We start from the raw sequence: 69,292 nt of genomic DNA on the forward strand, positions 1-69,292 counted from the left end.
ACATCAGCATGACCATTCACAGAAATAATTTTAAAAGGGGAAAAAAAGCATCAAGTTTAGATCAAAGGATTTGGGACACAGCAGCCAGGGCACAATCCCACAAGGACACCCTGGGAGAGGACATCCCTGCTGAGATCCCACATCCATGAGCTGCTCCTGCCCTGTTGGGAAGGTCCAGGGCAACCCTTGACTACAGAGGGTGTGGGAAAAGAGCCCAAAGGATTGCGGGTGATGCTGCTTCATTCAGGATGGGAACTGGTATCTCATCACCAGCTTTACTGCGACTGGGTACAGTGCCTGTGTGAAGGGTCAGAACATTTGCTTTTATGGATGGCCAAAATTTACCAAGTTGTAGTGGCAAACACTGAAAGAGGAAGTTTTAGAAGGGAAATTAAACATTAATATTTCAGGGCTTAAGGCAATCCTCAGTGCAAAGGCAGGAAAGTAATTAGTGTTGTAGATGGGGAAATAACCAGCATAAATGGAAGTGGGGCGAGCGCAGGTTCAAGGGGCCGCAAGGAGGAGGATGGGCAAGGGCTCTCCAGGAGATGGCAAGGAATGAGCCTGGGGGCCCCCAGGAATCCCCCCCAGCAGCACCGTGTTTCAGGGGGGCTGTGCCTGCAATAACCCAGCCCTCCTCCTCCTCCTTGCCTTGGCTCCGCTGGCCAGCGGCCAGGTGAAACGCTCCCCCGAGCACGGCGGGGACTGGTCCAACCCCGCACAGCTCCAATTATCCCTAGCTGGAGACTTTCCAGGAATCCCATCCCCTCTCCCTCCACCGACCCTGCCTCCCCCAGCCTCCCCCCCTCAAAGCAATTTGACTTTTATAGTAATAACTTCTGAACCCTGGACTGGGGCCGTGCCAAGGAAAGCAGCAGAAAACAATGTGATGGGCCTCGGCAGGCGCGGAAACTCCAGCGACCGAGACCAGCCCTAAAATAACTTTTGAGCGATGGTTATTTATTCTGGGAGAAAGTTCGTTCATTCACAATTTGGAGGGGAGATAAATGAGGGCGGGCTGGGGCTGCACACACGCCGTGGCTGCGGATGCAGGGCGCCTGCAGCGCCAGGACAGCCGGCTCACCGTGGCCCTCCTGCCCATGTCCTGCTGGAAAACCCTTTTTAAAGGTGTTTGGGTTCATCTGAAAGCCCTGGGCTGAGGTGGAGGAGTCCAGCTTGAGGCTGAGGGGTTCTGCATGTGCCACCATGTGCAGGGGGCTGCACTTTGCGTATTTGTGCCTGCATATGTTTCAGCTTCCCTGGGCATGCTGTTCAGCATGGTGGCTGTGCCCCATGATACTGGGGCACACCTGCACCTGGGCTCTGCACATTGAAGCCATCGTTGTCCAGTGGGCAGCAGGTGGTGCAGGCAAACTCCAAGCAGGAACAGACAGCATCCTGCTGCCAGTTCTGTGGAGTATCAGTGTGTGCACAGCAGCTGTCAGCCAACATCAGCTGGGCAAGCAACAAGTGGTGCCACCTCAGTAATTCTGTAGCTCTGAGCTGCCACAGCTTCCCTGCAGTGCACAGGAGCTGAACCAGAGCTCCCAGAGGAGCCTTGAGCAACCTGGGCAAGCCTGGGTGCTTCTGAACTGGGGACAGTCCAAAGGAGGCAGCCAGCCAGCCCTCAGCACTGCCACACAAATGTTTTATGGTCCCTGTCACCACGGGCTGGGCACTCAGCAGGATCTGGAGTGCAGTGGTGACTCTGCCAGACAAGACTCAGGCTGCCTGTGTTATCCTCAGGGTGGATGGCTGGGCTCCCTTGGCAGGTTTGGAGAATAAATGCTGGGGAAACCTGGTCCCTCCTGCTGGGTGACAGAGATGACAGAGGTGACAGAGGTGACAGAGGTAACAGAGGTGACAGAGACCTCACAGCATGGTTCTGTGGGCAGCTGGGTAGGAGAGGGACAGACAGTGACTTGACTGGGTATGAGGGCCTTACCAGCTTTGTGTGCAGATCATCTCCCAGAATGATACACATCCAAGACTGCCTGCCCACGAACACCTCAGGGGCAAAGCACCATGCCTCAGTGACAGGGGACAGCATTGCCATCATCACCTCCCCTGCGCATCAGATCTTGGAGAGTGCAGTGTTCTGGACTGAGAAGACACCACCACATCCCCTCCCACCAAGAGAACAACTGCCCTTGCCTGGGCCACCCCTCTCCTCCTACTGCCTCCAGGCTGGGGGACCTTGCTGAGTGCCACCAAATATTTTTGCTTTGGAATGGCATGGGGACACATTGGAGTTGGGGACCTGGAGCTGCAAAAGGGGATGATTCAGTGCTGCCCTTTGCAGAGTGAGGAGGGCACCGCTTTGTGTTTAGCAGCAGTCACTGGCACTGGATGAACTGTCACCCAGCTGCCCTTGCATGGGGACAGCAGGGCAAATGCAGGGTCACACACGGGGCAGGAGCAGCCCTTGGCCGTGCGGGCCAGCACACACAGCTTCCTTCATGGCACCGTGCCCGTGACTGCGGGACTGGCCCTGCTGGGCCACATCCCTCATCCTGCCAGGCAGGAAAGGCTCCGGCCCCCTGCTCCTGCTCGCCTCTCCACATCCCCTGGCCTCTGCCCCGCCACCGCCGTGGACAACCCCGTGCTCGCCAGGTGACTTCCAGCCTCGCAGCTCTTCGAGCTGTCTGAGCAGCTCGTGATCTTGGCAGGCAGCTCAGGGTCCTACCAGTCATCATTACAATGATTATTTGTGTCTTCCCAGCTCAAAAGGGCTTTCCTCTTACCTCTCCCCTGGCTGGCCTCGAGCCAGGTGGAACTGTGGATGGAGAAAGGGGAGAGGGCAGCATCCTGCACTGTCAGAGCAGCGGACTGCAGTGGCATGCAGGAGATGGGACAGAGGGAAGGACAGATCTTGTCCCTCCTCCTGAATGCTCAGATTGGAAATCAACACCCTCTTGGTTAACTCATTAGCTTTGATCAGCAGCTCTGAAGCTCTGACCAGCTAATGGGCTCCCTCCCTCTGGTTAATCTCCAAGAGGAGCTCAGCAAGGTTATCTGAACCAGGAATGGCAAGGGAAGGATGGGGATGAGTGCAACTGAATTAGGAAGCTGTTAAATGAAGAAGCCAAACTGAGCCAAAACACAGCCATTGTAAAATGTCCCCATGGCCAAAACATGGGGTAGACCATCATTAAAGCATGGGGCAGAACACAGCATTATGGTTGCACTCATCTGGGTCAGGGCTGGGGCAGCGAGTCCCTGTGGACACCAGCCCAGCCTGGGGCTTGGGGTCATGTTTGCCAGCTCCACCCCACGCAGATCCCTTCACTAACACCTTCATCTCCCTACGTGGCTGCATCTTCCTCCAGGTGGGGGTTCCTCTGCAGCCTGGATTTTGCTGTTGATTAAATTAGCTCAGCAGTAACCTATTTGTGATGATGATGTGAGGTAGCAACCTTCAGTGTTTTCATTAAAATATACACGTATATATTTGTTTTCTGCGGTTATGAATGTAATTCCACAATCCACCGAGGAGCCGGTAATTTTCTGGCTGAGGTGGGAAGTTGCTGACATCTTGTGATACATGACAAGATTGATTGTATTTGCTTACCCTTTAACCTAATAAAGAAAAATAATGTTCCTTAGTCTCACTAATTCTCTATAAACTTGGACATTGCTTTAAATCAGCTGGAAGTGCAGGCGCTGAACCGTATCATTGCTGGGGCAGGAATCTTGCTCCCCAGGCCCTCCCCGTTCCCAGATGAGGGGGACCAACATGACAGCACTGTCCCCAAGAGCACCCAGCACCTCTGGGTCTGAGAGGACTGCGGTGGTCGTGGCAGGGAGGTGGCCTCTGCACCCCGTTCATCCTGCTGGCTGGGAAAGCATTAACCAATTTACTGCTAATCGTGTTATCACCAGCACATCTGAGCAGCTGCTGGGGCAGCGCAGGCCAAAGCAAACACAGCCCAGTGCCCTGAGGACACGGAGCAGTCAGAGGCAGCTGCGCCTACTCTCGGGTTTCCAGGTCCCACATCTCCCACCACAATGGTCCAGTTGGCCTCTGGAAGGAAGGAGGCTGCACAGGACAAACCCAGAACTGCGGTGGGCAGCAGGGATGCTGCAGCAGGGAGGGTGGGAGCTGTCCTGGTTGAATTTTGGGCTGGTGCCCTGACACCAGTGCCTGGGTGACCTGGGGTGTGCTGCACAGTGGATACCGTGTCTGCAAAACATCCACCTTCCTTCACTGGGTGATCAGATGTAAGAGGAGAAGGAGCAGGGTGGGTGTCAGGGTGCTTATAGCAGTGGGTCTGCCATCCCAACACACCATCTCCTCCATCCTCCTTCCCCTTCCAGGGAAAGAAATTACAGGGCAGGGCAAGCAATGCCACTACAACACAGCTCCTCTCAGTTGCCCATCCATCCTCTGGGGAATCATCAATCCTGAGTTGTTCTTAGTTCCTCAACCCTGCATATCTTTGCTTCTCCATCCTTCTCCACAGCACAGCACCCAGCAGACAGGGCATAAATATGTCCCGAAGTCAACAGCATCTGTCATTGTGTTGTCCCAAAGTGATGGGCTGTGCCCACAGCAGAGTGCCCCTGGCCTGGGCATGTGTGGGTGAAGGTGCTGCAGCCTGGGGAAAGGTTTTCCCTGCTCTAAAGCAGGGGCTGCTCACCTGCCCGGCCTGGTGGTTTGACAGCCAGCTGCCAACCAGCCGGGAATTGCCTTTGCCTTTGCTGGTGTGCTTAAAAATAACCCGCTAGCTTGTCAAGGTTATAAAGAGAGAGAGAACAAATTGCTTTCTGAGTTGATTAAACTGCTCAGCGTGGCTGCGCACGCGGCACTCCCCGTACGGCTGGGACAGAGTCTAGCGCGTTAATTTGCGCTCGGCAGTTCCTGTGCTAATAAGGGCTTGATGAGCTGCCTCCTCATACCCTCATCACCGGCCCCTCTGAGCAAGGAGCAATGCTTGACTGGGCCCCGAGGCAGTTGGGGCACTTTGTCTATTCAAAATGCCCTTTTTTTGTTGCCTTTCTGTTGCTTTTGAGCAGTGCCATGTCCGGAGCTGCCCTGGAGCCACTGGACCAAATCTCCGGAGGATTTCAGCAGGTCCCTGCTTCATCCCAGGGCAGCCGAGGGAGTTCAGGCAGAAGAACAATCCAAAACTCAGCTGCAAGGAGAAAAACCCACCTGTGGCCACAAATTGCTGCCAGATATTTCTCCATGGCAGTGCAACAGCCGCCCTCACCACCGCGCCGCTCAGCGTCACCCCACGACGCTGCCGCCACAACGGGGTCTCCGTGCTTGAAAGAGGTTTCCAAATATAACCAGCCCCTCGCTACCCCCACCCTCCCCCTGCAACTTTCTGGGAAAATCCCTTTCTGCCTAAAATTATCCAGATGTGCTTTACAGCTCGAGGGGAGTTTGTGGGAAAAATACGAGGTTCACTGGATGAGATGTTTCCTGAAGTGTGGGGCTGGGAGCTGGTTCCACTTTGGAGCAGACCCGCGCAGCTCACGCGCCGCCACTGCCAGAGCTTGGCTTAGTTAGTTAAACCAGATTGACTTTATCTCTTAATAAGAACTAGGGAATGAAAGCGCTTTTTTCTTTTTTCTAACCTTTTTTTTAATTCATACTCCGTGTTGGGAAAAGGCAGGAAAGGATTTACTAAGCAGATTGGTGCTTCCAAGCACTCTGGCTCTGGTGTCCCTCTGGTAGGTGCCCTTTGTGGTTTATGTGGCTCATTAGCTCTGTGGGTTCCTAGTGATGCCCTGTACCCCAAAGGGCATCCCAAGGAGCTGACATCAGGGATCCCTCCAGGGCCCAAACTGGGGACCAAACTGTGCAAAGCAATCCAGGGGCTGCATCCTTCAACTGATGAAGGAATTTTCAGTGACGACAAAGCAGCGGTGGGTGCAGACCCTGGGCTAGGGGCTTCACATAAATCGTAGCAATTTGCTGGCTCTGCCACTCTAAATCCTGTCTAATTATACCAAGTGCAGCATCTGACATTAATTTGTTACAGTGTGTGTGTATAGAGCACCAGACATTTTGGGGACCGATTTAAGAGCAGCCTTCAGATCTTTGCCCTTGCAATCCACTGCCAGTCACAAATGATTGCATTTGGCCTCCTAGTTACCTGCCTACACTGGAAAATTGGTTATTTTGAAGTCTCAAATATTATTATTACTTTCATTTACAATCAATTTAAAGATGCAAAATTCAAGGCTGCATTCAGGCACCTTTGAGGGGGAAAAATAAAAAATAAAAAGAAATATTGGCCCTCTTTGCTCCTAGCTGCCCTTTTCAGTCTCTGACCTGTAAAATAAGATTGACAGTGACTTCGAGACATCAGCAGCAAAGCACAGCCCAGGTCACAAGCCTGCAGAGCACTCTGGAGGGGAGGATGCCTGGGATCCAGGCTGAGGAGTAGCTGGTGTGGACTGAGCCGTGCGATGTCAGGTTTTTAACCAGCTTGCTGGAGCTCTTTGAGGATATTACTGCTTTGCTAGATAAGAGAAATTCAAGGGATGTGCTATACTTAGAGTTTCAAAACACACTTGGCATCAGTGCAGATCAAAGCCGAATGGTACAGGCAGCATCCCGGAATAGAAGGTGAAAGAGGGAAAAGATTTGGAATTTACTGGGAGGAAAAAAAAATATGCTGAAACGAACAGCACAAGGCTGCTGAGCTAAAAATAGCAAAGAAGGTATTAGCAGTGGCTCCACACACAAACTGACACTCGGCTCCACTTCCCAGCCTGGGAAGAAACCTTCCCTCCAAGTGGGAGATGCTCGAGGAAAGCACAGCAGTCCCTGCAGAGTGCACTGCCCCAGCCCAGCTCCCAGCCCAAACCAGCGGCACCAGTAAGGTTTGGGAGAGCCCCAGCAGGGCAGGCTCTGTGTCAATCTGTCCCCTCAGCAGCCCATCATCTCCCTGCTATGTCAGGTTATCTGTGCCCCTCCAGCAGCTGTTTCCAATCCCATAAACTGGAACAGTGCTGCTTTGTCAGCTCCCACGCTGGTGGCAATCCATGGCCAGGGGTTTTTATACAACCACCCTGTCCTGCCCTGGGCTGTGGTGCTGCCACCACCACAGTGGGGCTGGGGAGTTCATGCCCTCCCCACGATGTCACACACGAAGTGTTTCCTCAGCCCTTCGTCTTCCTCACTGCCACTTGGTGCTCATGGCAGCAGAGACAAGTCTGTGCCTTGTCACCCAGGCTGGCCAGGAGAGTCCAGGGAGGGCAAGGTGACCACATCCCCACATCCCCCACATCCCTGTGTGGTACCTCTGGTCAGGGCTGTGCCTCAAGACAAGATTTCCCTACAATGTCCAGCCAGCAAGGAGGAATCACATTCTCAAACCTACTCTTGAAGCACCACAGTTGTATCACAAGCCTGCAGCAGAGCCAGGAGCACGGGGGGAGCTCCTCTAAAGCATCAGCTGCTGGGTGACAGGGTTTAGCTGAGGGAGATCAGAGCCAGGGAAAGTCCCATGGAGGGACACCTGTGAGTGATGGATGGCTGGGGCTCCTATAAACAGCTCACATGGCCCTGGCTGTGTGATGGGGTGGTTCTTGTAGTACAGAATGATTTGGGCTTTAAATTATGGAGGGATTTGTCTCCTATGTGCTCTTCCTGTCCCTCTTCTTCTTGTGGATTCAAAGATGAAAGTCATTCTGCCCTCTCTGGGAGGGAGGAATATTTCTGGAGCACCTCAAGCCATGGAGCCCCTCTGCTAGGTTAGTGCAACTGAGCTAATTGCAGCTCTGCAGGGGACAGGCAGTCCCTGACACACGGGACCCCTAACGCCTGCTAGGCTGAAAGGGACAAGTCGGCTAGAGCAGAGGTGTTTGGAGCTGGTGACACATTCCCCATGGGTCCTGGCAGCTCCTCTGGTGGCTGGCAAAGGACTTAATCCTGTACCCCTGCAGCAACACCTCCTCAAAAAGGGCAGAATCCCAGGGTGATGCTGTGTACCATTCCTGAGCATGCACATCCTCAATCCCAGGGCAGCCCTGAGCCAGACTCCATCCCAGGGGTGCCAGTTCACCCTGCCCCATGCCTGGCACAGGGGCAGCTCCCTGGCTGGGGTGGGTGCTGGAGCAGAGCCACCGTCCCGGCCCCGCCACGCTTCCTCTGAGCCGTGCCAGGCTCCTGCCAGCTGAGCCCGAGGTGAGGCATTCACACTGGTATCTCTGTTAATATTGCCATAAAGCAATAAAGGTAACTTGATTGCGGAAAGGCAGGGAGACCAGTGGGTTTGGAGCCGTTCCACAGCAGCGCTATTAGAAAGCTCGAAATGAGAGTTATTAAATTACTGCCAGGTACTGCAGGTTTTTCCTAACAGGGAGACTTCAGCTTGGCTCGGAAACTTAAGCTCTGGCTTGTTCAGGTTAATTAAAAGAGAGCTGGACATCTTCCAGGGCCTTGCTTCTCATTCCTGAGGACCACCCCCTCCCCTCCAAGGCATGGGCAGAGTGTGCCACGAGCACCCATGAGCATTACCCCACTGGGGGAGCACTGGGCAGGGCTGACAGCCCAGGGAAGCCAGGCTGGATGTCCTGTAGGATGCTGGCCTGAGTGTCACTTGCTTTTGTGCCATGTGTCCTGGGATGCTGTTCCCAGGCCCACGGAGCATGGCAGGTGCTGGGGCTGAGATCCCTGCCCTCTGTCCCAGGCAGGGGCCTCAGGCACCCAACACAAGTTACAGCCAGAGGTGTCTGTGATGCTCTGCATTTGCCTGTTGCCCCGGCCCCCAGCAAATTCCTGATTCCTTTATAGGGAAACAAGGGGCAAGTACAGTACAGTGAGAGAATGGCTGGTGGGAGGTAGGGGGCAGGCAGGCAAAAAATGCCCATGATGTCCCTCTTCCCACCCTTTTCGTTGCGTTGCTCTTGGCATCTGACATGTTCGTGCTGCTGCACAACTGGCACTTAGGGATTCATGTGGCCTCTTATCACAGAGAGCAGGAAACACAGTGCAAACAGGAAAGAGAGGGCAATTTGGGCTAGGTTTGGAGAGGATTGCCTTCTCTGACCAGGAGCAATTTTCCTTTCACCTGCATTTAGTCATCCCTGCTGCTGCTTTGACTCCGGCCTCGGCCTCTGCAGGTATTTTCCTGCTGCCTCACGGGGTGATGGAAAGTTTTCAGCAGTCCCCTCTCCTTCCCCTGGAGCAGATCACCTGCAGAGTGGCCTTTGTAGGGCTGGGGGTGCAGGCAGGTGGCTGCTCTGCCTGGCCCCCTCTGGCTGGGACTACAGACACAGGGGATGGGGAATCAGGGCTGTGCTGACCCTCCCTCCCCCTGCCTGTCTTTGATTCCCTGGTGCAGGGAGAGAGAAGAGGGTTTACCCAGACATTCAGGCCCCAAAAGCTCCCATTGTGTTCTTCCAGCATGGCTCTCTCCTGCTGTGCCTCACCTCCAAGCAGAGGGGGACAAAGGCAGTGGCACACCTGAGAGGCGCTGAGCTGGGTCCCCCCAGTCTGTCCTGCTGTCCCTGGGGAAATGAAAAGCAGCCAGGGGTGTCGTGCAAGGAAAGTGCATCCCACTGCCAGACTGGAGGGCATGGGGTGACCCAAAGTCAGGATGCCGTGGTGGGGAAGGATCCTGTCTCCATCTCCTCCCCAAAAACACCTTTGGGAGAGCAGGGAACACTCCCAACTCTGACTCCTCCACCCACCCCAAAACCTCCAGGTGGCAGAGGGGTGCCTGGACTTGGGACCAATACCTGGAAGGGCTGGGGCAGTTGCCCTGTGTGTGAGCACTCCCCGATCCCCTCAGGACAGCGGGAGGGGGGTGAAGAGGGGTGCTGTAGCTGCTTGCCAGCCCCCAGCAGCCCCCACCCCTCTCCTGGCCTGGCCAGGCAGCCGGAGGTGAGGATAAATGCTGCTCACAGCTCCGCTAGTGACTCAACCCCCCAAAACACTTCTTGGACTCATTTTCCCAGAGAGAGTTTAATGGGGTTTGTCGTGCCAAAACCCCAAGCTATGCCTCACTTTCATCCCCTAATGCAAGCCATATATCAAGAGACACTAACAGAGCAGGGAGGGTTTCTGACAAGGGGATCCTGGGAACAATCAGCCAATACCCCCCTCCCCAGGCTGCGCCCCCCTGTTTTGTGCATTCCTGGTAATGTAAATAGAGAGGCGAGCGCTCGCAGCTCTCTCGGACCCGAGGAGCCGTCTGGGGACGGCGCCAGCAGCTCTGCTGTCAGTCTGCTCTCGGGGGCTTTGCCTGGTACCGTTTGAAGTGTCTCAAGTATCAGCGTCAGCGCTGTGTCCCTGGAGAGAGCATCCCCGGGGCCGGCAGTGCCCCCGCGCTTCCCTGCTGCAAACACTCCGCACTCGGGAGGTGGGAGGATCCAGCTAAGCCTAAATAGTCCCCTTTCCCCCCTGGAAAGCCACCCATCCTGCCAAAACAGCCTTCCTCTAGCAGGCCATGAGATGAGGATGCAGCACTGACAGCATCCTGAGGAGCCCCTGGGCCCTGAGGCCCTTCAGGGTCGCAGCTGCTGGGTCTGCCTCCTTCCACGAGCACCCTGAGGTGCCTCCATGCCCTGGCTCTCATGAGGGGGCGGATGCAGCTTCCTTGCTCCAGCGAGGTGGGGATGGCTAATGCAGCAGGTCAGGGCTCTCACATCCCATTTAGTACAGCACTGGGTCCTGGGGAGCAGGTGGTGGTTTGACACTGGGCGCCATCTCCAGGGTGGGTGGGTGCCCCCTCTGTGGTGTTTTATGAGGCACGGGAAAATCCAGAAGAATAACTTTTCTTGATTTAAACACCCATGTGTTTAAATTGCTTGCTGTGCATGTCAGCAGCGTGGGATTAAGCTCTCCTGGAGGACCCTGGTCATGTATGGCATTGTATCACTTGGAGGGGACCTGCAAGCCAGCCTGGACGTGCATTTTTGTTCCCACAAACTTCACTCACCATCCCAGCAGAAACCCAAAGCTTCTTCAGGCAGGGCCAGGGAACCCAACCGGGCACACTTCATCCTTCTAAGGGAAAAAAAAATTCAAGCCAAAAAGCCTCCCCTGGGAGAGTTTCCAAAACAAATCTCAAGCCTTGGCTCACCACACAAAAGCAGGAAACCTCCTCAAGGTTTTCCTTCAGCTTGTCTGGATGAGAATCCCCAACAGCTTTGCAGCCAGGGCCAGGGACATGGGACCCAAGGTGCCACCCTGACCCTCGGGGCAGGAGGAGCAGACACAGCTGGGAGCATCAGGGTGCAGAGGAGGCTCCTGTGCTCAGAGCAGGGTGGGCTCTGGCTGTGAAACACTCACAAAGTGCCAGGCCAGCAGGAGAAATCCCTGAGCTGAGGGCCTCGGTGAGCACAGGCAGCCCATGGGACCATCCATGTGTGCCTGGGAGAAACTCCAAGGAGAGAAGGAGCTGGGATGGTGGCATGCAAGTGGTCTCACCATGAGGAGGAGAGACCACAGTGGAGATAGGAACCCCTCAGGGCCACCTTCCTGCTCCCCAGCCTGCCAGGCAATGGGGACAGAGACTCAATGGAATGGAGCTGCTCCCCTCTGTCATCCACATGTCCCCAGCAAGGCTGCAAGGAGGTCGCCCAAAGCAGAGAAGTGGTACCCCTGAGCTCCCTCCTGACTCTCTTTGGTGTCAGTAGTTCAACCAAGGCTGGGGAGAACAGGAGGAGGAATGCTGCAAATCCTCATGCAGTGATTGCTCGGGGAACATAGGAGAGGTTGCCCCTGGCTGCAGTGGAAGCACTCGAGGGGCAGGAATGGCACTGCAGCAACTCATGGCTGAGCCAAAGCTGTTCTGAGAAGAGGGCACCCAGCTCCACGCCATGAGGGGTGTCCCTGTGTGGATACCTTCTCTCTGTGGGACCCTTCCCCAGGGACCAGCCACCAGATCAGAGCTGTCCCTGGCCTTGCCCTCTCCCACGCACCGCAGGGAATCCTGCCACGGGGCCAGTGATGCTGGGTGGCCCTGGGGGACCCCAGGGAGTGCACAGGGGGGAGGGGGTCTGTGAGGGGGGGTTATTTGGCAGGAGCAGCCCTCGGCGGCCCCGAGCTTTACGAGGCAGCCGATGCGGCTGCTTCCTTGCGAGCCGCAGCAATAAAGCCTGCCGGGGGGTCAGAGGTGATCCCGACTGCTCTTAAGTGGCCAAAACCGGTGGTCTGTGATGGAAACTGAACTTCTAGAGCCATAATCAGAACCAGAGGGGTTAAATTCCAATGGCTAAATACCAAAGACTTAGCCTAAACATCTCTCCCATCTTGCTCGGTCTGTCCCAAACAGGATCCTGCAGTGTGTGGTTGTTTGGGCAAGGTCAGGCTGCTGGCAGGCGAGGTGTGTGTGCCACATCTCCCCGCTGCCTTGGGATCACACAGCACCAGCTCCTCCATCTCGGTGTGCTGTTGCACTGGGTAAACACCTCTGCAGTGCTTGGGAAATTTGGAGCGACCTGCAAATGGATGCAGAGTGAAGCGTTTGCTGGTTTCAGAGGTCTCCAAAGCACCAGGATGAGGCTGATGCTGGAAACCTGAGCCCTGTAATTGTATTGTTCTGCCTGAGTGATATCTGAAGGGCTGGCTGGTTTGTTTGTGTGTTTGTTTGTAGTGTAACTATCAAAGGAGGTCTCAGCCCTGATGAACGCTGCTTCTAAAAAAGGGCCTGCCCCGGAGCCAGCACCAGCCCTTCTCCAGTCGAGCCACTACATGTCCCCATAAGCATAACCTGTCCTACCAGTGGCGGCTCCAGAGGCATACCAGCATTCCTGTAGGAGTGGGGGATTGCCTGCCATGCCTGAAAACAGGCTCCAACATCGCTGAGCACTTCCAGGAGAACCCTGAGAAGGGCTCTCCGCAGGGGCCAAGCAATGGGTGAGAAAGGACATTGCCAAAATGGCTGTGAAGAGGCAGAGGGAGCGGGGAAGTCGACAGGAGCAGGGCTGAGCAGATGCACCATTGTATTTGCTCACTTGTGGAAAGATAACAGACACTTCCCTCCCCCCTAGAAAAAAACGCCAAAGAAATGCAAACATGACCATGCATCCCAAAGTCTGTGTGCCAGATAGAGCAGAGTCCTCAGAGGAGACCTGGCTGGACCTCTCATGGGCTGATTTTCCTTTGGCCAGCCCAGTGGGGAGGAGGGAAAGCCCTCAGCAGCATCCAGTGCACAAAGCCACCCCCCACCCCTGCGTCTGCCCAGGAATCCAGGCACCTCCACCTCAGCAGGCCCTGGTTTCCACCCCCAGGCTGTGTGAACAGCCACTGCTCCCTGTGGCAGGAGGTGAGCACAGGGCCAGGCAGGCTGCTGAGTGTTAGCATCAGTGTGGTTTATTACGCTCATTAATGATGTGGAGAAGGCAGCATGTTAGCAAAAACGTGACATATTTAGGTTAGTTAAGGCTGAAGGACTTTGCTGCTGTGGGAAAGGATTGCACGAAGATATATGACATTCACCATGGGCCCGTGCGAGATGATGCATCTTGGATAGACTAATCAAGATAATTCACATATATTGTCCTAAATTAATTATAGCCACTAAGTACAAGCCCAACATGTCAATGCAGACAGCTCAATTAACAGCTCTTATTCAATATATGCTGATGGTCAAAAGAGCAAAGAAAAGATTACAATGGGCAGAGAGCACGGAGCAAAGCACTGGAAATATTGCAGTACCGCTGCTTAAATAAATGGCTTTGCCAGCACGTGAGGGAGCAGAGGGTGAGGGTGATGGGCACAGGGCAGTGTGGAGAGAGGCTAGAAGGGGACAACAAGGACCTTCTTTAGCCCTCTCTTCCTGATAAACTCTTAAAAACAGAATAGATCAAGTATATGAAGCAGATTTTTAAATAGCAAGGGAGAGGGGTGGGATGAAAAGAGCTATTTTGGAAAGCAAGTGCTGTTTGGGTGGAGCAGGAGCAGAGGTTCCCGTGCGTGCAGAGCAGTGACCCCAGGGCTCAGTGCCCGTGTGCTGGCCAGGGTGTGACTGTTCAAGGAGAAAAGGTGGAAAGAGGAAAAAGATGAGTCCAGGTCTGGGTACAGCGGGTGAGACAAGGACTGACTGCTGCATCCTGGCTTGATAAAGGACATGGAAAAGTTGGAGAGGGCTCAGGAATATGGGAAACTGCTTCTGAGTGGGAGGTTGAGGCAGGCCCCTGCCCATTTTTCTATCACAGCAGAGGTTAGGATGCGACTCCATTGCAGTCAGCACGTGCTGAAGGGTAGGGATTCCTTTCAGTCAAAAACACCCAATGAAACCCAGTGACCAGGACTGGTGCAAGTCTTGCACCATGGCAGGAGATCTCTCTGTCACCCATTCCATGCAGCTGAGGGGGTTCCTGCAGCCTCACTTCAGTCAGGCTCCCTTTCCCTGGATTGTCATCAGGAAACCCCAACACCAAGTGCCCTGCACCAAGGCAAAGGGTTTCATGCCTGAGCCCAGCACTGGCTGTGGGAAATCTTCAGGCTGATTTCCCTCCTACGAGACTCCAGCCAGCATCATGCAATCTCTTTTCATTCCTATTTCATGAGATCTGAATAATTAATGAGAACCACAATGCAGGGAGGATAAAATGAATATATAGATGTATACATATACTCATACACATGCATATATAGTGTTAGAAATAATCAAGGCTCAAATATATAGGGAATGTTGTGGTACAGCAGCCATGAAAATGTGGGCTAAAGAGCAGGAGCACAACAGAGTCATAAAAGGCAGATGGAGGGATTTGAGGGGCACAGAGGATGGGATACAGGAGCTGTCTCCTATGGCAGCAGGAGCCTCCATCCTTCCCAAACAGCCCAGGAGCTCATCACAGGGAGGCATCTCTCCCAGCTCTTCCCAGAGCTGTGCAGGGCTGTGCAATGCCACAGGGAGGGCGATGCCAAGGGCTACTCCTGCATTGCCTGGGGAAGGGGTGAGATCTTGGTGGGTGCCTGTGCTGCAGTGGGAGGCGAAGCCCAAGGAAGGCTGAGAAGCAGCATCTCTGGGAGCTGGGATTCTGCATCCCTGACCAACCACCCTCCACAGCCTCTCGGCAGCCCTCCAAGCCTTTGCTGTGTCTGTGTGCACTTGAGCCTCTCACCAACCACAGCCAGCCAACAGGCAACTGAATTGTATGTGTGAAACCCAGAGACTCTCCCTTCAAGTGCACAGAAAATCCCATCACCTGCTGCATCCGGCTCCCAGCTGCCAGCCAGGCCTGACCAGTGCTAATTGGCAGTCATTAATTAGCCTTCCGGCAGGCTCTCACCCTGTGCACTTGCTGACAGAGCCCATTGCAGCCTGCTGATGCAGGAAGAGAGCTGGTGTCCCCCTGCCCATATGGACTGCTGGAGCCTGCCCTGAGGAGGGGAGAATCCCCCAGACTCACCCCAGCCTGGGGCATGGGGACAGGGAAAGGGATGGGACAGGGAAAGGGATGGGACAGGGAAAGGGATGGGGACAGGGAAAGGGATGGGGACAGGGAAAGGGATGGCTCCTGCTGCCCACCCACAGCCCCACTCTCTGGGATTAGGTACCAGAGTCATGGAAAGCCAGCTGCCTTCCATGAAGCTTCTCTGAGCTCACCTGGAATGGTCCTGTGGTGCAGTTCCCTGGCTGCTGTTCCAGCTCAGAGCTGAGCCATGGCAGAATGGAGGTGGGGACAGGGGACATGGAGAACTCAGAAATTGTATGATGATGTAGCTGTGGGTGATGGTTCCTGAACTCAGTCATCAGCATGGTCACAACTTCATTTGCCCAGGACATGGAGCACTTGGGCCATCCCCACAGCCCTGGCCCGTGTTGCACAAAGCAGATTTGTAGGGTTTCTGCACCCCAGGAATTGGCCCTCATGGCCCACCCTGACCCAAGGCCCCTTGTAACAGGAGGGTCTGTGCTGGCAGGGTGTGTGGGGCCCCCACACAGGGACAGCAGGGATGCATGGCCACACTGTCACTGTCACCTGCACCCCAGCCAGGCCCTGTGTCCTGGTGGCACTTGGAGCAATGGACATGGGGACTCCATAGCCCTCTTGACTGCATATTCCCCAGGCAAAGCATGTGGGGCCATGCCTCAGCCCCAGCCACAAGCTGGCTTCATGGTAGGACACAGACTGGAGTCACTCCACCTGAGAGCTGGGTGTTTTCCTCTTTGTCCCTGTCTTGAATTTCCAGCTTTTGAATTTGCTTCACCCCAAAAACACCCTATTATAAATAAACCCACAGGAGCCCTCCTCTGCACAGTGTCCTTCCCAGTGCCAGCTCCCTTTTCCACTAGCTTGTGCTCCCACCACAGCAGGGACAACGTGTCAGGTTGGCATCACCAGCAGGACAAGGTTTGTCAGCCCTTGTGCTGGCCCCGGCCTGGCTGTACCTGCACCGGGGCTGGGGACAGGCAGGGGCAGCCCACGGCCAGTCCTGCCCATCCTGCCTTTTATCCACAGCCGGTGGCTCCCATTTCCCAGGTCTGATTTATCACCCCACGTTTTATAAATGGGTCATTTCCCATCCCCAGCTCGAGAGACAATTGTGATGGGCCCTGGCACCGCGCCACAAGCTCCTTTCAACTTCATAGCGAGTTCATCAAAGGCCCGGGACACCATTTCCCCAAACAGTAAAAGTGTCAGGGAAAGAGGCGTGTTGGGAAGCCTCGGTGACAGCCAAGTGCTTAATTAGTGGTAATGCAGAGTTTACAGCCCCCCTCACGGCCCCCCTGGCCCCTTGTTTCTGGGCAGGGTGTGAAGGGTTAGACAGGTCTCGCTGCTGCTCGGTGACCCGTGATGTCCCTGCAGCAATACGGCGCTGCCAGAGGGGATGGGGACATCCCAGCCTGGCTGCTGGGACGAGGAGGAACACAGGGAGGCATTTGTTCATGTGGCACTCACTCAAGAGCATCCCCGTCCCCTAGGTCCCACTTGTGCCACAGCCCACCCCAGCACCCGTGGGTGCCCTGCATGCGCAGGCATTCTCTTTTCCCTGGCTGCTGGGTGACTGGGGAATGTGTGGGAAAGACCCACTGAGGCTCAGCAGTGGAAAGGTTGTGTCCCACCCAGCCATCCTCATCCCAGGCACAGCCTCCTGGCTCCTGTGATGCCTTGCAGTCCCATGAGACCCAGTGGCAGAGCACTGGGCTGGTGCAGGAGGCTGCAGACTACTGTCACATCCCTTTCATTCCTCTCTTTCCTCTCTTTCTTTTTTCCCAGAAATCACCTTCCTGCTGTCACACTCCCTGCCTCTCTCCGGGCTGTTTTTAATGCATCCTTTTGGCAACAGAGCAGAGGGAGCTGAGCACGGTGACTGGCACTCAGAGCAGAGCATAAGTATTAACAGAGCTGAGGGCATACCAGTGTTGGCACTCATCTCTCACAGCTTCCCTCATAAAGCCAAACATCAGCCAGGACTTTTAGCCCTGATGGGGAATTTAGCAGGGACTTGTCTCTGACTCCCACAGCCACCAGACCCATCCTCTCATTGCTGATGTTTCTGGGGGTCAAAGTTTCCATCAGAAGTTGCAAAATACAGGTAAGGATCAGAAAGAAAATCGAGAAGTTTGGCAGTACAAGGCTTTCTCCATTCCATTACATGAATGCCCAAGGCTCCCGGGGGAGTGGATCACCATGGGGAGTGGGTCACCTGGGGACCACTGTCAGTGCAAAGCTGGTGGTACAGGAGCAAGCAGAGGAGCCTCTATGGTCACTTGGTCAGTGAAGTGCCGTGTCCTGCACCAGGATGAAGCTGGCCCCAACCAAAGCAGCACCTCTGTGACTTGGTTTCATGCCTGTGAAGGTGCCACACTACCCTCTGAGGACATGCATGTGGCCAATGAGGATGAACAAGGGGATGGGCTGTACTGTGGCACTGCTTGCTCTCCAGGTTCTCCATCCCCCCAGGGCTGGAGCAGTGCTGTGCTGATATAAAGCAGATATAAAGCTGATTTTCATTAGGGAGGAGCACCAGGTTTCATGGTGGGGCCCTGCTTGCACCCAGCAGGGCTCTGATGCCAGCAGCTCTGCCCACTCCCCAGGCATGTTCCCCATGCTGGGTGACAGTGGCATCTTCCCTCCACCACCCGCAGCACACAGCACCCAGATCCACGCTGGGATGGGATGAGACCTGGGATGAGATCTGTGATGGACGTCACCCCCACAGGCAGGGCTGTAGCACCCTCTGCACACAACACTCCTGCCTGGAAGAGCCCACAAAGGGAGCTGGCAGCTCCCTGGCACACCCCACCATTCCCTGCTCTGCCTCCCTGAGCTCCTGAGTGCCGGGCTCTCCCCCCGCCACCCTCCTCGGCACGGCTGGGGCCTTGCAGCTACAACCAGGAAACTATAAAACTTTACAGAGTGCGGCTGGAGAGAAACAGGAATTGCTGCAGTGACTGCCAGAAGGGCCAGCGTTAGATTCACAAGATTTTCCAGGGCTTGGACTCGCCAGGAAGGGATTTATCCACCTAGGAGGAGCTGTAAAAACTAAAATTAAATTCTTCATCTTGGAAAGGGAGGGGGGAGAGAATGAAGAAATTGCTTGACCTCCCCCCAAAATGCTGTCCTGGAGGCCAGGAACCTGAGGAGATGTGAAGCACCCATGGCTGCACCTGCCCAGCCCCTGGCTGAGAGGTCCTGGCATGGCAGGGGTCCCTGACACTGCTTGTCCTGGGGGCCACATTCAGCACCCCTCCATCCTTCAGGGCATTATCTGGAGCTCTATGTGGGTGCCACAGGGGAGGGTTAAGGTCAGTGTCCTCTCCCATTCCCCATCAGCCCAACCCATGTGCTGCCATACCTGCTGCAAGTGGAAATGGTGCTGGCCATGATGTGGGAGCAGTTTGGGACTGCAGCAAAGAGTGAGCAGGGATGTTCCACCTGGCATCCCAGCAGCTTCACTGGGGTAGTTCTCCATGGTGTTCTGGCATTAGTAAGCAGTTAGAAGGAAAAAAAACATACTGCCCTGTGGATTACAGAGAGGTGCCACAGCATCATGGGCAGCCATTGCAGGGGACAAAGCAGCACCTGGCTGGGTCAGGAACTGCTGCTTTCTGAGGTGGTGCAGCTGATTTTGGGGACCACACCTGGGCCCCTGCTGATAAAGGACAGCAGATCCCCTCCTGTGCCAGACCCACCAGCTCTCAGCCTGGGGGTATTTTGGGACTCAGCACAGTCCCATGTGCACCTTTCTGCCTGTCAGCCTTCCCTGACTTCTCCTCCAGGCAGGTGTGGGGTGGGCAGATCCTCCCTCACCACCCTTCTCCTCCCCATCCCAGCAGGCTCACATGGAGATGGTGGGTAGGGGCACACCAGGGTCACCCAGCCACAGCCTGCAGAACAGGCCCTGTCACCCACGGGCTGCTGGAGCAACACAGCTCACATTCCTCCACACCTCCTCACTGGGTTCTCCCCAGTATAATGGTGCACATTAATGCTTTTAGGAAAAGCTCACACTGCTGCAGGCTTTGAGGGCCATTTCCTATGTCAGGGGAGCCAGGAAGGCCAGGACAGCACCCTGGTCAGTGTACTGCAGAGAGGGCTGTGCTGTGACAGGCTCTTTTCAGGAATTTTGCACTCTTAGGTGATGAATCTTATGTCACTGATCTCTTTACAACCAGCTGAATCCTTGGAGCCTCGCTGCTGAGCAGCATGGGAAAGCATCCCAACACAGGGAGAAGTCAGGCTGCTCCTCCAGACATGTGGAGGCAAAGATCAAACAAGGCTCACTTGGAAACCTCAGCAGAGCTGTGCCAGAGGACACAAAGGATGTCCGGGTCATGCCAAAGCTGCAGCTCTGCCACTGCTGGCTCCCAGGGAGAGCCAGGCTGTGCTGGGGCCCCAGCAGGTCCATCTGCCTGGCTGGTGGAGCGAAGCATGGCATGCCAGCAATTTGTTTTGTACTCAATCTTTCAGGCTGGAAAGCCAAGGGAAACCTGAAGATGTGAAGTTTATGTGCAAAATCCCATCAGCTGAGTGCCTGGCTGTTCACAGTGCCACATCACTGGCATCCTGCCCCACTGGGACACCCAGGTGCTGTTTTGCAGATGGGCTTTGAGGCAATTTTCCTTTTATTCCAATTTTTTTACCCAGAATAAATTTTACACCAAAAGCATGGAAGCACTGCTGAGAAAGTATGTATGGGGAATGCTCTTTTGTTGCTTTTTCTGGTTTTCTTTCTATTTTCCGCTTGTCACTGCCAGTGCAGGCTCTTAAAATAACTGGCTACTTTAAACCATGCTCCTTTGTTCCCTGGCTGAGCACCGCTGGCTGCCAGCTGCAGAGAGAGGGAGGTGAAGTGTCAGGGCCCTGCAGAGAGTTTTAAAGGAGGTTTGTGGCGATGGGGACAGTGTGTTACACCCCGAGTCCCAGCTGCTCTCTCCCTTGTTACCAGCAGGGCCCTGTGTTGTGGGATTTCCCAGGGAAGCAGTCAGTTTGCAGGTTCTCAGCTGGTCCCCTCTCTGCCACCACCCAAACTTCATCCAGGCTCTGAGGGGGCTGCTGTGGGTCTGTACCCCAGCTGTGCAGCCTGCAGACACCTCCTGTGGACTCCTCACAGTGCTGCCCAGCTTCAGACCCTGCCCTCAGGACTGCCCCCTTCCCACCCTCGCACCGCCTGCTTTGCAGCAAATTGTTTAAACCATGAAAGCTCCTGAGCGCTGGAGGGAAGAGGTGGGACGGAGGCCACACAGCTCCCTTGACCCCAGTTAGTGTGGGAAAGGGCTACGGCAAAACTGGTTAGGAACTGGCAGCCAGCCCCAGGGGAAGCAACAGCTAAGCCTGGGCTTATCCCTCCCAAGCCAAGCGCCAGGGCAGAGGATGCAAATCCCAGGCAGGCCAGGAATTGCCTGGCACCTCTCCCAGGGTGTTTGCACCTTCATTCTCGGGCACCCCAGGAATGTGGTGTGACGGGGAGAGGGGATTCCTGCAGCCAGGGGGGAAGCTGGGCTGGGGGTGCGGCCGGGCCAGCAGGCCGGGCTCCACCACCTGCAGGCACCGGGGCTGGGGCACAGCCCGGCTTGGAAGGGCTACGTCGGAGGCTTGTGCCATGCCTGGGCACGTCCCCACTTTGTTTATTCCTTTGACTTATTATTTTATTTGACTATTTTTTCCTGGCTGCCTTTTTCTCACGGTGGCTGTGTTTATTTAGCACGCCAGGCCTGGAGCCTGCCGGGCTCGTGCTGCTGCCGAGCTCAGGCGTAACCCGGGCACAGCGAGTGCACAACAGCAACCCCAGGCTGAGGTTTCTCCCAAGGGCCTGGTGGGGTGTTTGCAGTTGGTGGGACCATGTTTTGAGGGGACAGTGGGCAGTGGACAGGAGCGTGGTCACGCGTGCCTGCCACCGTTGGTGTTGCCGGCACGCAGCCACACCAAAGGGCTCCAGCACCCGCATGCCTGCCCACCAACACAACCCTGGGGGCTGTGGCAGCTGCACCAAGCAGAGCAACTCTGGGCTGGAAGGAGACAGGCTTGGAAAGTACCAGGCTGGTCTGCAAAGTGGTGCCATCCCCATGTCATCAGTGATCCCCATGGGGACTGTGTCCCCACCAGCCTCCCAAGGTCCCAGGTGGTCCCAGAGCCTGAACCTCAGTGTGATGTGGAGATGCCAGCAATCCATCAGCCCTCCTCGCTCCCAGTCCTGTGTGGCATCTCCCACGGTGACAGCCCCCGAGGACCCAAATCACTGGGCCCTCTTGATGCCGAGGATGCGGCTGCGGCTGGGGGCCGGGGAGCCATGGCAACCCGGCAAGAATGGGGGTTGCCATGGCAATGAGAGGCGCAGCATCCGGAGCAGGCTTTGGGCAAGGGATGCTCCAGGTGGGATGGGAAGCAGGACCAGGCTACTGCCCCAAGGTCAGGGAAGGCCGAAGCCTCACGTTACAGCCCAGGAAAGCAGCCCTGCTCTGAGGCTGCCCCTGGCCGACAGTGCCTGGTGGGGGTGGGCAGGTGGAGGCTGCTGGGGCTCAGGCTCTGTGCTTGGCCCTGCTTTGGTCCCATTGTGCCCACTGCCACCATCACCTCTGGCTATTCCCAGGCAGCCCCAGCAGGACACAGTGCTGGTTCCTGTTCAGTCGTGAGGAGCAACCATCTTTGCAGAGCATGCAGGGCCAGGAGAGGCCTTGTGGATTTTTGCAGCCAGGAAGTCTGCCAGCATCTCTTGTTATGAGTATGAACCCCAAATATCTTGTCACCCCATTTGGGGGTCACTACACCCCACCTGGGAATGTCTCTCCAGGCTGTGGCACAAAGCAGGTTTCAGCCCCTAAATCTCTGGGTTTGGAGATTATCTGCTTCCTGTGACTAAAGCAGGCACCCAGCTGACCCCAGCTCAGGCCCGAGAGTGCAAAGGGCCTCTGCACTGGCATTTCAGCTGCAGCCCCCTAAAATGTCCCTCCTAATGGGGCCAGGCTGCTAATTGCCCGGTTAGCAAAGGTGCCTGAGAAAGCAGTGGGCTGGGTGGGGGTGATGCATCAGCAGCTGTGACCCTGCCTTTGTCCCCTCGGTGCCACGGCCACCCACTCACCAGCGCGGCCCCGTCCTGCCACAGGGCTGGAGGCAGCGAGGGGAAGGGGGCGATGGGAGGAGGAAATGGACCTCCCAGCTGGGAAGCACGCAGGAGAGTGACATTTGCCAGACACTGATGCTGCTTTTGATAAAGAGCAGGGGGCAGTTCGCTGCCCACAGGCACCCGTGTTTCCCACACCTCCCAGCAGCTGGGGGACAAACCTCGTATCCCAGCTCTGGAGCCTTTGCCTCCCACAGAGCCGGAATCACGCGAGGCTGGATGCCTTCCTTTCCCTTTCAGCCCCAATGGACTGCAGAGCAGCGGGGGGAAAGGGAAAAATCCTGATTTTTATTTATTTTTTGTGTGGCATTTGTCAGCACCTGAGGACAAAGGACTGGTGCAGAACTGGACAGTGTCACCTGGACAGCATCAGCACGGTTGCAACATGCACCCTGCAGCATATGGACAGGGCTTGCTCTGCAAACACACAAGCCTCATCAGATTCTCCCAAGGGCACATCCCCAGCGCAGGAATGAGCCCAGAAGCCAGGATGACAGCCACCCTTCCTTCTCATGCTGCCTCCCCGGGCTGCAGCACCGAGCAGGCCCTTTCTCCCTGCAGACATCGTGGCTGAGCTCTGCTGCAAGCGCCAACGAAAGGGGCTGGCGGCCGCTGGCAGCCGCTCCCAGCGATTCCACCCTGCAGCTTGTGGCTGGGCTTTAGATCTGCTAAGCCTGCTTCAAACTTTGCACTGGGAGAAGTGATTTGTCTGCAAATGTTATGTGGTTAAAATAAATGCAGAGAATTTTAATCCTGGGAATTTGGAAAGTAGGAGATTTAAAATAACAAAACCCTTTCATATGGCACTTAATCCAAAATTAGCTGGGTTTTAAGTTTTACAGCGGTAGCTGATCATTCCTCGGCCACCTCCTGCTCGGCGTGGGAAGGGGGGGCTCCCCAGATTCCCGGGGCAGGGGCACAGGGGGCTGCAGGATGGGCTCTCCAGGCCTTGTGAGCCTCATCGTGCCAGGGCGGTGCCGGAGCAGTGACGGCACTCTTTTTTTTGTTGACGTGGAATGGATCTCCCACAGCTACTTAAGGTTTTAATTGCCCTGTGATTAAAGTTTTCATTACTAAGCAATTAGCACCTGAAATTTTAAGTGCTGAAGTGTTTAACTGCATCCTGAAGCTGCCAGAGGTGAGGGGTGGTGGATGTGGGTGGGATGGGAGAAGGTTTTGAAGTAGGGACCACGAGCAGTAGATGGTGGCTTCCTTGCTGGGCCCAACCAGGCTGGCACGGGTGCTGCCGGCTCCCCGACCCGCTGGCAGCGCCAAACTCCTGGCAGCACAGGGAGGAGCTCCCGGAGGGGGCAAGCACCCAGGAAGCCTGGGAAGGAGACAGGCTGGAGCCAGCGCTGGTCTGGCGGGGAGCACACCGGCTGGGCGAGCTGGCACCCGGCAGAGCTCCCTGCCCTGAGAACGGGGACCCACCGGGCTCCTCTTGCACTGGGGGTGGCACAAGGGGACCCCCAACAGCCGCATGGCTGACCCAGGTGCCTGCTCAGATGTCGCCTCTCCAGTGCAGCCCTCTGGACAAAGGACGTGCAGATGTCACTGATGCCGTGATGGCCCCTGCTACAATGGTATCCGGCCCAGAAACGTGGGGAAATCCCCACCCAGCTTCCCCCATCCCAGCACAGCTGTGCTCCAGGTGAGCACACAACGGAGGCCTCTTGCAGGGCTTTTTCTTGCATTCATGCAGTTCCACCCTTCAAACACACGTCCCCATACTTACCTTGTGGCAATGAACTCCTGGGACTGGCTGCTTCGTGAGGAACATACTCCCTTCTGTTTGTTTTTAGACTCTTGCCAGGTAATTTCATTCGATGCCCCTTAGATCTTCTGAGAAAACAGGAATAATTGTTCCCAATTCACCTTTCCAGTGGAACTGCACGGAGCTTGTGGCATGCAGAGGAGGTGAGGGGCGGTGGCTGGCTCAGGGTACGTGGGTGCCCCGTGTGCGGGGCCGTGTCTGACACACACCGTGCGTGTGCCCGTGTGACACGGACCCGGCACCGGGGCACGGCTGGGCCGTGTTTGGAAACGGGCAGTGAGAGTCAGGCTCGCTCCTGCACGATGGAGTCTCTGGGTGAGGAATTTCTTAGGGAGAGAAGGCTGGGCTGGGAAGTTTGTCCTCTGAACCTTCCATGGCCGTTGCTGCTTTTCGAGGTTTTGCTTTCATGTCTGCCACTCCCTGTCTGCACAGGAATGCCTCCCAGGGACACCGTGGGCACCGCCGTGCAGGCTGGAGGCTGCTCTAAGGCAGAGCATCACTAACTCGGGCCGGTGCTGCGCACAAACTCCCCTGCCTATCCCACAGCCTCACGTTTCATCTCTCGGCCCGTTCCTGTCCACGTCTTGCCAGCACTGTGCTCACTGCAGCCCTATCCAGCTCCAGCCGTCTGCCCAAGGTGCCAGGGAGAGGATCAGGGCTGAGCGTATGCACAGGGACATAGTGTGGCTGGGATCTGTCCGTGTTTACACAGAAATGCCTCTCCCCAGCCACGCCATCACCTCGGGGGCCACAGCAGCGCCATCCCCAGCCCCAGTCCGTGCCCAAGCAGGCGGGCTGGCACCGAGCACGCAGCCCCTGCCAGCAAATACCACGCAGTTACCACAGCTATTTGGTATTGTGCAGGCTCCGGAGCCCTGCCAGCGCTGCTCCGCGGGCTGCTCACCAGCTGCAGCGCACAGGCGGCCACCAGGGCTCCCTGGCCGGCGAGCTGCCCTGAAATCCCGAGCCCCGCAGGCACCAGCGAGCCGCAGGCCCCGGGGAGAGGCCGGCTGGCAGCACCAGCCCGGAGGGAGCGAGCGGGGCTCATTAATTACAGCACGTGGGGAGCGACGCGATTGTGCGGTGCATCCTCCCCCAGCCCGCGCACCCCCGCTGCCTGCTCCAATTTCTCATCCTATTCTGAAATAAATTCCTTTCGGACTGAAATTTGCCAGGCATGGCTTGGCTCCAAGGGGAATTCTTGGAGAAAGTTTAAGTAAAATTGGTTCAGCCATTTTTGAGTTATTCAAGTGTGAATAAGCAATTTCCCCATGTGCTCCGTTCAGAAATTTTGTGCTTGGGTAACTCAGACCTCTGGAATTGCAGAATAAACGAGGTTTCTGCATCTCACTAAGCCGGCAGGGAGGGGATTTCCCGAGAGTGACTTCACAGGGAGACAGCAAATCTTCCCACCCTGAGCCTGGCCTTTGGTTAAGATTCTCAGCATCTCCATCAGCCTCTAGCCCTCTCCTTCCCCACTGATGCTGAATTATACCCCCATGCATGTGTTAATGATGCCAGCTTCATCACTCGCTTCTCTGCTGCTTATCCCCTTGAGTGACAGCATGTGCAAACCAACAACTTCTGCTCCTTTGCTCAAACTTTGGCCTTTTCCACGAGTGCAATCCCCTTACTGGTGCTTTGATTACCTGAAGAGAGCAATGCCCCACTTGCTGCATCTCCTGTCCCTCACAGAGATTTATCACCGTTATATGTCCTGTCTTTAATCAGCACTCCAGCTCTCTTGGTCATGACTTTTCCTTCAGGAACCATGCCCAGTGCTGCTGGGGCACTGTGGCAATCCCCAGGGCACAGCATTCTGGTGAGACTCCCTGCAGCTCCCAGAGGATGCCAGCATTCCTGCAGTAGGAGTCAGTCATCTCCAAATTTTCAGCTGCCCAGGCAGAGCTCAGGTCTGTGCCAGCCTCTCTGGCCAGGACTTGGGAAGCCAAATCCTTCCAGGACGTGGAAGGAAAATGCCCATCCACAGCCCTGGTGGGAGTGTGCAGCAGAAGGCAGAGGGGATATGGAAGCGCTCTGTGTCTGTCCTCACAGAGGAGAGGTCAGCCACAGGCAGCCCTGATAACCTCCCAAATTCCTGCTCCTGCCAGCAGCCACGGGGAGCGTGGCCAGGAGTGCGGTCCTGCAGCCTCCCCGCTGCACCAGCATGGGGCCAGGGCTGGGGCTGCGCGGCAAGGGAGTTTCTGGGGCAGGTTTCTGGGGCAGGAGCGCTGTGGGGAGGTGCCACTTGCAGATGGCAGGTGTCTGCAGGGACAGCCCAGATGGCTCTGCCAGGGGCACGAGGCTGCCCAGGGAGAAGGAACCAGCCACGCACCCCACTGCCCCTGGACCTGCTGGAGCTCCAGCCGCTCCCAGGGACCAGGGGCATCAGCATTCCCCAACAGCAGGGACTTGCAGGATTTTGCTAAGCCCAAGTGAAGCCTCCCCAGGTATCTGAGGGGCAGATGCAACACAGAGGGCCAGCAAAGGTGGCAGTCCATGTCCCACATCCATCATGGCAGATATGTGTCTGTCCTGAAGGACATGGAAGTGCCAGCTCCAGCCACCAGGACAATGTGTGTGGACACACCATCCTGAGGGAGCAGAGTCTGTCCCGACAAGGCTCCAAAACCTTCCCATAGCAAAGTAAAGACAGAGGGGAAAGAAAACTGAGGCACTAACAGGTTTGTAAGCTGTGGCTGCATGCACGGTAACCAGCACCTTCTCCCACCAGGAATGTGATGGGCAAGGCACCTTGTAGGTAGGGGTAGGGGTCCTGGGAGAGGTCACTTCAGGGTGCTGTCAGCATGGTCTCAGCATAGCCAGGATCACAGCATTCATCCCTGTTTGGTTGGTGGGAATTGTGGTGCAGATGAGGTAGGGAGGCGTATGATACAATGAGATGGAATGAGTGGAGCAGGATGGGATGTATGGGATGAGCTGAGGGAGAATGGGGTGAGATGGGTTGGCCAAGGGTGGGATGAGTGAGAGACGGAATGGGACAGTAGAGAATGGGATGGCAATGGGTGGCACAGCCAGGTAAACCAGGCTGCCAGTACTGTGGCACAGAGGGGCTCACGGTCCCCTCATCACCCACTCTACCAGGCTCAGGCACTCACCCGCACGCGGAGGGGCGGGGGCCGGGGCGGCGCGGGCCGAGGCTGTGCGGGGCAGGCGGGAGCGCGGCCCCTTTAAGAGCCCAGTTCCGCGGGCGGCCGCTGGGTGGGGCGCGCTCCCCGCCCTGCGCCTGCCGCGCCAGGGGGCGGGGCCACGGGGGGCGCGCCGGCCGGTGCCCGCCCCCTCCGATTCATCTTTCCGCGGAGGCTCCGCCCCCCGCCGCCGCACGGCCCAATCGGCGCCGCGCTCGCCGTCGCCAGGGGCGCCGGGTTGCCAGGGGCGGGGTGATTGGCGGGCGGGCCCCGCCCCGCTCGGCTCAGCAGCGGCGGCGGCGGCGGCGGCGCCAGAGCGCGAGCGTGGCGCGGCGGCGAGAGGAGCCGCGCGTGGCGCCGAGCTCGGGACTGCCCGGCGGGGCCGCCCGCACCGCCCCCGCTATGGCCGCGGCCCGCCCGGGGGCCCCCCCGCCGCCGCCGCCGCTGCTCCCCCTTCTGCTGCTCCTGCTGCTCCCCGGTGGCCGCCGCGCTCTGGAGGGTGAGTACCGGGCGGGCGTGCCCGTCCGCCGCACCGGGGCCCGAGCGACCGCGCACGGGTGCACGCATCCTCCGGGATGTCCCAGGCCCGTCGCGGCTCAGCGCGACTCGCCGTCGCGCCGCGGATGCCCGGTTGTACCCGCGGAGCGCTCGCCGCAGTCCCGCTCCCAGCGCTCAGCCGCCCTCAGTAGGTTTCAGAGTCAACGCCCCGTGGAACCGAGCCCGGCGCGGCAGAGCCGCGGCATCCGCGGCCGACGGCTGCTGGCAGGGAGCGGCGCCTCTTTGGATACTCGGTTCACGTTTCGAGGCTTTTTGCCACGACCGAGAGGGCTGGAAAATTAATATTTCTTTCAGTGGAAGCTCTTGGCGTGCCAGAACTGGTGGGGCCGCGGAAGGAGTGTCCGTGTGCCGTGTCCGGCTCCATCCCTTCCCCGGCAGGGCTCGCCGCGCCCCCTGCCTTAACCCCCGAGGCTCCAGCGTGGGACCTCCGGGACGAGTGACCACGCGTGCCGCATCTACCCCCGAGCGGGTCTGCGCTCCGCGGCTCGCCCACCCTCGAGCTCCGATGGAGTTGGGAATAGAACGGGGAGTAATTCTCTCCCCCTTGGAAAGTGAGCCCCGGTCCGCGGGGCAGCGCCGCTGCGCCCGCAGCTTTGAGCGAGGAAAGAGGCTTTTGGCCCCGCTGGGTACCGGGGGCTCCCGAGCGGGCAAGGCGGGTCGCACTGGAGAGAAGGAGGAGAGGGGGGCCCGGACGGGTTTTTGTCTTGGCACAAAGTGTGCGAGGCTCCAGCCGGAGTGCCGGGGCGGCGGCGTTCCGGTGTCCGGTAACCGAACCCTCTGCTGGAGCGGCGGGAGGGGGCTGGCGAGGGAGGGACGGAAGGGAAGGGAGATCCCCCATCGGAGCGGAGCTGTGGGTGCCGTGCCCGGGCAGGGGGCGGCGGGGCTGCTCGCAGGCGGCGTCGTGCTTCGGGCTCCCGCTGCCGTCGCCCCGCGTTGCGAGGTTCGGGCCGCGGCGCCGGGGGTGGCCGTGGGCAGGAGTCCTCCCCCGCTGCGGTGCCTGGGGGACGTCTTTCCTCTAGCTTTGGGCTTTGTAGAAAGTTTGGGGGCTGCTTGTTGTCCGCGTTCCTTTTCGTCCTCGCTCCGTGCGATTTTTCCTTTTTTTTTTGTTTTTTTCTTTAAAAGGAAAAAAAAAAATTTAAACCCCTCGTCCTTTGTAGGCTGTAGGAATCAGAGCTGTGGGCCTGCCGGCTCCGTGAGCTCCCGGCTCAGCGGGAACCCCGCGGCTGGAGGGGAAGGCAGAAGCCCCCGGCACTCAGCCCTCGCGGGATGGGGAGCACCCGCCCGGGCATCCCTGCCTTCTGGAGAGGTGCCGGGGGATGAAGTTGTGGGCAGGGAGCCCGGTGGGGCCCCACGCTCGCAGCTAGCCTCTCGCAACCTGCTTCCCATCAGCGGTTTAGGAATTTGGGAAGGATAGCTGGCGTGGGGGCTGGCAGCACCGGTGTGTATCACCTGGGGACAGTCCCTCCTGCCTCTCCCCCGCTGCCGTCTGGGGATGGAGCAGTGCAACGAGACGGATGGAGAGAAAATAAACAGGCCCTGCTGAGGAGTCACTGGGTTTTTTCAGCTTCCCAAATGTGTGGAGGGGTCAGGGGTTGAACGCACCGTCTGAGAGGTCAGGGCCCAGCTGGGTGCCAGCCCGGTGGGACCACTTCAGGGTTGGCTGGCAGCTGCCCAGCAGTTTTTGGGCTGGCCCTGATTCCTCGTGGGATTTTCTGTTTTTCTTTTTTTTTTCTTCTTCTTTTTTTTTTTTTTTAATTTTTTTTTTCCCTTTGCTCTTGTTCGAGCTGGAGGGAAAGTTGCAGCTGGCCTGGAGAGGCTTCTGCCTCTGCAGCTTAGGGAAGCCGCTGCTCGCATCAGGGTCAGCGAGCTCCCGCTCTTCTGCTACGTTTGGCATTTCTGTCCACGCTCACCGCTGCTTCCTGACGGGGACTGGGGCGTTCCAGAGGTTACTGTAAATCTCATGTGCACGTTTGTTTGGATATTTTAGTGCTGATCATAAATCTGGCGTGGCCATAAATCTGTACGCACGTCCTGCAGACAACAGCAGCGAGCAGTCCCCAGACCCGGCCACTTTACCGTCCCCTCCGAGGTGCAAAGGGCCGGGCTTGTGGCTGGTGCCGGGCTGGAAGGGCAGGGGGCTTTGGGGCTGGATGGCGCTCCCCATTCCCCAGGGGATGGCGGGGAGCTGGGTTTCTTTACAAGGCCCCACGGGGGTGGAGGAGAAAAGCCACGCTCGGCAGCAGCTCAGTGAGGGCTTTGTGCTGCCGAGGAGAAAATGGTTTCTCTCCAGATCCTGTAAGTGCGCTGGGTCTGTTTGAAGTCACAATGTGTTTTTCTTCTCCGGTTCAGCAGTCCCCGGGCCGGCTGCAGAAGGAATGCTCTATCCAGGGGCAACAGCGGATCCTTTCTCCAGCGCAGGGGTTTGAGCCGAGAAGTTTGTCCCAGCGGGGCTGTGGGAGCAGAGGCCCTGTGGGGAGCGGACGCGGTGGAACAGCATGGGGAATGTGCCGCGTTCCGGGCCCTTGCCGACCATCCAGGGCTAAAACCCCAGGCTTCAAAACACCCTGGCCCAAGGGAGCATGGACAGCCACAGACTGGATCTGCCTGTCGCCCTGGGGGTGCGGGTAGGCTGGGACAGGGACCTGCTCTCCCTAGGAGCCACTCTCCCAGACTGTTCCTGCTCTGAGCAGCCTCTCCAGATTCAGGACTCCGTTTAAACTTGGAGTTTCCCACGTGCTTCCCTGTGAACTCCCATGCAGAAGCACTGCAGTTTGTTGCACGTAGTCCTGAGCAGACTTGGGCTCTAGTGAAATAGCCAAACCCCACAAAGCAGCAAGATTTCTAGGGGGGAGTTTCTTCACCGGCTCTGCCCAGTGACACCCCCCAGACCCCACTGGGTGTCACACAGATTGACCACGCTCCTCTCTGCACCGGCAAACCCCTGCTTAATTGACCCCTTTGCTGGAGCTGCCTGGTATTTTCTTGGCAGAGAGATTTGCTTTCTGTTTAATTACTTTTCACAGAAATGACATGTTTCTTGGTGGGGCAATGGGTGAAGTTTGCCCTGCTGTTTTATGGGTGCTTGGGGTAGGGCTGTGAGGGAAAGCAGATCGTGGGGCTCTGCAACACTCGCTGGATTCATTAAATCTCCTGTTCCTCGGTAAAAGCTGCACTCGAGGAAGCCTTGCCGTCCGTGCTGCCGAGGAGGGGAGGAGAAGGGCTTTCCTTTGTGTCAGGCGGAGCATGCGGAGAGCTGGGGAGAGGGAAAACTTGGAGCACCGGGATCTGTTTGCAGCCCCACATTTCTCCCTCAGTGTACAGCGAGGCTGTGGCTGCCAGGCCATGCCTGCCCAGCCCTTGCAATTGGGAATAGCGGCCTCTGGTTTTTAAGGAATGAACCGAAACTCCTTGTTTTGTTATGATGACTTACTGCAAGAGATATTTGGGGAAACCAGTTTGTTGCATTTTCTTTCCGTGAGCCGTTTGCTGCTGCCGCTGGAGCAGAGGAGCTTGGCGTTTAATTAAAACAGCCCCAGCAATCTGAATCACAGACTTGCATGTTTTTAAAATTGTAGCTGTTCCTGTTGTGCTGAGTCAAACTGGTTTGTCGGGATTAAGCGTCTCCGCCTGGGAGCCGCGCTGGGGGAAGGGTGCTGGGGTGGCCCCGGGGTCGGAATCCCCATTCCCAGCTGGTGCAGACCACAGGGTGGGTGTCAGCCTCCCCTGGAGGAGAACCCTGGGAAAGGGGGGACTCTACCCAAGGGCTGTGGTGGAGCTGGTGGTTGCCGTTGCCGCAAGCTTCTCAGTGGTTGAAACCATAATGAGCTGCTGTTGTTTCTGGGTCCAGCATGTTCCCATGAAGCGTTTGGGGGATGGTGGTGCCCCTCCATGGGCAGGAATCTCCTTGCAGAGTCCCATGCCCCAAGGGATTGGCTGCCATCTTGGAGGCCAGGCAGCCTGTTGCAGTGACACTCCCACCCGACTGGGACCATCCCATTTGAAGTCATGTTTTGGTTTTTTTTATTGCATTTTTGTTGTTGTTGTTGCTCCAAGCCCAGCCCTGTGCTCTGGCTGGGCGGTGCTGGCTGTGGGGCATGGGCTGTTCCCTCGCAGAGCTGAGGCTCCAGTGGGAGCCATTTTGTAGGGAAGGCAGGTGGGCATCCTGCCTGTGACGGGACAGGCTTGGCACTGTTGGTGAAGCCTCATCCTCCTACACCTGGGGACCATGGTCACCCACCCTCAGCATCGCCACGGAGCAGTCATGGCGCTGAGCTTGGGAGAGGGGCAACATCCCCTTTCTGGAGGGCCACATGCCTTTCCCACACTGCCACCACTCCCAGAGGGGCTGCATCCCTCCCCTGGTGCCCACCTTCCCCTCGGTGCAGCTCAGCCCTCCGGCCTGTGCTGCCTGAGCCGGGAGGTAGCAAGCCCAGTGCTGTCTTCGCATGGCCGCCCCGCTGAAGAGGAGCGGGAGCCATCTTGAGAAGAGGCTGGAGCGCAGCGCAGGGCCGAGTATCCGGCCCATGGCCGCTCTCCACGCACGTGCCAGCGTGTGCTGGCTGAGGGTCCCCGGCTGGGACAGGGGGGAGGGTTTTGCTGGGGGGACTCTCTTTATTTTATTTTTGCCCATTGCTAAGCCCCGCTGCGCTGCGGGGCCTGGCGTTTCTCATGCATGTGGCAGGAGCTGTTGACAAACACCTGTTTCTGGGCCCCCTCCCCAGGAATGCCCCGGGGGCCCTGCGGGGGCTGCAGGGGTGGGCAGTGGGATGTCCCCTCCCAGGGGAGCCCTCCCCCAGGATTCTCCTGCCCAGCAGCTGCTGCAGGGGGATTTGAGCCTCCCTGTTCCTCTGTGAGGTGTGGCTGTTGCGCAAATCCATCCCTGTCCCAGGGAAGGGACACTGCTGTCCCCACGTCCCCTGAGCCCAGTGCTGCGTCTCTCAGGTGCTCAGTGCCTGCCCAGGAAGGGCTGGGGCGCAGGGGGACCCCGCAGGGAGGGGGGCACGCACACGCGGCATGCTATCCAAGGCCTTTTTTTATTAATGAGAAAAATGTGCAGGGCTTGAACGATCGCCAGGAACAGATTTATTCTAGTTCCCCAGAAATTAAACCGAAATGAAGGAGCGAGTCAGCCCGGCCCGGCACCCCCTCCTGACTCTGTGCTTGTTTTAACTTTGGAAGAATCTGACTTTGGGGGTGGGGGAGGTGGAGGAGGGAGGGGGGGCAGTATTTGGGTTTAAGCAGTTCCAGATGGGCTTGGTGCTCTCAGAGAGCTGAGGAAGTGAGCAGAGAGCAGCGCGGAGATTTGGGTAACTGCCCCAGGCAGTAGAGAGGAGGGAGATCTTGGCAGAAACTCCCACTCTGCGCTGCCGGGATGGGATGGAGCTTGGCAGCCAAGCTACCCGTCTGTGGGGCGAGCCTTTGGATGTGCACGGAGTAACCTTTTTTGGGGAAGGGGTGGTTGTTTTTTTTCTTTTAAATATCATTACTCTTTCTCTGGGCACTTTCCAAAAGTACAACCTGGAAAAAAAATAGAGCTGGAGGGAGAGAGGGGCCTTTTGGATCTCAGCCTGACGCAAGCAGTTGCCCTGCGGAGGCAGGTCTGCAGTACCGACCGCCTTTTCTTGGGTCCCCTGGGGACTTAGGGGCTCTCCATCCACCCGTACCAGCCCAGCTCAGCTTGGTGGCCCCATGGGGACCCCTGGCCCATGAAACCATGGCCACAGGGCAGTGGGGTCACAGAGAGAAGTGGCAGGAGTGTCCCCATCATAACATGTTCTGGAAACAAGGGTGGCTTTGCAGGCTGATTTGCTGCCCGTGTCCTAGTCAATGGCATTTGTGGCTTGAACAGGTCTGGCATCCTCTGATCAGATGAGTTATTTCTGTGGCAGCAGAGGACAGCAGCATGGCCATTCCTGCTGGGGATGGCGACCTATAAATCTGTCCTGCCTGCTGGCCCTAGAGCTCCTGCCTGCCTGGCACAGCTGGTCATATTGTCCGTATGGCAGAGAGCTGCAGAGGGCAGCCCCTTCCCCTGGGCCAGGCAGGGACATTCCTGTCCCAAGTGGGCAGTCTGGCAGCAAGCAAGGCTGAGAGGCTGTCTGTGGGATCTGTCCATTCCCCTTTGCACACAGCCTGGCACAGCAAAAGCATCTTTTCCCCCTAGGCAGGCTGAAGCAGCAAGTACCAAGGCACATCCACATCCACCACGTGGGCAGGGATGGCAGCTCTTCCTTGGCCAGGCTGACCCTGGCGTAGCACGCTGGGCTCTGACATCCGAAATCCCCGTGGTATTAATAGAACAGTAATTGCAGTGCAGGGCTGGGCTCGGGCAGCTGGCTCCCGTTTTCTCCCAGTGTTGGTACAGCCTTTCTGCAGGACCAGGGCCTGGCAGCGGGACCTGGCAGGCTTTGGGCAGCGGGCTGCACGTGTCCTTGGCGTGCAGCTGGAGGGCAGAAGCTGCTGTCCTGCAGAAGTCCGAGGCTCCAAGTGCTGTGGTTTAGAAGGGGGTGCACACAGTGTGATGCTGGCGGGTGCTGGAGCCCGGCCTGGCATGGCTCTGCTCATAAAACGGCAGAAATCCGTTCTTCCTGCCTTGATCCAGTGCGTGACCAGGCGGAAGGGAGCACCCATTCCTCCCTGCATCCCAGCCGCTGCCACTTGATCTGCCTTTTGCAGAGCTGGCACCTGTCCTCTCTCACATGCTTCAGTCTGTCTCGCAGCCATCAGGAAACAGCTCCTGGTGAGGAGCACGTGGCCGGAAAACCCTCTCCAGCCAGTTAGCGGATGGTGGGCTGGCGACAGGGCAGGGCTGGATGGAGGGAGCATTCCTATCCCCCTCCACCCCATGTGCCAGGCAGCTCCCACTCATCTGGAATCTGGATCTGGCCAATGCAGAAGGTGCAGGACATTGGAATTGGATGGGGAGGACTGTGAGAGAGATGCAGTAGGCCAGTGGCTCAGAGCCATGGGACCGTCTCCTGGCTTGAGGTTAATACCCCAGTGTAGGTGTGGGATTGGGAAATGAAGGATGCATCCTTGGAGCATCGTTGGAATTGGAGTTACGGGCCCTGCTGTGAGCTTACCATGGTTCTGGCAGGGCTGGAACTGGCAGTGGTGAGTGATGCCAGGACTGGCAGTGCTGCCCACCTCTGGCTGGGCTCTCTGGGCAGGGGCTGCCTGGCTTGGTGTGTGCATGTGCCCTGTGTGCGCAGAGGGGCCTTAATCTCAGTTTGGGCCTCTGGGCCCTGCCATAATGCAGAAATAATGAGTCTATTATTAAGTGCCCACAGTACTTCTTCACTCCGATGGCTCGCCTCCAGCAGCAGGCAGAACCTGCCCCGCTTGAAGTGGATGTGTCATCATTTGCCTCAGCAAATCCAATCCCCTTTGATGATGGGCCAAACGCCCTTGGCATGAAGGGCCACAGCTGTGATACAGGCCCCTTTTTTTCTTTCTTCCCCTCCTCTCTTCCCTTTGTTCCCAGCTCATTGACAAGTTGCTGGCTTGCCTTGGACCTGGGACAAGTGGACGTTGGTGGGCATGTGGGTCAGAGCCCCCGTGCCCCCCTGGCGAGGGCTGGGGTGGGGGGCCAGCTCCCACGGCAGCCTCGCGTCTCCCCCCTCGGCGCTGGGGAGCAGCAGGCGCCCTGCTTGTCATAAGGACAGGTTCCCAGCGTGGGCGGTGATAGGGAGTGCTCCAGCCCTTCCCTTGGGCTGAACCGCACTGCCTGGCCTGCCCGGCCTGACAGTCGGGGAGGGCCAGGGTGGGACCAGCACAGCCCCCTGGCCTTGCGCTGGGCACTAGGGGGTGTGCAGGGGGTCCCTGGCAGAGATGGGATTCCTGGGGGAGAATGAAGGCATGTGAGTTGTACAGCATGCTGGCAGTGCTGCCATTCCCATCCCTGCAGAGAGAACTAGCAAATAGTTCCTGCCAGAACCTTCCCCAGGCTCACAAACCCCATGCCTGGCACCTCCACCGCGGGTACCCCCTGACCACCGAGGGTGCCTGCTGGTTCCCTGCCTGATACCTCCCACGCTGGCTGCAGCCTTCCTCCCTGCTCTCCTGGCTCTTGGCTGCATCAGCAAGAGCCTCTCCTCCCTGCAGTGCAGCTCCGGCACAAGGGGCTGCCAAGTGCCGAAACCTCCCAGCACGCCACCTCCTGTGCTCCAGAGCTCTGTCTGTGCTGTGCTCCATCCACGTGGGCTGAGCGGCATGGGAGAGCTTCCCAAATGCAGGCAGCATGAGGAGTCCCCTGGCCTTGGAGCAGGGACATCCCCTGCCTGGGAGCAGGATGGCTACAGGGTTTAGCTGGGGTCAGCGGGGGAAGAACCCTCCAGGAGGAGGAGGGATCTGGGTGAGCCACATGCTTCAAGAAAACGTGTTGCGGGGTCTCCCGGACCTGATGCGCTCACAGGGCGCTCCTGTGGCTCAGCTTTTGTGTACGGAACGCTTGTCAGCGGGAAAAGTGCAACCTCAGGTTCTCTCCCACAGGCAGCTCTTTGTTCCCAGATAAAGGACCTTACACCAAAGGCCCTTTGTGCCGCTGCTCAGAACAGTGCTGGGATTAATTGTACCGATAGGTGCTTGAATGGGGAGCACGCAAGGCCACTCACTCCTGGTGTAATTATCTTCAAAACTGAGAAAGAAATTAAAATATGCAGAGATGCCCCTTATGGTCGCTTTTTGAATAGCAGGCAGTCTCTAAGATTAAAAGTGCATCTCTAAACAAGCTAGCTTTCCTTCCAGAGGAGAAAAGCATGGCAGTGAGGGGGAAAAAAGGCACCTGGCACCACTGTTAGCAGCCACCATGGTGGAAGCCAAGCCATATCCTGGGGCAAATGGTCCAGCCATTGATGGCATCTGCAGGAGCTCAGTGTGGGGCAAGGGGCCACATAAGGCTGGTCCAGGCCACTTGCCCCTTGCTGAGCTCCTGCAGACATGGTGCCATGGTGTGCATAGCTCACAGAGAGCACGGGCACGTTGCAGAACAGGTTCTTCTGTTTGCAGCAAGGCTGTGTGGGTGTCTTTACTAACTCTTCTCCCTTGCCTTCTTCCAGGATGCTCTGGACTTGCATGAGCTGCCTTCTCCTCATTGGGCCAAAGAGCTGGCATCTTATATTGCCAGTGTACCCTGATAAAAGCCATCAGTCCACGTATTCTAAGGGGAAAGCGTTCAAAGTGGAGCTTATTGGTGGAGAGGATTGAGTCTTCCCCAGTGGCTTCATCTTGAAAGAATTTTGATATTTCCCCCCCTTTTCTGGCTCAGCCATCGCTGCCGCGCGCGTCTGCCGCTCAACAGCGCGAGACGGGCTCTCTGGGCCTCTTAAGGGGGGAGTTCAAACGTTTTCGCTGGCCTCAGACCATGCATGCCGCATTCCTGAGCCTCAGCACCGCGAGAGAGAGGTCCCCGGCTCCAGATGGGTCCTTGCCAGGGCTTCAAACACCTAGTGAACTGCTGGGCCTCTGCGGAGGTGATGGGAGGGCTGCTGGTAGGGGACTGCTTGTCTTTGCAGCTCAGGGTGTGCTTGGGAGGAGACGTGCAGGGCAGGGAGGAGGCAGCCAGAACGATGCTCACAGCCCTGTCCAAGGAGTAAGAATCTTTCCCTGTCCTGGGATCCCACTCTGCCTTGGGACTTCTGCTTCTGTGTGGAGTCAAGCCTGGCTGGCTGCACTTGCTGACCATAGTTGGGCTCCTTCTCCTTGCCTTGATTTTGCCCAGCTGAAGGTAAGGAGAGGACAACTCCTAGCGCTGCAGACAGTGATAAAGCAGGCCTTAGGGTGACTTCCCAGGCCGGCAAAATTGGGAGCTAATTTCCCGTTGACTAATGGGACCAGGCTCTTGCTGTGCTGTGCGGGATTGAAGTGGCTTTGACTCACTGTTCAGCCAGCCCTGACGCCGTTCACGTCCCTCCACAGCACCTGCAAACCTGAACCACACTGGGAAATCACCAGCGACACCTCTCAACCCCCCTCTGGCACCATGGGCCAGAGGAAGAGAGCAGCTGCTTGATCCTGAACCACTGAAGCCCAGTGCTTGGGCTCCCCAGCCCAAACATGCCCTCTCACACGTCCTTTTGAGGGGGACCAGTGCTTGGTGTGCCCCAGTGTTTTTGGAAGAGAGGACCAAATTCAGGGCCAGGTCATGGTGAGAGCTCTGCGGCACCTTTAAGGGCTCGGAGCAGTTTCTGCAGCTCAGCTTGGCGTGTGCCACCAGCCCCTGGACCATGCAGCACAGCAGCCCGTAGGGCCTTCCACCCATGACCTTCACAATGGCAGGCTGCAGGGGTCTGGGAGGCTCCACTGACCCCACCTGGGTCACTCCTGTGGCTGCAGGAAACCCCCTCTGCCCTCTCTGCTCAGCCTGTTTCCTTTAGCTGAGTTGCTCAGTGAATATTTTTTTATCATTATTATTTCCCCTCCCCGCTCTCTCTGTGTGGTTTACGTGGCTCTCACGCCAACAGCCGGCTTGGCTCTGTCAGTTTTTCTCTCCTCTGCTGGTCAGATGGCAGATGCTGCCAAATTAGGATGCAGGCAGCGAGCCTCCTGTCCAAGCTGAGGTTCTGCCCACGGCCAACACTCAAGGGGAAGGACGCTGCTGGAGGGGACAGCTGCCATGGCAAGGGCTTCCTACATGGGGCCTGCTGCTGTGCAGGAGGGTTCCCGCATCCCCTGGACAGGTTTGGGAATCAAACACCCACTATGGTCTGGTCAGTCCATGCTATGCTGTGGCTTGCCACAGCATCCTTGTGTCACTCTATTTGCGGGCACACCCTGCCACCCAGATCCCCATCTCCCCAGCCTGACTCACCGCCACAGCCGCTCATCCATCAGCAGCCCCAGCCCTGAGAACGCAGGGCATCCCTTCCCCGCTCCTCCTGCAGGAACACCCCCAGCTGGCCCTGCGCTGGCTGGACCTGCAGAGTCTCTGCCCCGGGAGTTGGCAGCCCCGCACTGTGAGCGCTGAGCACACGCTTGGCTCTGCTCGCCGCCAGCGCGGCGTGTCTGGGCCCTCAGCACCGCTGTGCCCTTATTAGGGCAGCCAGCACGGGGCCTGTCCCTCGCAGAGGTGTGGGCAGCCCCCTCCTGGAACCTGCTCCCCCATCATCTGGCACTGCCTGCCCACCATGCAGGGGTCTGGGAAGCACAGCAGTGTCTCCTGTGGTCTTGTGGCTGCGCAAAGCCACACTTGGGATCCTGCTGGGGTTCAGTAACTGATGGTGTGGGAAATGGGAAGGGAGAGAGATGATGGCTTGCTGTGTCCCCTGGGCAGGTAGTGCCTTGGGACTGAGCAGAAGTTGCCTTATTGGGTGCACAGAGCCATTCTGCCCATCCTGTGTCCCACCCTTCCTGCATAACCTGCTTGACAGAGGGCTTCTTCCTTCTCTCCCTGTTTTTGCCAGATGCCCCTAGTTTGTGTTCTTGAGAAACAGCAAATAACCCCTGCCCAGCAACCATCTCTGCATTGGAGTCTGATATAGATGCTGCCCTTCTGCACCTCTACCAGTGGGGAGTGGCACCATGAAAGGTTTTCCTCCCTCTGTCCCCAGTGCCATGCCCACTGCTAGTGCCACCAGGCCACAATGGGACTGTGTTTGTGTTTGCTCTGGGCAAACAGCCTGGGCGAGAAGCAAGCTCGCTGGCCCAGCTGGGAACCTGGCAAGCCACAGGGGAGGTCAGAGAGCCCACGTGTCCCCAGACGTGCTTGTTTATCTGTGCCGTGGTGGCACCCACAGCCTGTGCTGCCAGCCTGCCTGTGGGTGCTGGCCTGAGAGCTGCTGGCGGGTCTCGCCAGGGTGGGACACGGGAAGAACGTGTTTACCTCCAGTCGGGCTTCATCCGAAACCCTGCGATGCGTGAATGCTTCCTTCCTCCTCCACACTTCCTCCCTGCCTAGGTCAGCCTGAGGTTTTCCTGGGGTGGAAGGAAAGAAGCTGAAACAGCCTGTGGGGCTGAGCCATGGTGCTGGCACAGCTGAGCTGCCCTGGCATGTCCATGTGCCCCAACCAGTGAGAGTGAGCGGTTCCCAGCCCACTGCTGGGTCTAGGAGAGCCATGGCTCCCTGCCCTTCCTCCTGAGCCCGGGTGGGCTGAGAAGTGGATGGATGGATGGATGGATGGATGGATGGATGGATGGATGGATGGATGGATGGATGGGCAGTGCCTGGGGAGCTGCACAGGGTTTCACATGGTGCCATACTTGTGGCTGGGGAGGGGGATGCCCTCATCAGGGAGGTGTTTTGGCCCTGGTCCTGGGTCCTGCTTGGTGCAGGCAGCAGAGCCCCCCTGAGCACACCAGGGTGTCCAGGCATTTGCATCCCCCTTCCACCAAACCCTCCCTAGGCAAAAGAAGGTTCAGAGGACCCCCGGGGTGCTGGTGTGCCTGCTCCCCTCCAGACAGCCTAAGGGCCATTCCTGGAGTAGAGCTCGCAGGCCAGCAGCTCACAGAGGGGCCGTTGGCCCCTGAGCATGGCAGTGTGCTCTCATGGTTGTGTTTCACTGCTGCTTTTTGCGCGTGGTGCTCGCGCGGAGCCACGCGGCTCTGCCTGGGATTAGCGACAGCTGCCTGCAATTGCAGCTCTTCCCAGACAAGCGTCTCGCTCCCCCAAGGCTGGGGCTGGGGCTGTTCGGGGAATGCTGCCGGGGTGGTTTGTCTTGTAGTCTGCTCCAGGAATGTTGGCCAGACGGTCAAATTCTTCTCCCCTCTTGTAAAATGAGTGATGTGGGGCGTCTCTGGGAGAGCAGCCTGCCAGTCCCTCCTCCTCTGGATAAACCTGCCTGGCCCGCACCGCCCTGTCATGGGAACGGGCCCTTTCAACCCCAGCCACATTAAATACGCGCCCTGCCAAAGCAGAGGGGGAGGGTGCGGACAGGGGCGCCCGCTCTTCCTCCTTTGGCACCCCTGCACTGCCTGGGGGACACGTTTGGCTGTGCTAGTGGCTGGGGATGGCAGCTTGTCCCCATCTCCCCCTTGCCACCTGGCCAGCTCCTCGTCCTGCCGCTTGCCTCCTCCAGCACAGCTCTCCAGGGACGCCTCGCTCTTCCTGTTCTCTTGACAGGAGAAGAGAAATCTGGAGTCTGTCTGCGCCGCTCCCCCCTCCTCCCACCACGTCTCACCCCCCAAGTTGCTGTTTTCCACAGAAATGTCAGGCTCAGCTCTCCTCTCCCCCACTCCTCCTGTTTTTTTTCCCCTCTAATCTTGGCCTTCATCTCCAATTATTTCTTTTTCTCCTTCCTTTCTCTCCAGAGACCCTGATGGACACAAAGTGGGTGACCTCTGAGTTGGCATGGACAACTCATCCGGAGACAGGGGTAAGTTTAGAACCAGCCCTGGTCCTGACCTCCAAAGGGCAGAGCTGGCGCCCTGGCCCCATGGGAATCATAGTTGCTCACCACTGCCTTTGTGAAGCTGGCTGCATCTTTCTCCTTTCCTCCTGTGCATATCCTCGCCTTGTGAAACCATCTCCTCTTGACTCCGTGCCAGTGGAGTGGGAGTGTCATGGTCCCTGGCCTGGGTTGCTCTTAGTCAACATGATGACCAGGAGGGTTGTGACAGGTGAAGGTGTAGCTGCTGCTCTTCCCTGTTGACTGTTGCCTGTTCCCCCCCACCCTGTGCCATTCACGATGTGTCCGTAGCACTGCTGTCCCTGGCTGGGGATCTAACCCTTTCCCTCTCAATCACAGTGGGAAGAAGTCAGTGGTTATGACGAGGCCATGAACCCTATCCGCACGTACCAGGTGTGCAACGTACGGGAGGCCAACCAGAACAACTGGCTTCGTACCAAATTCATCCAGCGCCAGGACGTCCAGCGCGTCTACGTGGAGCTGAAGTTCACTGTGCGGGACTGCAACAGCATCCCCAACATCCCTGGCTCCTGCAAAGAGACCTTCAACCTCTTCTATTACGAGTCAGATACGGATTCTGCCTCTGCAAACAGCCCTTTCTGGATGGAGAACCCCTATATCAAAGTGGATACAATTGCCCCAGACGAGAGCTTCTCCAAGCTGGAGTCTGGCCGCGTGAACACCAAGGTGCGCAGCTTTGGCCCTCTCTCCAAGAATGGTTTTTACCTTGCCTTCCAAGACCTGGGAGCCTGCATGTCCCTCATCTCCGTCCGGGCTTTCTACAAGAAATGCTCCAACACCATTGCTGGCTTTGCTATCTTCCCGGAGACTCTAACGGGGGCCGAGCCCACTTCCCTGGTCATCGCCCCGGGCACCTGCATCCCCAATGCAGTGGAGGTGTCCGTGCCCCTCAAGCTGTACTGCAACGGTGACGGCGAGTGGATGGTACCCGTGGGAGCGTGTACGTGTGCTGCTGGATATGAGCCCACCATGAAGGATACCCAGTGCCAAGGTATGTGCATGGCAGAGTGATCGTGGCTTTTGTCCCCATGGGTGCGTTGATGTGAAGCAGGTGATTTTGCGTTGAGCTCAGTCTGGTTTTGGAGGCTTTTCCCTGATGAGTGAGCAGGGTGGTATCTCAGAGGACTGGTCTGCAGTTTGACTCCAAAGCCTTAAAACCTTTCTGGTCCAGACTCATGCAGTGTCTGCTGGGACACACCGGTGAGCAACCAGCAGTGCTACCCTCTGTGGGATGCATCTCCTTGCACAGAGCTGCAGCTCAAAGCATGGTCCTCAGCAGAGATCCAGCACATTTAAGCCCTTGAGCATTACCAAAACCTCTCTCTCATCGCTGCTGCTGTATCCAGCATCTTCCCTTTCTCCCTCCTGCAGTGCTCGTGGCTGGGCCGAGTGATTGTTCTTGGCAAGTGTGATTTCACGCTGCTTGTGCGGAGGCTTGTTCAGAAGCCCTGGTGGTGAGCAGGGCTCCCCTGTGGGAGAAGCCATGCTGATGCATGCTCCCCCTGCCAGTGCTGAAAGCTTGCAGCAGGGATGGTAGGGACCAGCACGGAGGCAGCGGATCTGAAGCTCCTTGTTCTTGCTGGAAGGGAAGGAAACATATCCTGCACATGGAGATGTTGGGGATGGAGAGCCGCCCTAGCAGCAAGATAGCTCTGTGTGAGTCCTGCAGCTGCCATGCTCTCCCACGATAGCTTTGGTGTTGCTGTTTAACCCCAGTTGGGGTGTGTTGGTAAGGAAAAATCTGTCTGGATGAATGTTGCATTCCCTTAGGGTGATTTTTTTCTTGTGAGCTGTCTCTGGCAGGGAGGACCCTGCCCTGGGGTGGCTGGGGTTTAGGGCAGAGAGGTTGCCGTTCCCCTTGGCTGCAGGCATTGCACAGGGAGCAGGATGCTGGCGGGGCCCCCAGCCCTGGATGCCTTGTGCTGGCCCATGACGGGATGCTTGGCGCCAGCCCTTTGCTCTTGGCAGGGGCCGTGTGATTTGGGATGGCCTGTGACGTGGGGCTCGGGCCAGGCTGGCCTCCCCGCTGGCTTTGGGAGCAGGGTAGCTGACAGCTGTGCTGCTGTGGCTGGGCAGGGAGAGGTCAGTCTCCACAGGGCCTCAGCTCTGCTGGGGATCCAGAGCCTCCAGCACCATCAGCGCCAGCACTGCTCTGACTTCAGTGCCACAGCCCCTGCATGACTCTTGTGAGCACCAATCTGGCTCCTCCTGAGCTGATGGACACCAGTGCCAGCCATCCATCCACACTTCAAACTGCACTGAGGTCCATGCTCATGGGTAGCTGCTTTCCTTCTTGCTTGGACTGGGAGATCTTAGACCATGCACGATGTTGGCTCTTTCCCAGCAGAGAGTGGGGTTTGGGCACAAGGTGACAGTTTCCAGCCAGTACCAGGGATGAGCTGAGAGGGGGCATCCCAAGGCAGGACAGAGCTCCTCAGATGAGGCTCAGGAGCCTGGGCAAGGTCCCATCTCCACATCCCCAAGCTGGACAGACCCCCATGTGGCAGCTTCCCAGCGCCTTTGATTTCCCACCAAGGCCCAGCTCCTGCTGCAGCAGGCAGGGAAGCCACGCTGGGCCCCGGGCACGTCTCCATCCAGCAGCCTGCCTCCTCGCTGGGCAGCAGCGGCGGCGTCCTCACGTTTCTCTGGGAAAGTTGCACTGCGCCTCTAGGATCAGATTTTCCGCCATATGATCGTGTGTTTTAAGTGGAAACAGCTGAAGAAGGGCCGGGAGAAGCCGGAGCTGCAGCTCCTTTTCTCCTCTTGGCTGGATGTTCCCTTACCCCATTTCCACAGTCCAGCACCCCCAAGGAGTCTCGGAGCCAGTGTTGTGGGCAGAGGTGTGGTGCAGCCCCCCAAAGCTGGGGTTTCATCACTCCTGCCCCAGGGAGCCCGCAGGGGCTTCACCGTGCAGGCGAGCAGCGCTCCAGAGTGCCAGATGGCATTTTAATAAATAACAATACCCAGTTACTGCTTAGATGGGATAAGCCCTGTTGTAAATCTCCCCCTTTTCCCAGACTTTCAGTGGCCTTTGAAGACCTCCTCCTCCTCCTCCTCTTTATCTCCATCCAAGCCAAGATTAGAGCTCACATTCAGACCTGTTACAATGCAGCTTGTATCCCAGTCCCTCGGGAGCAGAGGGCTCATCCTGCCCGGCTGAAGACAGTTTCTTTGGCGTGCTTTGTAAGGCGATCCGCCAGGCTGGTACCTGGTGCTCTACTCCTGAGTTGCCACAGCATTTGATTTGGCATCTCATTCTCAGCCTCATTATCTTTATTTAATTAGCACACGGCCCTTCTGGGGGTTGTGCCGCTTCCCACACACTCCCTGCCACGCAGAGCTGCAGAGGCAGCTCTTGGAGGACAAGAGGAGCTGCTGGCCGGGGAGGGGAGCAAAGGCTCCCGCGTGCCTTTGGGCTGGGGGACACGGCACTCACACCCCACACCCTGCAGCCCCTGGGGTTTAGCTTTTCCCCAGCCCCATCCCTTCTCCTTTTCGTTAGGAGGCACCCAAACAGTTCAGGGAATTTGCTGTCAAGGGGCTCCCCAAAAATGCTCCTCCTCCACATCTGATGGATTTGTTGGAATTTGCACCTTTGTGTTGCTGGCTTCACACAAAGGCAGAAAGGCTGCTGTGCCAGGGTGAGCAATGAGCCCCCTCCTTGCATGTCCCCTCTGCTTGGGAGGAGGACCACAGAGCCTGCACCCCACCTGGGAGGGGAGCTGAATGTGTGTGGTGCAGTCCATGGATACCCAAACTGTAGGAGCACTGGGGGTGACAGTGTCCAGCATGACGCCACACCTTCCTGAGACCCATTTCTCAGCCTTCTTGATGTTTCTTTTCTCGTGGCACCAGGCACTGAACATTTGGACACAATCAGTAGGTAAGCGCAGGTCAAGCTGGGGCCAAAATCAGAATTTTTGCAAAAATAAATTTCCCTTGCAATCAGTGACTAATGAAAACATCACCCTGAATTAAATAAAAAAAAAAAAAATTGCCAAGCAAGCATTGCACTTGCCAACTGTTTGCAGCTTTGCATTGCAACATGGGCTTGCTGCATGAAACCCAGGAAGTGAAACTGCCTGGGATTAATTGCCCGGGATTCCAGATCAAAGGCAGCAGCAGGGAAGGCAGGGAGAGCTGCCGGTTTACAGCCAGGCAGCTCCACAATGGGTTACTTGTAACACAGTCGAGGAAATCTGCCCCTGCCGTCCTGCCTGTGACCCACTGTGGCTCAAGAGGCAGCTTTGCTTATTGAATTTTTTTTTCTTTTCTTAAAAAAAAAAAAAGAAAAAAATTGTTTTGTTGCCTGTTCCTTGGATGCCACTTCAAACCCCCAAAGGCTCTCTCCCTTCAGATTTACTCCATTCACTTTTGGACTGCTCTAGTGTGAAATATTTTCACCCAAAGGGTGATTATTTTACTTTATTTTAAATAACTGCCTTTTAAGAGAGACTTAAAAACAGAGTTACCGCCTCGGCTGTAGCCAGGCTGTTGCTTCCACAGCTCTGCTCCATCTGTAGCCACTTACGACAGCGAGAAGGGAGCGAGCTGTGCAGGTTCATAAAGCACAGATCGTCCCGAACAAACCTGACTGCTGCCTCTAAAGAAATTACAGGGTTGATGGGCAAAGGGATATGATCAGTTTAATTTATCTAGGCTCAGGTGAGGCGTCCTGCTTCAATCCTACAGGGAGAGAAATAGCTGGAAGGATGCTGGAATATTGTAGAGTGAATGGGAAGCGGTTGAAACATGAAACATGGTAGTTTGGGGCTGATTTTTTCCAGCGTGTCGTGGCAATCCCTGCCTTTCCAAGGGGAGGGGACTCCAGAGTTTTGGGGATGCACAGTGGTTCATTGCTGCTTGCCTGCATCCCATGCAATAATGGAGGCTGCCTACGGGATGAGTCACTGCTCTCTGCTGCTGGCAGAAGGGTTTTATTTCGGTGTTTTTTTCAGCTCCCTTCCTTGAACTTTATTCACCACGGTGGAGAGAGTATTTGGGAGTAGTACCCCCCTCTTCCCCCAGCTCTGTGCTGCAGCTTTTTGAGACAGGATCAGGCCCTGGAGGAGGGTGGCTGATGAAAATCCTGGAGGGGCTGCCAGAGCCGGATGGCCGCGTTTGCCATGCCGGGAGTGCGATGCCCCATAGGGGTGCAGGGGCAGCTTTACAGCAGGGCTCTGTTACTGTCCTCCTCCCTCCCATGCCCCACACAAATCCCCTCTGTGGCTGATCCCCGCTGTCAGGCCAGGCTGCCTCTCCCTGCCATCAAACCAGCGGCTCCTCTCCGCTTCGGTTCCCTGACCTGTTATCCTGTGGCTGTCACTGACTGTCATGTTCTCCCCAGAAGTGACCGCAGCACAGCACCAGGAGATGTGATCTGTGTGCAGAGGTTCAGAGTTGTTATTTTATTTGAGGACACTTCAGCAGGAAAAGTGCTTATGCAAAGCTCTCGGCAGGGAGAAGGGAGCCTGGCTTCCCAGCTCCGGCTGGATGGAGTCACGTTCCCACTCCAGAGCTCCCAGGCTCGTTCCGCAGCGTGCCGGCCAAGACAGTGGTTGTTGTACAGGCAGTTTCTTGCAGAGAAGAGATGACACAGCGGCTTATCCACCAGGGACCTGGGATCAGCTTTCAGCTCGGTTACTGCCTTCAAATGTGGCGGCTGAGAGCTGTCACACTGCCACCGAGGTCTTTATGCTCTGATTTATTAAGCAGAGTTGGAAATCTACACACTGGAGTGCATCTGGGCCTCAGTGCCTCTGCTGCTCTTCCCCTTCTTAACAGGGCTGGTTCATGGCTCGTCCCCCTCCTGCCAGGATGGCATAAGGATGCAAAGAAGAGGCCTTCACCCCTTGTGCCTGCACTGGGCACTGCTCAGGGGTGGCAGGGAGCTGCTGAAGGGCAGCTCTGCCTGTCCCTTCCTCCTGTGTCTGGGAGGCCACTGTCACCTTCGTGCCCGTAACCCACTGGGCACCGGCTGGCACTTCATGTGCTGGAGACCAAATGTTCTCCTGCATCCTTTGCAAGCCCCTGGCTGTCCTTGGCTGCCTTGCCATGCTTGGGCTGTCAGCTTCACACAATCTCTGGTTGCTCCGGCTTCACTGTCCCCCCAACAAGCCTGTTCAGGGGGTTTTGTCCCTGATGGATCTGGGCTCCTCTCCATAACCAAAGCATGTTTGGCAGCTTTCTGAGCCCAGAGCATTCCTGTCCAAGAGGTTTCAGTCATCTCTCATTCCTCAACAATCTGGTTCCTTATGTGTGAATCTGCATCCACCCAGTTTGAGCCGCCCGGGACTCCAGCCGGGTGCGTCTGCCTATGCCAAGGCTTCTCTGCGACCTCTGGGCCTCTGCTGTCCACATAAAGACACATTTTCTAGCGGCCTGGCTGTCCCAGGCTGGGGACACAGAAGCCCTGGACCTGCTGGCTTCCCATTGCTTGCCAAGGAGCAGATCTGTGCACTGCTTTGCCTTCCAGCCTGCACAGTCGGGACGGGCAAAGCTTTCATTTCCAAAGGGAAGGCCCAGAGGCTGGGTGAACTCAGGTCAAGGAGTGGAGTTAGTAGAGCCATGTAGTCAGTCCTGTTTTGACCAAAGAAGAGTCTCACTGCTGGGAGGCTCACACCCTGGGAGCAGGAAGCAGCTCCTGACACCCATCCAGGCAGAGGGCTGGGAGAGCAGGCAGCTGTCTCTGCAAGGGCTGCTCTCCCTTGGGCTTGCTGCTGCTTGGTGCCTGCACAAACCCAGGACAGTACCTGGAGCTGTGTGCGGGTCCCTGTGGGGCCGGCCTGGCAGCGTGTGACTCACAGCACTCCACGCCCCATGTGGGGCCACAACCAGCCGGAAAACTTCCACAGAGGGTGTTGGGAGATGCCTCATAGCAGGAAACTTCCACTTGCCACAGCCTGGTGAAGCACCAGGAAACCTCCTGCTGTTTTCAGGATGATGTGTGGCTGGCGTGGCAGGGTTACCTGCCCTGGGAGCTTCCCTAACGTGGTGGAGCGAGGAGGACGTGCCCTCCTTCGGGGCCATCGGTGCTGATGCTGCCCCAGCTGTGGCAAACAGGGTGATGCTGAACAGAGCCGGCGCCAGTGGCTCTCTCACCTCATCCGGCTGCAAACACAGAGCACAGAATCTGCTTCCTTGGGCAGCAGTGTGATAAATCAGGCTATTTCGAGGTGTGGGTCAGGTTCCCGAGGCCGCTCTGCTCCTCGGCTCAAGTGCTGTTAAACCTTTCACGTGCCCCTCATTACAAACAAACACCTTGTGGTGCCAATGGGGCCGTATCCCAGGACTCGTGGCTCCTTGAAGGACCCTGATCGGAAGCGGAGGAGGGAGGTGGCAGTGATGCTGAAGCAGCTCTTCAGCCAAGGACCTGCAGGAATGTTTTCATCTCACTCAGCGCTCCACTTGAGCCGACCTCGTGAGGTGCCGCCGCCCCGGGACTGAGAAGTGGCTCAAGAGCCTGAGGCGGAAGGTTTGGGGCTGAGTGGCTGATTTTGGGTGGTGGAGGCCTCTTGTAGGGGCTGCTGCAGGCAGTGCTGTAGAGGAATTCTTTCCTTCCCAGCCGTGTTTCCCCAGCAGGGAGAAGGGAGTATGGTAAGACCCTTAGGAAGGGCAGTGAAGAATCATAACTGAGGAATGGAGCTCTGGATGGAATTGCTCTGTCCCCCATACTGCTGGTGGTGACCAACTCCTCCCACCTCCAATCACCTCAGACCTGCTGCTGGAGCCCAGCATTTCCCGGCAGAGCTGTGCCTGAGCCATCTGGTGCTTCCAGCAGCCCACTTTTCTCACCCTTCCCTGCCATGATTCCCTGGGCATGGCTGATGGCAGTGGAAAGGCTTGTAGGAGGCCTGAGGTCTTCAATCCCCTGATCAAAGATTTGGCAGGGCAGTGAGGAGGAGTCTGCCCAGCTATGGTGGGAGCAGTGAATGTTTTCTGGGTTCACTTTATAACTCAGGTCTGGTTTTCTTTCCTCCAGCGTGCGGCCCAGGAACCTTCAAATCTAAGCAGGGGGAAGGTCCCTGCTCTCCCTGCCCTCCCAACAGCCGGACCACCTCTGGAGCAGCAATGGTCTGCACTTGTCGAAACGGCTTTTTCCGGGCAGACACGGACCCAGCAGACAGCGCCTGCACCAGTGAGTCCTGCTCTGGGCAGGGAGGGGAGCAAGGGCGGCTGTGGAGGTGATGGGGGTCTGTGTCTGGCATGGGGTATGTGCTGTGCCCATGCCAGGGCAGAGCTGGACGTGAAGACACCCACATTTCCCTGCAGGTGTCCCCTCAGCCCCCCGCAATGTCATCTCCAACGTGAACGAGACGTCGCTGGTGCTGGAGTGGAGCGAGCCGCAGGACACGGGCGGGAGGGATGACCTGCTCTACAACGTCATCTGCAAGAAATGCAGCGTGGAGCGGCGCCTGTGCACCCGCTGCGACGACAACGTGGAGTTCGTGCCGCGCCAGCTCGGCCTCACCGAGCGACGCATCTACATCAGCAACCTGATGGCCCACACCCAGTACACCTTCGAGATCCAGGCCGTGAACGGCATCTCCAACAAGAGTCCCTACCCTCCCCATTTTGCCTCTGTCAACATCACCACCAACCAGGCAGGTCAGTGGAGCCACCAGGGAGCAGGGGCTGCATCTTCTCCACAGAGCAGAGTGGAGCAGAGATTTCTTTCTGACAGCCTGGGAGGCTGCAATCCTTTGTGGTGCCGCCTAACTGGCTCTCTGGGCCTGCATCTAATCCCCTGGGTAAACTCTCTTCTCTGTTTAAAGCATGTCCCTAGAGGAGATGAGATCAAAATGCATGCAAGTGGAGAAGACTAGGGATGGCAGATGCTCCAGAGAGCTCTGGATCTTCTAGACCTACCCCAGAGATGCTGTGCCTGCTGTGAGGGGAGGAGGAAGGAAATGAGATTTCTCTCCTGTGTGCCTGGGAAGGCTCAGCACCAGCCCAAGCCTTTGCAGGCAGCCAAGTGCTCTGCCATTCCCTTCTTCCTGCCGCTCTGGCCCCGCTCCAGCGTGCTGGTAATCTCCAGCCACTGCGCACTGATCTGATTTCACGGGTCTTGCTGCTGGGGTGGAGCACAGAGCTCCTGGCAAATGGAGGAGGGGAGGGAGCCCCAGTTTGGGTTGGCAGGGCCCTTCCCTAGACCAGTCTGCAGCTAGGCATGGGGTGAAGCATGACTTCAGTGCTATTTCTGGGGCTCCCCTTGGTGTTGAGATCACACCTCCTTATGGAGACTTGGGGGAGGCCATGAGTCTCAGAGCTTTTCCATGCCTTTCCACCAAGATTATCCAAGCAGGTCACAGGCAGAGCATTCCCTACACTGTGTGGGATGGTGGAGGTGGAAACCTGGTGCAGGTGGCTCATTCCTTCCCTGCCCTCCTTCCTAGCCCCATCTGCCGTACCGACAATGCACCTGCACAGCAGCACTGGGAACAGCATGACGCTGTCATGGACTCCCCCAGAGAGACCCAACGGCATCATTCTGGACTATGAGATCAAGTACTCGGAGAAGGTAAAGCAGGAACAGCCTTTTCCCTCCTCCAGCCCTTCTAGTTGGCCATCAGCACCATGGCATAGGGGGTTCCTCTAAACCTGGCTCCTGGGGGACGTGGGAGCCAACAAATGGAGGGTGGCTTCACAAAGGTGACACCCACGTCTCCCCTACAGCAAGGCCAGAGTGATGGCATCGCCAACACAGTCACCAGCCAGAAGAACTCGGTGCGGCTGGACGGGCTGAAGGCCAACGCTCGGTACATGGTGCAGGTGCGGGCGCGCACCGTGGCGGGGTACGGCCGCTACAGCCTCCCCACCGAGTTCCAGACCACTGCCGAGGGCGGTAGGTACCAGCACTGGGCTGCCTCCATTGCCCAGCCCTCCCGTGCCTGCTCCTTTCCCAGCCTGACCTCGATTCCTGCCTGTCCCTCCACCAGGTTCCACCAGCAAGACTTTCCAGGAGCTGCCTCTGATCGTGGGTTCGGCCACTGCTGGGCTGGTGTTCGTCATCGTGGTGGTGGTGATTGCCATCGTCTGCTTCAGGTACTGGCTTTTCAGGGAGGAGGGCTTCAAATCTGGGTTTGGGGGTTGCTCATGTGTGCCACAGAGCTTTCCCCTTCACCTGTGGGCAGAGCTCTGGCAGCTCCAGTCACAGAGTGAAGGACTGCACCAGCCACACATAGGTCCCAGAGCAGGGGTCCTGTGGGAGGATTGTGCCTCTGCTTCCCCAGCAGGAGCTGGGCTCTGCCCAGGCTCCTGCCATGCACTCAGCACAACTAGGCCATCTCCCATCGCACCTCGGGTGGAGGGATGGCTCTGTGCACAGGTTGCCAGAGGGAAGGCTCTCTGGCAGAGGCTGTCTGTGCTGGGATTTGGAAGTTGGCAGTGAATGTCTTTGCCCCATCAGGAAAGGGATGGTTACTGAACACCTCCTCTCGTCTCCTTTGGGCAGGAAGCAGCGCAACAACACCGACCCTGAGTACACAGAGAAGCTGCAGCAATATGGTGAGTGTGAGAGCCCAGCAAATGGACTCTGGCTGCCCTCTCCCAATTCCTGTCCCATGCAAAGGGACAGCCTTTTCTAACAAGGGGTGGGCTGACAGCCAGCCAAGGGGCTTGACATCTGTCACCCTTGCTGTGTCCCTCCTGGTGATGGCTTCTGTCCTTGCAGTTACCCCTGGTATGAAGGTGTACATTGACCCTTTCACTTATGAGGACCCAAACGAAGCTGTCCGGGAATTCGCCAAAGAGATTGACATCTCCTGTGTGAAAATTGAGGAGGTCATTGGAGCAGGCAAGTCCTGGGGCTGGGCACAGCAGGTGCTGACACTGCTGCCTCTCACCCTGTCCTGTGGCTCACTGTACTGCTCCCCTCTCTCCTTCCCACTACAGGGGAGTTTGGTGAGGTGTGCCGTGGGCGCCTGAAGCTGCCTGGCCGCCGCGAGATCTTTGTGGCCATCAAGACCCTGAAGGTGGGCTACACGGAGCGGCAGCGGCGGGACTTCCTGAGCGAGGCCAGCATCATGGGCCAGTTCGACCACCCCAACATCATCCACCTGGAGGGCGTGGTGACCAAGAGCCGCCCCGTCATGATCATCACGGAATTCATGGAGAACTGTGCGCTTGACTCCTTCCTCCGGGTGAGCATCCATCCCCTCCTGCCCTGGGCTGGGGGGTGCAGTGCATGGGGGGGCAGCAGCTCTGAGCCCTTCTCCATCTCTCTGCATTGTCATGCTGGTGTCCCAGGGTTAAGCTGTGAGTGGGAGAAGGGGGTGGCTCTAGAGAGGAGGAAGGTGATGGTGGTAGCGCACTGGGATCCTTCCTCAATCTGTTCAGGGTGTTGCAAACCCCTCTGATCTCTCCTCCGGCAGCTGAATGATGGGCAGTTCACAGTCATCCAGCTGGTGGGAATGATGCGAGGCATCGCCGCTGGCATGAAGTACCTTTCAGAGATGAACTATGTGCATCGGGATCTGGCTGCCCGCAACATCCTGGTCAACAGCAACTTGGTCTGCAAAGTGTCTGACTTCGGGCTCTCCCGCTTCCTGGAGGATGACCCAGCTGACCCCACCTACACCAGCTCCCTGGTACGGGACACTCACAAGGGATCTGGGATCTGGGGGTGGGGGGAGACACCTCAGGGATGCACTAATCATGGAGCTGTGTATCCGTGCAGGGAGGCAAGATCCCGATCAGATGGACAGCTCCTGAGGCCATCGCCTACCGCAAATTCACTTCAGCCAGCGACGTGTGGAGCTACGGCATTGTCATGTGGGAAGTGATGTCCTACGGGGAGCGACCTTACTGGGACATGTCCAACCAGGATGTGAGTGCTCTCTGGGGAGGTGGGAACCGGGAGCTGTAGGCTGCCTGTGCGAGCCAGGTGGCTCACAACCTGCCTCTGCCTATCTTTCTGCAGGTGATCAATGCTGTGGAGCAGGACTACCGCCTGCCACCCCCCATGGACTGCCCCACTGCACTGCACCAGCTGATGCTGGACTGCTGGGTGCGGGACCGCAACCTGAGGCCCAAATTTGCACAGATTGTCAACACGCTGGACAAGCTCATCCGCAATGCTGCCAGCCTGAAGGTCATCGCCAGTGTCCAGTCTGGGTCAGTGACATCCTTGTTTCCAGCCAGCACTTACCCCAACTCCAGGGAACACTGGAGTGATTGGGAGGGAGGGGATAAGAATGGGGATCCCTTGCTTCCAGTTTCACCTCTCTGTGCCCTGCTCCTTGTGACCTGTGGCTCTCTTGCCCTTTAGCATCTCGCAGCCGCTCTTGGACCGCACTGTCCCAGATTACACCACCTTCACCACCGTGGGAGACTGGCTGGATGCCATCAAAATGGGACGGTACAAGGAGAACTTCGTCAATGCTGGGTTTGCCTCCTTCGACCTGGTGGCACAGATGACTGCAGAGTAAGTCCCTGCTTGGAGGGGAGGAGGGAGCAAACTGGGACTGGGGCTGCTGCACTCTCTCCCTTGCCTATTTGACAGTCTGACAGCCACCTCCTCCCACCTGGGTGCATGTGGGCTGAATTAAGGACTGGGATTCAGCGTCCAATCCCAAGGGAGTTCAGGTTCAGGATTCAGCATCCAGTCCTCTCTGGTGTTAGAGGGAGCACTGGAGCTTGGCAGAGGGCTGTAATGATGGATAGAGCCATTGCCCTAGTGGGGCAGGGCCACATGTTGATGTTGCTGGTGGCTGGGGGCTGAGTCGTCACCTTTTCCTTGCAGGGACCTGCTGAGGATAGGGGTGACGCTAGCAGGGCACCAGAAGAAGATCCTGAGCAGCATTCAGGATATGAGGCTGCAGATGAACCAGACGCTCCCAGTGCAGGTTTGACCACAGGGGACTCTGCATTGGAACGGACCAAGGGAACCTGCCATAAAGGTTCAGTTTGCGGTGCAGCCCAGCTTCCTGTTTTCCCCTCCACACGGCGCTCCTCTGCCTCGGACGGTCGCCTGGGACGGGATGGGACGGGACGCCCTTCCCTGGATCGAAGGCACTCATGCTGAGGGAGCCCAGCTTTTCGTCCCTTGTCCTGGAATGGCGAGGCAGCGACACATCTTCATATTGAAGATGGATTATGGGACAGAGATGGCACATCCCACTTCCCACCCTGTCTTGGTGCTCATCGGTTTGAAGAGTTGTTCTGCTTCTTGGATTTCTTTTCACCCTGTTTTCCCCCAAATCCTCACTTCCCTCACCTCCCCGAGGCCACAGACTGTTGACCCGTCCGCCGAGTCCGTCAGACATGTCCGAAGCTTTCCCTAACTCGGTTCCCCACGTGGAAGCAACCGGGGGAGGCCGAGCCAGCAACAGGGCTGGGGCCACCAGCCCCAGACAATCACTCCTCTTCTCCAGCCCTGGCAAGCCCTCCGCCCAAGGGTCTGCACTGGAACGTGTCCGAAGGGAAGGCTTTGCTCCCTTTCTTGGCTTTGCACGCCAGAACCCGAACCCGATTTACTATGCAGGGAGTTAGGCAAAAAAAAAAAAAAAAAAAAAAAAACAAAAGAAAAAAGAAAAAAAAAGAGATATATTAAAAAAAGATAAGAGGGAGCAGAAAGGGGAGGGAGGGGGACCAGGTGCCCGGCTCCTCATCTCTTACCCTCTTGGTTCTCCTGGCCGGCTCTGGACTGCAGAGCGAGGCCATCAGCACGTTTGCACAGGGACCCTCCGCCCCCGGACCGACGGACGGCAGCCGCTCCCCCGAGGGCCGGAGAGCGGGGCTGGGGCGGGGGCTGCGCCGGGGGCCGCGCCTCCCCCAGCCTCCTCTTTTATGCAGAAGGAGCAGGCGCCGCCCGCTCCTGACACACGCTGTGATTGCTGCCAAAAGACTCACTCACCTTTCCCTGAGGATTCACTGCAGCCCGGTTCCTCCGAGCCGAGGGAGAGACTCCCAGCGTGCCTGAGTGTGCGTGAGTGTGTGCATGCGTGCGTGGGTGTGTGCTGGCCGCAGGACTGTGGGAGGCAATGGGCAGAATAAAGGCAATAAGAATTTTACCCAAGTTTCCTTTGCTCGATCGCGCTCTCATTGGATGGGCCCGGCTGCCTGCAGCTTCGCTGCCCACCAGGGTCATCCTTCTCCTCCTCCTGGCCGACCCCAAGCTGGCTGCGTGCCCCTTTCTGCTCTCCCCTTCTCTTGCTGTCATGTTTTCAGGTTGTCCGACAGGGACCAGGCAGTGATCCTGTACCAACCCTGTGGTGCTGGGAGACACAGCATGCTCCCCGTGAGGCACACAGGGTGGAGGCTCTGAGACCCAGGTCAGAGCCAGTCAGGAAACTCTAATGTACTAGGAATACTCAGCATTTTTCCCCCCTACCCTCCTCAAGTCAAGCTGGAACTGTGGGAAGCAGACAGGGAGTGTGCAAGCCAAGCAGGGAACAGCAATGCCCACTGCTTATCCAATGCCAGAGGGTCCCCACAGCTCCGGGGCTTCTCCATAGGGCACTGCTCCTCCCCTGCCTCCCTCTGGGCAGCCTGCCCTCCGCAGGAGGGTTGCAGCAGCCCCTGGCACCCCTGGATTATGGCCTCACTCCTCCTCTATAAAATGGCTCTTGAGGAGGGGGAGCTCAGCAGGGTGAACAGACCAGCTGCAGGTGCAAGGTGCCCCCCTGGGAGAGCAATCTGGGGGCCATGCCCTCAGTCTAGGGGAGATTTGTCCACAGTGGCCAAGTGGAATCCCAGTTCCTCATCCTGGGTTTCTCAGGTCCCCCTCGGCTGCACTACCTTGTTAACTGGCTTTTGGGGTGCTTTGCTGGCATTCCATAGGGGCGAGTGTTGTCTCCCCAAAATGAGGGGGTGCACCCCTGTGCTCCCCAGTGTTTGGCCCCGATCCCCCCCTCCCTGGGCTGACACAGCAGCTGCTGTTTTTTCCCTTCCCTTGGAACAGGCCTGCCCTTGGGTTTCTCATTAACCCTGTCCTCCTCCACAGGGTAAACAAGTCCAGGAGGGCAGGTGGCAGCAGGAATGGTTTCCCCACATCCCGCATCTCCTCTGTGGGATGTATCTGGGATGTTGGCTGACAGGGACACCACAGCCCCATTCTGCTGGGGTTTCCCATCCTGGCTTGCTCCCTACCCTGGCAGCTCCCCAGCCCCACCGTGGTGGGACCCCAAACAGCAGCACTGGGCAGACCTCACCCCTCTCCCAGATCAGAGGAAACCTGGCATTGAGAGGCTTCTAAGAGCAAGTGGCTGAAGGGATATGAGAGCCTTATTGGGGCTTGCTAACCACCCACAGCCCCTCATGCAGAAGCACAATGGGGCACAGGGGCTGCCCCTGCCTCCCTTGCCCCCCAGCCCCTGCTGCTGCAAAGTTTGGGGTCCCACCAGCCCTGGTGCATCTCAAACATCCCCATCTCAGTCCCCCATCCTGGCCTGGCTTTGCTTTGAGGAGGGGTTGTTCTCATTTTAAACAAGAAACCCCTTCTCCCACCCTTCTCTATGCACACCCTGCTCCCTTGGGGCAGGACACGCCATCCCTGCAGCCACCCCCGGGTCTCGCCCCAGCCACAGGGGTGCACCCAGCAGCTCCCCACATCCTGTACCTGCCTCCTCCCTTTCCACACAGATCTGGGGGAAAGCTGTGTTCCATGGTGAAAGAAAAGCAACAGCGAAAAAAACAGCAGCCAGGGAAATCAATGCGAGCGTGCGTTTGTAAAAATATTTTTTAACGGAAAGACTTTTTTTCAATTAAATTATTTAAGGAATTTTATGGAGGTCTGTGGTGCCTGCGTGGTTCTTGGGGGGCTCTGGGTGGCAGGGCGCCCTGTGCTGGGCAGCTGAGGGTGTGTTTGGGCACTGTGTGTGTAAAAGTGGGTCCGTGGCAGTGAGCAGGAGCCACTTGACCCCACGGCGGTGCAAACCCAGTCCAATTCCCTCCCAAAAGATGCTCCCTGCCTCCTCCTGGGACAGCCAATGGGTGAGGATGTTTTGAGGGGCTGAGTGGACCAGATGATGCTCTCAGGGCCGCCAGCCCTCGGCTGCCACTGCGGGAACATCCTGGGGCCATGGGAGCAGCGTGGGGTGGCCCTGGGGACCCTGGTGGCCCTTGGGGACCCTGGTGGCCAGGCTGGGCTGGGGACACGGCAAGCCCTTCCTGCACCCTGCCTGGGCTCTGCGCTTCCCCCCTCCCAGCCCGTGCAAAAGAGCCTTTTGTGCTGCTGGGTTTTTTCCCCCCTTTTAATTCCTAACCAGGAGATTAAGGGAAGACAAAGGCTGCGATTGTTCCCGCTCTGCAGAGAGCTGGAAAGTTCGGGGAGGGGGGATCGTCCCTTTGCAGACAGGCCCAGAGGAGGGGGACAGACGCCCCAGGTGGAGGGGCCGGGATGGGGGAACACCCTGGGAGCGGCGGCGGAGGGTCCCGGGGCACAGCCGGGATCAGGGCACGCTAAGGGGATCCCTGCCGGGGTGGCCCCGCGGCTCCAGCGGGAGGGTGGGAGGCTCTCCGCAGCAGAGGAGGAGGAGGAGGAAGGCTGAGGAGGATGGCTTGGCCGGCTCGCCGGCTGCTTGGCGTTTTCCCTGCTAACTCTTGGCTGACACCTCAACAACTTGGCAGGGAGAGGATCCCGCAGCCCCGTCAGCCGCCTGGGGCCGGCGCAGCTGGAAGGGATCACGGCTCGGCACGGCTCGGCACGGCTTGGCACAGCCGCTGTGACCCGGCAGGCCAGCGCGAGGCACGGGGCAGGGAGGGCACAGGCGTTCCGCACCATGCCTTGTCCCACTGGCACCCTGTGCCCAAGGGAGAGGCCGAGCCCAGCCGTGCCGGGGCCGCATCCTGAGCCCGCAGAGCCCGGGATGGCCGGACGCCGGCCAGGCGGGTCACTGCCTCAGGCTGGAGCCAAGGACACACATGACCCGGGAGGGGGCTGTCCCCACAGCACGAGGGACAGGACCCGGCACATTTTCCCATGCTCACAAGAAGCCACGAAACACCCACGAACACCCCAGTTCTGCTCCTTCTGTTTCCCGTTAAGATTATTTATTGGTAATTTTTAAGACCACTTACAGACTCTGTTCACGTGCCAGGACCCTACACGGCTTTTTCCCAGGGCTTTTTTTGTAATTATGAAAAAAAAACCCAAATTGTTTTAATCATTTTCTTTCCATTCCTTCCTTCCAGTCTCCTTTGGTTGCTAGCAGAAGACTTGCACATGGTGCAGCATCCGTCCTTGTCTGCCACCACCACAGCCTGTCCTCCCTGCCCACTGCTGCTGGAGCCCTCATCAGGGCTGAGTGTCCCCACAGGGGGACAAGAGCCCCAGAAGCTGCCAGCCAGTTCTGGAAAAGGGGATCTGAGGCCCGGGGGGCTGCCTTGGGGAGCAGGAGGCAGCTCTCTTGCAGATGCCTGGGAGCTGACATCGTCTTTGGCAGCACAGCCAGCGAGCAAATGCACCCACATCAATCACCCCGCGCCTGTCTGCCGTGTTTGGGGAGCAGAATCTGACCCAACACTGGACCAGGAGGCAAAAAACAGCTTTGGGTTATTAAACAAGACCAGGTCAATGCCTTGACTCAGTGTGGTCTGGGAAAGGCTGGATCTTCAGGGGAAATCCGATGGAAAGCAGCGGTGGCCTTGCTGGTGGGGCTGGGGCTGTGCCAGGGGCTGCATTGCTCCCACCAAGGGCTGCCCGGGATGGAAATGCCGGCTCCTTCGGGAATGAGGGGAGCAAAGGACTGCTGCATGGCTGGAAGTGAGATGTAGACATGCCCCCATCCCTGCTAGCTCGCCTTACCCAGGTTTCACTGGCCAACACCCCTGCCCTGTCCTGAAGCATCACAGATATTGACGCCTGTTCCCCACGTGGCAGATTACCCATGCCACTCCCCACCCAGCCCTTCATGCCACCTAAATCTGGCATTTCCAGCTCAGGAGACCCTTCACCGTGCCCCGGTCCCCCAGCAAGCCCAGCCCCGCTGCTGCCGAGCCCCCTCGCTGCCGCTGTCCCGCTTTGATCCCCCGGGGCCGGGGCCGGTATCGCCGCCGGGGCCGGGGGCCGCCCCGGGTGTCAGACTGGTTCAGCCGCACATTTCTGGCTAATGAGAAATTTCCTCTCCCCGGCGCTCGGCCAGGTTTTTTTTAGCTCCGGTATCGCTACCCCACCTCTGCCTGGGCCACGGCAGGCTGAGTCACGGGGGGCCCGGGCCGCTCCCGCACCGGCACCGGCACCGGCACCGAGCCGGCCGGCACCCCCTGCCCGTGCCTTCCCCGACCGGGAGCCCGGCACAGCCAAAACTGCCGTGACCCATCGTGTTGTGAGAGCCAAACCCCCGGAGTGATGCCCGAGCCCGGGCGCTGCTCTGGAGCCGGGGCGGACGGGCTGAGCCTGGGGAGGGCTCGCTGCAGAGCCGGGGGGGTTCGGCTGCCATACCCTGCTGTGCCCCACGGTCCCGGCTGCCCCGTCCGTGCTCGGGGAACCACAGCTCGGGGCGGCTGGGGAAGTTCAAAGGAAGAGGAAAAGCAGCAGCCCCGCTGTGTGTGAGGGTTTGGGCTCGGATCCCCACTCCCCATGTCACAGCCTGAAGTCATTTTGTGCCATTAACGGGTTTTCTCGCTCTGAACTCGCTAACGAGCCTGCGTGGGAAGCAGCAGGGACCGAGGGCCTCCAAACTGGGGCAGTGGAGGGAGAGAGCGGCTCCTAGCAGAGCATATCGGGGGGAGACAACTGTCATCCACCCTGAACTCCCTGCCTTGAGTCCTGCTTGCTCTTTGTGCTCCACAGCCAGCCCCACTAATCCCCAGCACATCCCTGACACCCCACCAACCCCACACAGGTACCTGGAAAGAAGGGTGGCTCATGTCACCACCTCACAGGGTGGCTCAGATACTGCCACCTCCCTGGTGTGGTTTCCCCCCATCCCACTGTCCCCATTGTCACCCAGGCGGGGAAGCAGGACTGCACCCCGGGAGGATGAAGCTGAAACCATGACCCATCCCCAGGGCATGACTCAGGCTGTGCCAGGTGACTTCTGCTGGAAAGCACCTTTCAGCACCACCCCCATTCCTGTCCCTATCCCAATCCCTGTTCCCGTCCCCGTGCCTGACCCCATCCCCATCCCACAATGGCACAGAAGGACCCCACAGGAGGCACTGGTAGAGAGGAGCGAGGTAAAAGCTCCATGGAGGTGTTGGATGTTTCTGTCCACAGCCCAGCCTTGCAGGAAGCAGAGCAGGAGGATGAGCCCAGCCTGGGGCAGGAGCAGAGGAGCAGGAGTGCCGAGGTGTGTGAGGCAGCGTCACCGGAGCTGTGCAAACAAACAGGCAGGACTGAGGGACGGGGGAGAGCCGGGCAGAGGAGTGGGGAGGGCCCATCCCAGAGCACCCTCAGCTCTGGGGCTCAGGGGACCAAGGACCCAGGGCATGGAGCCATAGCACAGCACGTCTGGGGGCTGGAATGAGGCAGGAGCTGCCCCGACAGTGTGATGGCAGCCGTGCTGTTGTCCCAGCCATTGTCGCATTCCCCTTGGGCCCAGGGACACGGACAGGGACGGGGACAGGGACAGGGACAGGGACACGGACACGGACAGGGACACAGACAGGGACAGGGACACGGACAGGGACGGGGACAGGGACAGGGACAGGGTGCTCGGCACCAGGGCTGTGGGCTCCCGTTCACACGCCCTGGCGGGCGGGCAGAGGGTGATGGACGAGGCCTCCATGCCGGGATAATCCCGTCCCTGCGGCCGCGGCCGGCATTTATCTCGCGCCAGGACTGACGTCACCCCCCAAGACCCCAGCCAAGGAGGCCTCACTGCTCTTCCTGGCTTTTCCCAGGGACGAGGGGCTTTGGGCCCCTCGCCCCAGGCTGCGAGCAGGTGGATTTATGACCACAGCCATGCTCCAGCATCCAGGGGACAGGAGAGGCAACGAGACCTTTATGGCTTTAATACACCTTTCTGACAGTGAAGTTTAAATGGCCTCGTAAACCCCCTTGTCACCCACCCCCAGCAGAAGGCAGCAGTTTATTAGGGCCGTAATTCTTCTCCTGGCATTCCATCAGTGTCCTTTTAATCTGCACTTGGGGGTTTTTTATTTCTGCTTAATACCAGCAGCTGTAAATGCTGTTAGGGATCATCTTGTGCAGGGACCCTCCGGGGGGAGACTGGGCACCGGGGCACGGATAGGGTGGAGCAGGGGGAGCTGGAGGCCGGGACAGCCCAGTTCCAACCGAGGGGTCAAAGCGGGGAAGAGGAGCCAAATTTTCCTGCTCTGAGCACATGGCTCCTCTGCAAAGCAGGCCCAGGCAGGAATGCATCCATGATGCAAGGAAAGCCTTTCCAGGGAACCTTGGGATTTCAGCAGCAGAGCCGGGCCGGGAGCTAATCCTTTGTGCCAGGCTTTCCATTTTCATCTCATTAAGTGCCGCTCTCTGTGCCGCTGCCCTCTCGGTGTTTCTGGCGGGGAGATAAGTCTGCGTGCTCGCTGCGCTGAATCCTCCGCGCCTGCTCGCCCCGCGCTGACGCTGGCAGGCAGCTTCCATCCAATTACAGCGGGGTGAAGCTCATTTTAATTGCACAGAGCAACTGGGATTACGCAGACTTTATCTCCTAATTCCCTCTTTATCTCTTAACTTCACACTCACTGCTTGCATTGAAGGCAGGACAGCCTGTGCTGGGGTTTGCTGGTTCTGAAGTACCCTTTCCCCCTGCTCCAACCCCTTGCCCAGATGGGGTTTGCCCCAAAATGCCCCTAAATGGTGATATTGGGGAGCCCTCTGTGTGCCGTGAGGCCACAGCCTCCCCACAGCACCTGGGGGTCAAGCCAGGGGATGGCACCCCTGGAGCTGGTGTCACCTGGAGGCAGAGACTCTCTAGGAGAGGCTCCGATGGGCACACCATGAGTAAAGGGCTCTTTGTCTTTACAGCCCATGGTAGTGGGTGCCCAGCACCACTGCTGAGGCTGCTGCAGAGCTCAGGGGGTCCCTGTTGAAGGAGGGACAGGTTGCTTGCCACCAAAAATGCACACTGAGGACAGCAAGCATCTCAGCCAGCTCCTTGGGGGACTCTCAAGGACCCTTTATCTGCTCTGTGCACTTAACCAGGATGAAAGCTTCTGCAGGGCTCTGGGGCCTTGTTAGTGGAGTCGAAAGATGTCTTTTAATCTCTCCCGGTATGAATAGCACCCATGGGTCCCTGAGTCCCCTACAAAGGGCAGCCCCCACCACTCCTCTCTGCAGCAGGAGCAGACAGAACCATGATACTCTGCTCTTCCCACCTCTATTTATTCACCCCCTGAGACAGGCCTGGGCTCCCCCAGCCACCCTGGCCTGGGCATCCAGCAACACCCTCTTGGTGTGTGGACACATCCACCCCGACCCAGAGCAAGCTCTTGAGATAGCGAGATAGCCAGAGGCTGCCCCGGATGGGGCACTTGGCAGGGCTGGCCTGATAGCAAACCAGCAGCTGGTCCCCTCTCCCCGCAACATTTCCCTGTTGGTTTGATGCCTCTTGGCTTCGTGGAGCACCAGGTGCCAGGCTCACCCTGCTGCAGGTGGGTAAACTGAGGCAGCAGGGCAGGGGTCAGGTGTCTGGCTTAGCAAGCTCTGCATCAGCACAGCTGGGTGTTAATTAGATACCATTAGCACACGCTAATTAATGTAATTCCAATGACCCACAATTCTGGAGCGTGAGAGCTGCTGCTCGCCCTGTGCCATTGCTGTGAGCAGCTGTGCCCCTGCCACGGCTGGTGGCAGCAGGAAGGGGCACAACCGATGCCAGTGCCAGTGTCAGGCCACCAGCGCCTGCCAGGGCTCCTTCCTGCAGGCTGGCACGCTCCTGGCCCTATCCCCAGGCACTGCCAACACGAGCCAGACCCAGCGGGTCAGGCATTTCGGGGGCTGGCAGAGCCACACTAAACCTGTCAGTTCTGACTGCAGGAGGGCCCCGGTGCCCATCTCCTTGGCGTCCTGCCCCCATGGATGGGGCTGAGCACACGGGGGGCAGGGCAGGGCTTTGGCGCGGGGCTGTGGCAGCCAAAGGGTGACTCCTAATCCGGCGGCAGCTGCGGGGCCCAGGCTTGCTTGCTCAAGGGATACGGCAGCTCGGTCAACAATCCCTGGCCCGTTTCGGGGGGATTAGCTGCCCCCCGGGGAGGGAAGGGGCCCACATGGATATGGGGCGGGTGGGAACACAGCCCAGTGGGAACAAAGCCAGACAGGGAGGCAGCAGGGAGCAGGCACCCGCCATCCCACAGCGTCCCCAGGGTGGGGGACAGGGGCTCGGGGACTGTCCCTGTCCCCATCCTGCTCTCACACTGCAGAGTGCTGACAGGAGGGAGCTCTGGTTATCATCCCCCACCGCCCCAGCACGATAACCCTGCGCCAGCGTCCAGCCACCCCCCTGACCCCGTGTCCATCCTCATGTCCCACTATGGCAAGGCCCAGGGGGAAGTGGCACAGGAAATACCCGAGCGCTGGCACTTGGGAGCTCCTGGCAAGCAAGGGCATCTGAGTAAACTAGTCCTTGTTTGCCACAGGTTGGCCAGCTGGGGATGATCCAGGCTGGAGGAGGCCATAGGGTATAAGGTCAGCCAGGAGGGGAGCTGGGTTCTGGTGATGGGAGCCTCCCACACATCCAGGGGCAGTCTGAGACCACTAAAACACCTGTGGATTCAAACTGGGAGGCTCCAACTCCTGCCCAAGCAGCAGGTAGGACACATGAGAGAGGAAGAGGACAGTTTGCCTTGGGGACATCCAACCCTATGTTTCCCATGTGCACAGGACCCCTCCATTCCCTCTGCATGCTGCTTGGGGAACATGTGTGGTCCTGGTGCGGGGACCCTTTGCCACTGTTTGGGGTTACTGATCTGCAAGGTGTCTGGGAGTGGCCCTGTGGCCCTCAGTCTTGGCTGGGGTGAACCCCAGGACCATGTGTACCCTGGGTTTACTGCCCTGGGAAGCAGAAGCCCCCCCAGGGCAACTCCCTTGGGGGCTGAGAGGGTCCCAGGGTAAGGGCGGGTCCCTTTGATGCCTTAAATTGGGGCCACGGAGGCAGGAGAGACTGGGGCACGCACCCAAGGAGAGTGTCCTGGGTGGTGGCACTTGAGGAATAAGCCCCCACCCTGGGGACATGCACTGGGTACATGTTTGGGGACAAGTACACGTGTAGCTGGTGCTCCCCCCTCAGCCCTTTCCCCACGGGTGCTGAGCAGGGGCCGCTTTTCTGCTCCGTTAGGCACGGCTGTGCCGGCACATAATGACATGGTAATTGTGAGCGCAGGCCCGGCCACACGCACCGCCCGGCTCTCTGGCCAGCCCTCCCACACCCGGCTAGGGGGCTGCTGCCCGGGGGGTCCCACTGCTGCCCCCTCCCCTGCCCATGGGACCCCCGTGTCCGGCTGCACCCGGGACTCGCCCCATGGCAGCGAGGGACGGGAACCTCTCGGCAGGACGCGGCCACCTCCTCGCCTGGGAGCTGGGAAACCTGTTCCTCCCGTGGTGTTTACACGGGTAAGAGGGGTCCTCTGCCGCTGCACATCGCATTTTCTGCTTGGTCACTTCCATCTGTGTCCCCGCATAATGATTTTTTCTGCTACATTAATTTAACACACTGCGGCGAGCCGAGGCGCTGGGACCCCGGGCTGCTTAATTGTGTCAAAGGAAAGGCTCCTGCTCCCGCTTCCATTGGCAGCCAGGGCTGCTGCGGGTGGGTGTCCCTGCGGGGGGGTGGGAAGGGGGCTCAGGGTGGTCACAGGGCTGAAGGGAGGCAGAGGTGGGTGTCAGAAAGGTGTTGGGTGTCAGAGGGGTTGGGTGAGCCCCCCAGTCCTGGGGCTGGCAGCAAGTCCTGGCTCAGACTGGGGGCTCTGAGCGGAGGGTGAGGGGCGCTGGGGACCCTAAACTTCCCTTCTAGAGAGCCTGGCTCCAAGGGGCATCTCACATCCTCCCTTCCGATGCTGCAGCAGGGTGGCAGCGGCGCATCCCGGCGGCCAATTCCCTGCTCGGGGCCGGCACTCCCCGCCCGGAGCCGGCGGGAGCCAGAGGGTTAAGTGCTGTTTGTGTTGGCTGAATGAGGCGGGAGCCGAACAAGCCCCCACAAATGGAGGTGAAGGGCTGCCCAGACGGGATGTGACAACCCGATTTCAGGGCTGTCAGCCCCAGCATGGTGGGCATTGAGCGGGGACATTCCTCCCCGGCCCTCCCCGCTGCCCTGGCTCCAGCCCCGAGACACCGACAAAGGCAGCGGGCAGGCGCTGCCACCTCGCCCCACCATCTGGGGTGCCATGGGGCATCCGTGGGGCACGGCGGCGCTGGAGGAGCCCCCAGTGAGAGGGGGATGCTGGAGGCCCCCTCCCCTCCCCGCTGGCGGCCCCGCCACAAGTGGCCTTTGGTATTTGCAAACATTGTGGCGAGGGGCTGGGAAGGTCTCGGCCCACCCCAGCGGGCGCCTTTGTGCTGTGCGGACCCCCGGGGGCTCATTTCCATCCCGCCCGGGCGCTCGCCTCGCTCCTTTCAGCGCCGACAGCCTTGTTCGCTGCTCCGCCAGCGTGCCCGAGCCTGCAGCAGCCGAGCGGAGCGCACAGCTGTGCCCCAGCCCGCACTGTCCCCATCCCGGGGGTTCGTGCCCCATCCCGAGGGTTCGTGCCCCATCCCGGGGGTTCGTGCCCCATCCCGAGCCTGCAGCAGCCGAGCGGAGCGCCCAGCTGTGCCCCAGCCCGCACTGTCCCCATCGCGGGGGTTCTGCCCCATCCCCGGGTGCCGAGCTGTTTTTTGTGCCGCTGCCCTGTGCGGTGCTTGTGGAGCTGCCCTGTCCTTGTCCCCTGAGGGTCGGTGCACACCTGCACTGGGGTGTCGCGCTGCCACGAACAGGGTGTGTGCTTTCAACGGGCACAGCTCGCACCTGCCCCCCACCTGCTGCCAGCCCCAGCTGTGTGTACCCGCTTTGCACTCTGAGTGTACCTGCTTTGCACTCTATGTGTACCCACTCCGCCCTTTTCACACCCTCATGCACACTCCCTACCCTCAGGGTCCCCCCCAATCCCCCCACCCCAGCTGAGCAGGGTGCCCAGGGCTGGCGGGCAGCTCTGTCCGGCCCAGCACAGCCAGATCCATGGCACAGGGACACCGCGAGCAACTCTGGGCTCCCCACAGCTTCCAGCATGGCAGGCAGCTCTGTCCGGCCCAGCACAGCCAGATCCATGGCACAGGGACACCGCGAGCAACTCTGGGCTCCCCACAGCTCCCAGATCCTCCCTGCACACCCAGCTGAGGGGTCACTCCATCCCGACCCCAGCCACATCCCGCAGCAGACCCCGGTGATCCAGCAGTGCAGCTGATTCTGCAGCAGTGCCCGTTTGCTGGAACCGCTGTTTTATGGCCCTACTCAACACCTGCGGATCAATGCCAATCCGCATTTTATTTGGTTTGGAGTCATAAAGGTGAATTGACCCAGCTGCACCTCTGCAACTGCTCTCCCCCGCTGCCAGGTGCGGGGTGGGAGAGAAGGGCAGGGCCAGGGGACCCCGGGACACAGTGCCCATCCCTCACCGTGCCGGGGAGTGCCCGAGGGACATGGGGTTGCTCTTTTCTCGTGCTTTTTGTGACTGCGAAATCTCCTCGGGGGCCCCCGGCGGTGACCTCTTCCTGGGCGCAGCGCTAAGCCCTTTGTAATGGGATTTTGTGGCAGAACCGGCAAATTAGGGGCGAAGTGAATGTGTTAAGCTGCTGGTTTCTTTCTGGTGGTTCCCCCTCCCCAGCCCACGCCGGCCGGAGTTGGAACAAAGGCTCTGCTTTTATCTCGGGTCCTTAGAAGTCAGAGCTGTGCAGGGCTGTGCTTCCCCCTCCGGAACAGGCAGGGACAGAGATGGGGACATGGAGCGGCAGAGCTCGGGGCTGTGCCAAAGCAGCACGGGAGGAACGTGCTGCAAGCGAGTTGTGCCAACACATTGGCTGTGGGGATACATTTAGGGATGGGGCACAAAAGGACTCATCTGCAGGTCAGGGAGAGATGGCACCGAGGGGTCCCTGTGGCCCGGGACCCCTCAGCATCCAAGATGGAGCAGCAGTGGGAGGGCAGCTGGAGTAGGGTGGGGAAATGTGTGGGTCTGGCCCGGCATGAATAAACAGTCCCCAGGCCACAGTGGGGCTCTGCAGCGGTAGGACCAGCCTCTGCTTCAGAGTTCATACTGTTACAGAGCAAAGGCTTCCTTAGCAGTGACAAACACAGGCCATAAATACTCGTTAAAATCCCACATCACTGACAGCATTGACAGCCGGTGCGTCCCCTTTCACTCTTGTCCACCAACTATCAGGGTCCCTTTGCCTTCCCAGAGAGGGCAGGGGGCTCTGTCTGCCCCTAGAAAGAGAAGAATGGGCAGCCCCCAGCCTGGGGCATCTCCCCCACCACAGCCACCCCCTCCAGGAGGTCTCTCCTCAAGGGTGTCCCACCATCCCTTCCACTCGGGGTGAGGGCTGATCCCCGGAACCTGCCCCGCTGCCCTGGCTGTATCGCAGCACCCTCAGGCAGGAACAAAGCGCCCTGGGGCTCGGTGGGAAGGATGTTGCTCTGACACCCCAAAAGCCCCCAAAAGCAGGCAGGGAGCAGGCAGGGGACAGTGTGCTGCCCCAGGGCCCCGTAAGGGCCTGATTTATTGCTGTCTCTTGAAGGATGCCATTAAGGCAGCGTCCGGAGCTGGGAGCACAGCTGCCGGAGCACATCAGCGCCTGATTAATGTTGGGCAACTTGTTATATTGTCAGATAATTATCCCCAAACTGTATGACTTTTCTGCTAAGTGGCAGCGCTTAATTGCATTTTTAATTACACTGCCATTGCGGCAACCCCTCCGCGGGATGCAGGGATGCTGGGAGCCAGGCAGGAGCTGGGTAGGGGGGCCTGGAACCCTTTGCAGAGGGCATGGCAGGGGCATCCCGCTCCCACAAAACCCTCCTGGTGTGGGGCACACAGCTGTGGCGTCCCCAGCCCGTGAGTGCTCCAGGCAGCCAGGTTTTGGAGCGATCCTTCCTGGTGCTCCCGAAGGTGGGGGGCACAAGGGGTGCAGAAAAAGGGGGAGCAAGGCACGGTGCCCCCTTTGCACTGAACAAGATCTGAGGGCTCACTGTCCCCTGCAGCTCCCCGTCCCCATCCGGCTGGGGCAGCTCAAGGTCTGGCTTCCCCTCGCAGGCAGGGACGGGTCAGGGGTCAATACATTTAAAATTCCTCCTGGAGCTCAAACCCCGGGGAGCGGCTGCACGGGGAGCACCCTCCAGCACCAGGCGGGTAGAACAGTGAGGGCAGAGACAGGAGGCTGTGTCTGTGTGTGTGAGGCCATGTGTGTTCATGTGTGTGTGGTTTTGGGGTGCACATGCACAGGGAGCACCCGTGTGTGTGCATGGGTGTGGATGTACAGCACGTGTGTGAGTTTGGGGGTGTGCTTGCACACACATGAGTGCCCTTGTGTGCTGATGTGCACACACACATCTGGCTGTGTAGGTGTGCCTGTGTCGGTGTACATGTGCTGCTGTGTGCAAACATGGAGGTCTGCGCACACCTGTGAGCCTGCCTGTGCACGTCGGAGTGCCTGGGGCAGGAGGAGGTGCCTGTGTCTGTCCGTGCTGGGACATCAATACCGCATGTAGCCCTGTGTGTGTGTGTGCAGAGCTGTGCCCGTGGCTGCACGGGTGGCTCTGAGGACACCCCTGTGCCCCCACCCAGCCGGTTCTGCCGTCTGGGCTGGCTGCAGTGGGTCCTGGCTCTGCCCCCTTCCCCATCCGTGCTGGACCTCCCAGGGAGGCTCCCCCTGACCCCTGGGGGCAGCAGGGACGGGACCCTCGGGGCCTCAGGTGCAAGAGGCACCTGCAGGTCCCGGCAGCTCCGCTCCCTCACCCATCCCTCCCTGGGGCAGGGATGCTCCCAGGGCTGCAAAGGGCACAGCCTGCGACCCCCAGCACTGCAGGCTGCCAGACCCGTGTGCTGTGTCCCCAGGGGCCAGCTGGGGCTGTTCCTGCCGGGCACAAGGTGCTGC

General features: G+C 58.3%; 1 protein-coding gene across 1 annotated transcript; it reads left to right on the forward strand.

Moving 5' to 3' along the window:
- Positions 1-27,838: 27,838 nt before the first annotated feature.
- Positions 27,839-54,810, forward strand: EPHB3 (EPH receptor B3). Its single transcript, XM_058031132.1, has 16 exons — positions 27,839-27,905; positions 41,207-41,271; positions 41,644-42,316; positions 49,307-49,462; positions 49,597-49,932; positions 50,721-50,845; positions 51,001-51,169; positions 51,264-51,369; positions 51,779-51,831; positions 51,998-52,120; positions 52,219-52,466; positions 52,698-52,913; positions 53,003-53,152; positions 53,246-53,439; positions 53,594-53,749; positions 54,068-54,810. Exons 2-16 carry the CDS (start codon positions 41,215-41,217, stop codon positions 54,174-54,176), a joined length of 2,871 nt encoding a protein of 956 aa, XP_057887115.1. The 5' UTR covers positions 27,839-27,905; positions 41,207-41,214; the 3' UTR covers positions 54,177-54,810.
- The last annotated feature ends 14,482 nt before the right edge of the window (positions 54,811-69,292 follow it).

Source organism: Melospiza georgiana, chromosome 10, assembly GCF_028018845.1.
Source record: "Melospiza georgiana isolate bMelGeo1 chromosome 10, bMelGeo1.pri, whole genome shotgun sequence".
In the NCBI taxonomy this organism is placed as follows: domain Eukaryota; kingdom Metazoa; phylum Chordata; class Aves; order Passeriformes; family Passerellidae; genus Melospiza; species Melospiza georgiana.

Coding starts and splice junctions, on each gene's coding strand:
- EPHB3 (XM_058031132.1), top strand. CDS start 41,215: ATGGACACAAAGTGGGTGACCTCTGAGTTGGCATGGACAACTCATCCG. Junction 49,463..49,596: donor AGCAGACAGCGCCTGCACCA/GTGAGTCCTGCT, acceptor ATTTCCCTGCAG/GTGTCCCCTCAGCCCCCCGC. Junction 51,370..51,778: donor ATTGCCATCGTCTGCTTCAG/GTACTGGCTTTT, acceptor TCCTTTGGGCAG/GAAGCAGCGCAACAACACCG.